Source organism: Vanellus vanellus, assembly GCF_965231255.1.
Source record: "Vanellus vanellus genome assembly, chromosome: 1".
Lineage (NCBI taxonomy): Eukaryota > Metazoa > Chordata > Aves > Charadriiformes > Charadriidae > Vanellus > Vanellus vanellus.
In genome coordinates, this window is record NC_138905.1 from 99,216,973 (window position 1) to 99,289,061 (window position 72,089).

General features: G+C 40.3%; 1 protein-coding gene across 1 annotated transcript; it reads right to left on the bottom strand.

Annotated features, from left to right (window-relative positions):
• Positions 1-1,447: 1,447 nt before the first annotated feature.
• Positions 1,448-37,226, bottom strand: GUCA1C (guanylate cyclase activator 1C; the record flags this gene model as incomplete). Its single annotated transcript, XM_082498441.1, has 4 exons — positions 1,448-1,578; positions 4,621-4,708; positions 7,450-7,599; positions 37,023-37,226. The coding sequence occupies 4 exons, from the start codon at positions 37,224-37,226 to the stop codon at positions 1,448-1,450; spliced, it is 573 nt and encodes a 190-aa protein (XP_082354567.1).
• Positions 37,227-72,089: the final 34,863 nt, after the last annotated feature.

Consider the following 72,089-nt stretch of genomic DNA (forward strand, 5'->3'; position numbering starts at 1 on the left):
AACATTTTCATATTGAAGCCTTAATAATTGTTCCATTCAACCTGCACCGATCTTTGCACAAATTATTTTGCAAAAAGCTGATGCTTCTAATGTTAACTAACATTGGTGTGATGCCTGCAGGGCACTGTCAGGCAAGGAGAACTTATGATATAATGTAGTAATTTGATAAAACTTGTTGCAGACTTGAGAGAGAATCAATTCCAACAGAACCGGAGAGAACTGTAATTTTCCCTTTGCAGACAGTTTGTGCAGTTCCGTTTCAGCTCACAGAATTAATCTTGTTGTTTATAAAGTAAGGTTGAATGGTTTTTAGTGTAGTTTCCTAAGAAAATGAGGCATATGTGATCACGCCATCTGTGAACACCTTCCCTGCACTCCTAACAGCTACCACCTTCAGAGACAATTGCAACCCAGTTTGAAAGAACCTATAAGTCTCAAAGAGACTAAATTGCTAAAAGCTTTTTGCCCAGGTATCTGGGCAGGGCAAAGATACCTAAATTAGTACTCCCTGTCATGCAAAGGCAGGAAGAATTCATCTGTTAAACAGTCTGTTTGGCAGAAGCCAGCAGTCCCATCAGCAGGAACCAGTCACGATACCTCTTACCTTTTGTCTCATGCAGCTGTGGCAAAGAGCCCAGTGAAAATGAATTGTTTTGAAAAGGAGGACATACACATCAAAGGACACAAATCTCTGGGGAAGCAGAGTGTTTACAAAATTATTTGGTTTTAGCTATTCTTTGAACTTCTAATTTTACTCTACAAAGATAACAAAATTTCATTCCGGTGCTTCTATAAAAGGTTAATTTGAAAGAACAGTAGCTGAACCCTGCCAAAACCATCAAAATACCACATTATTTTAATTTACAGATGTAATAAAATCAGGAGTGGTAGACAGCTTGTTAAGGAGAATGCACATCTTGGGAATATTAAGCTGAGGTGTTTCCCTGAGAACTTACTCCAATTTTGAGTACTGATTAGAGTAAATGTTAAGTTAATGCAAACCAGGCTTCGTTCTTAATTGATCCAGACAGAACCCAGTCCTACCTAGAAGTTTATGTCCACACATTAAATAGTAGGTTAAAGAGCCCGTACTTAAAAGAAGAAATTTGTTAATTCCATGTCTTCTAGAAAGGTTGCATTTTGCAGTATTTTCAGTTTTATTGATTATTCTGAACAGTTGTAGAGACCAAGTAAGTTATTTGTATTGCATCAAGTAGTTTTCTATTATATGTGAACAAAGGTTTGTGTTCTGTGGCTGCCACAGTCATTAGTGAGAGAAAGAATAAATAAAAGGAGAGATACGGAGTCATGAGTGAAAATTGTTACTCCTTGAGCAGGCTGCTTTGTATTGTCTGGGCAGGCTTTGACAACATCAAGCTCTCTGAATGTAGCAAATATTATCTTCCTTGAAATGATGATACAGATGCCATGTCCGTCACTGGATCCTTCAGATGCTGTGTCTCCTGCCACTCTGTATGACTTTGAGTACGTTGGAAAGGTCAAAACTTTTCGTAATCAATTCCATTAGGTCCTCATCGCTTTCCACACCATTGATAAATTCTTCTAAAGTCAGTTCCCCTAAAAGGAAATCAGATACTCCTTAGGAACCGAGGAACCCAGCAGTCACTCTCAGCCCAACACAAGGCCATTCATGCCAGATTGAATCCCTCAAGAAGGTTCCCCATTCTCTAATTTTCTATTGTTTTCCCACTTTGCATTAGATCCTAGAAATCAAACTCGCTTTTTTTCTCTTAAAAGAGATCAAACACACCTTTCACAGAAGTCTAAGACAACTGTAAATGCTTAGTATCTGTGGTGACAGAAATGTGTGAAAAAGGGCACTAATGAAGCCTGTATCAAGGCTGAATTTAGCTGCATGGACCAATTCTTACTGAGCTAGCTGGAATTTATCTTATAGCTGGTTTTAACAGAGATTAGGGTGTGATTTGCTGAGGATTACCAGGGATACTCCCTGTGTTGACTACTAGGATTATTTAGAGCCACAATAAGATGTAGTTAAAAAAAAAATGGTTAAGTGGTTTGATGAGATAAATTCTTCCAAGCAAATGAAATGGTCATTTAGCACATGATTTTTTTGGCTCATGTCAAAGTCAGGTAATACCTTGGAAGTTGCATGACAGCTATAAAATATGTTTTATGGAAGAGCATTCTTCCTCTTTTCCTGCTCTTCCCTGTCAGCAAAGGCAAAGGCCAGTCCTAGGCATGTGGCCGCTCACATGGTACACAGGAGTGTACACAATTCCCTAGTTAGAAGTTATTCCAGTGATACTGTTTTGTTTTTTTTTTTTTTCTCTGAAAGGGGAAACAGAGCCTAGTTTAATAGGAAGAGCTTGATTCTTTCCTCTGAGAACGGTTTAAAGTTTCTTGTTAAAATCACAAGTGATTTCTCACTGAAATAAGAAATGACAAGGGGCCAGGCAGAGAAGAAGATAGCTGAATGACATAAAGCCCCGGGGTGCAGAGGAGCAACAATTCAAGTCTCATGCACTTCTGGTGAATGCTTAGCTGGATGACTTTTGGCTATTTTTGGATTTAAGTACTCCCTGGAGTTTTTTTATGTTTTGTTTTTTTTTGTTTCTGGCAACCTTGTAAACTTCATCTGATGTGAAAAAGGAAAATGATCAGCATTTGAAAAATGTGAAAACCACTTTCTACCCATGGGCAGTAAAGGCTGCTTCCTCTTTAGTCATACGGGTCCTCACTGCACTCATGAGCAGGCTCAGGTAGACACTATTAAAATTGGAAAGATGACATTTGACAAAAGTCCTAGGCTTCAGTGAGAGGAGTGAGACCCTCTCAAGGGGCTGGCGTGCAGTGCCCTGAGGATGTTCGCACCTCCTCTTTCAACTCCAATGCCCTTGTATAGCCATCCTGGGAGAACAGACTAAACAAGCCATCTCTGTACATTTGTCTGTGTCCTCCTGCTTTGCCACTCATCCGCTCACTTCCTCTGATCTCTTCTCCTATCCCAGGCACTCCTTTTCCATCTCCTTCCCTCTGTATGGCCTTTGGCTGAGGTCTTTGGTTGGGTGGCAGTCCTGGACTCATCAGATGGACACACTGCATCATTTTTCTGCTTATGCAGGTCAACTGATCTTGAATTCCCTCCTCTTGAGCCTTGGCTATATATTTCAAAGTACCAAAACCAGCATGCAAGCATACAAAACCCACTGCAGTTACCAGTGAGATGTGGTTCTGCTGTCATGCCCAGACTCACTGTGACCATGATGGGTCTCAGATTTCCATAAGCTAATGAAAATAAATTGCAAAGCCATCAGGAGAGTTGTTTTAAGAATTGTTCCCTACAACCATGGGATTATTTCTTGTATTTTATTGTGAGGAAAGACATTGCAACTTATTTGTCTATTTGCCCTTTTCTTTAATAAGTTACAAGGAGGTAGCATAGTTTAATCTAAACTTGGTAAAACTTGTCCCATTCCTCCGGTGGAGCTAGTCCTGCTGCTTTGCAGCCATTAAAAAAACCAAACCTAAATATGGAAAGTAATTTGAAATGGGGGTATTAGGAAAGTAATTCTGAATAATTCATGTTCTGTCATTTCATTGCTAAAATATAAGACATGAAAGTTATTTTTTCAGCTGATGGTCTAGCTCAGATACAATTATTACTTGCAGTAAACATATGGTCAAAGCAGGGGCCAAAGTATGAATAATCATAGAATTTGGGTTAGATTCTTGAATATGACTGTATGTTATTTGGAGTCCTTTGGTAATTTGTCTTCACCCAAAAGATAGGCCAAGCAGATGGGGAAAAAATCCTCTACAAGTTATTCCCATACATCACAAGATCACTGTTTATACTTTGATTATATATCAAAAGCAGCTTTTTAAAAAGTAACCTTAATACACCAAGTAAGACCAAAAAAAAAAGAACAAAAAAATTTCCTGGCTAGGATCTGATTTTGCTCTGCAATGCTTTCCTAATATTCCTAATTTGTTGACGATTGCAGTAATTGATGTGAAACATAATAGCCAGTGGAAGGAGGATCTTCATGATTAGAAATATGAGGGAAGACATTCACATGTGACAAGTTTTCTATTAGAAACAACTCTGAAGCAGTGAATTAAAGTTTTAGTTTCCAAATGCAAATCCAATTGGCTTAATCTAGCGATCTTGAGAAAAAGCAGTAGCATGTGTCTTAGCATGTGTTAACAATCAGACTTCAAGGGACATCCAATATGCTGTCCAACCTTTAGAACATGCTAGAGCATGTGCAACCATGCATCTTAATTGGTTTTCTTATCCATTTTAGATAGATTAAGCCAACACAAATATATTAAAAAAATACCTGGATCACACTTTCATTTTGCTGTGCAACCAGAGCACTGGCATTTTGGATGAACAGTGCAAGACCTCCACGTTTTAGCCCCTACTGCATGGAATTCCTGTGTCAGCTTAATGGAGTCAGTTGATTTACACTTCACTGTACAGCTGAAGTAATATGGGTAAAGAAGAACAAATTCAGGCTTTCAGTTCATCTAAAAGTCAGTTCTTCAGTAGTGTGTTCAACTCCCCTCTTGATCCCATATTTCCTTATGGGGGACAATCCCTGCCGATGCCAAGAAAACTTAGATTCTTACCATCATTGTTCACATCTATCTTCTGAAATATCATGTCTGTGAACTCTTCAGCAGACATGTTGGTGTGGCCATTAATAGCCTGGATAGCCTGAAGGAAGAAATGAAGAAAGTTCTTTAAGACTTTGTTCCATCAAGTTGTAAAAACAATACACTGGCAACCGCAGTAATTGCGATGCAGCTCTTTAATTCACCAACCCTTCCAAAAATTGCTAAATAAATAGCTATTTCAAGTAAATCTTCAGTAATGAGGATTGGAAATTTAATTAACATCACACAGCCTGAAGATTACAGACTAATTCGCATATCTCTGAAGGTCTTCTGAAACCATGTGGCACCTCTGCTCTGCAATACACTTTAGATTCCACACACAGAGAGTCCTGTGTCTTTGGAGAGTGTCCTGTGGTCTGTGTGATTTAAATATAGTATTATTTTTCACAGCTGAAAGCACATGAGCAGAAAGCCTAAGTCATTTTTCTATTAAGACATGTTTAACTTACGAAACACATATAAAGTCAGACCAGCAGTCCTGGAAGTTGGCAGAATTTACTTGTTCTCCAAAGAAATTAAGAAAACCAGAAGTCTCCCCTCTACTTTTTCTGTGGAAAAGGGACCCAGTATTTGGAGTAAAAATATACATGAACATTTTTGCAAAATTGTATCCTATTCACTGAGACAGTAGTTTTTGCATTTTGGTGATCATTCGGGTTAATAAAATAGGAGCCTATATGTTAATAGCCAGTGGTCCAGAAGCAACAAGCATACGTTTACAGAGTTGGACTCAAACTGATATCACAATTAGTAAGTGACTGGGAAAAGACATACATATATATATATATAAACAGACATACATATATGCTCTATAATGGGTATACTATAAGATTTGTTTTTCTACACCTGAATTATCTTGAGATGAACTGTGCTGTGTAAGATAGTTCACTGTGTGTGCTACTTGTTTCCTTCAGTATTCCTGATATTATTTTAGAATTCATTGTATTTAAATAAAACGTAAATTAAACCTATTCAGCACTGATGTGGAATTCTTGACCTTCACTGTCGTTATCTTACTTCACACAAACAAGTTCAAAAAGGCAGCAAGAATTTTACAAAAATACATACATAAACTCATTTGTATTACTAATTCATACTTCAGATACTTCTGGTGTTTTGTATGTCTGATCCTGATGTGGTCTTCAGAAGAAGGTTGTACCTCTGCCACAGTTAAATTTGTTGTAGTGCTAAGAGTAAAGCAGTGGTTCATTAAGTACTTAAATCACTGAGAACCGCAGAATCACCCTACGTAATAAAATAAAATAACTGGGCTGTTACAAGGCACTGAGAGGGCGCATGGTTGTCTGGAAGGAATTTTGATGGTTGGTAATGATCTGCTGGTCCAAAGTCTGCACAGCTGTAGGGTCATATGAAGTTTTAACAGGACTTCTGTGATTTAAATGAATGTCTCAGATATGACATATCTTTTTGGACAAGTCCTTGTTTACTGATGCTTAGTATAAGCAGGGCCTTTAATGGCTGTGAGCCTGTATTTTGAATTTTATTTAGAGCCCACTGATTTTAACCTAGCCTAGGTCAAATGACTTGGGCAGTTTTAAGTTAAAGTTCTCATATTGTAAAAGAGAAGAAAATACACAAAGGTTTAAACTGGTTTTAAAACCAGGTAAGTTAAAAAAGAAATCTCCTTTACATTAAAAAGATTTTAATTCTCTTTTGGGATAAAGCCCAAGACAAAACACAGTTGCCTCATTGCCTCTGTGTGAAAAATGATGGAGAATATCTGCAAAAGAAAGGCATCATTAGTCTTAAACGAGGAGAAATCTGGGAGATGCAGCCTCTCCTTCTGCCTTTAGAAAGCTGCTTTTTAGACGGTGATGCATCAGCTTTATTTGTTTGACCTCATGGCTCCATCTGGCTCCAGTTCCTTTTAATTTGGGCAGCAGGTCTCTAACAGCGACTAGTCAGGCACCAGCAGTAACACAGAATCCAGGCAAAGTACGTTCCTTGTTTATTATGACATTAAATCCCTATTTAGATTTTATGCTCCCTGCAGCAAAACCTTGACCTGTAATGAGTCCTGTACATTTAGGGAGCAGCATTAAGTCATTTGTATCTTCAAGGAACCCTATAATATCTTTTGGATGAAAGCAGCTACTGAAGTGTAAAATATTATTTCACTAGAGCAAGTTGAAAAACACAGAAATAATTTTAAAGAAAGAATTATACTGCTAGGTTTGAAAGGGACCCATTTTCTGCAAAATTTTTACAATATTTGTATCCAAATGTCACTGCATGATTTAATGATAAAATTAATTTTCCCCAATGTAATTTTAAAATAGGGGTAATGGCATTTAGAGTAAACAAATCTAAAAGCCTTTCAAAAAATTGAAGTATTGGAATATTTTGGTGAAATATATATTGTTTCCTGCAGCAAGTTCAGTTTGGGAAGCCAGTGTTCTGCAATAGACTGGCACAAACACTTGTAACCAGCTGTTCTATTCTTTATGCTGCTTCAGTTCTTCCCTGCCTTATAGTATAGTTTATCACAATAATGTCTCTACTGTTTCTATACTTTTTCACTTTCAGTAAAGCATTATATCTGTAGAACTATGATTTAAAGTAAAATACTACTTAGATATGTCTACCTCAATAAGCAAGAAACTAATGGCAGGAGTGTCGCTGGCTGGAACAATTCTAGTTTTACAACTGTAAATCGTTAGGTAAAGTACAGACAATTCATTTACAACACATGATGAAGCCACTGTTTCAGGAGCAATGCACTATGTCAAATGCTCTTGCTATTGGTCATAACTTTCTTACCGTGAATATGCTTAATAGTTCTTTTTTGTCAATACATCCGTTTCCATCAGCATCGTATAGCTTAAAATACCATTTCAATTTTTGGTCAATTTTTCCTCGTATAACCAAATTTATTGCAGCTATGAACTCCAAGAAGTCTATAAATCCATCCTAAAAGAGAGAGAAAGAGAGAGAGAGGAAACAACCCTATTTAACAACATTGGTTTTCTGTTCATTCTGGCAATTTCACAGAAACAGGTCATCGAATTTGCTGTAATGCGCACTGATTTATAAAGCACCTTAACATAGAAATCTCCTGTGGTGTGTAAAAAGGATGCACTCAACTGGAAGCACTATAGGAAGGGGCGTTAGCACAGACGGTTTTGTTCTCCCCTGAAAGCTAGGAGCAGTAGGGGTGGGGGGCATATCTGTCCTAAGCAATCGTTATTGACATTTTTTGAGGAGAAAAGAAACAGTTTTGTGGCAGGCTTCCACATGTGAGAAAGAGGAGTCTGGGATATCTGGTTTGGTACTAACAAGATGTCTACAGCGGAGTTGCTTATATTCATATGGGTACTGCACAACTACGGATGATTCGCAGTACAACAGAGCTGCTCCAGGTGTTATTCATCTGAGAGATGATGTAGTAAGTGTTGTACATGGTAACCAATAACCTGGCACGAACTCCAGATACTGTATTTTTTCCATATAAACATCAGGTCTCCGACTAATACATTTTGCACAGGACATAAAGCCTTCAAGTTGTAAACTAGTTTCTAAATAGTGAGGATTGGGGGATATTCATAGGGAAAGAGCATTTCAGATCTATTTAATTCCATATTTTCTGCTTTCTAGAAGCTAGTGATGGAAACCTGTCAAGGATAGGCCTCCATGGTCAGGTGGTCTAAGCCACTGTGAGGGTTCCTCTGTTTCTGTAAAAATATGGCGGGGAGAGAAAAAACAGTTTCTGAATTTGGAGAGTACTTGCTCCAACTGTTTCTCGTGTGCATATAAAAAGAATTAACAGCTGTTAAATTTAATCTTGTGATCTTTACGTTGGTCAGAATCCAATTGCTTGGAAAACCTTGGAAATACTCTTATCAGTTTCAGATGGCCTGTGACTGAGAAGAGAAGGTTGAATGAGTATCTAGTAGGTTTAGCACGCTACTTATTGTCATACAGCAACAGAAGTCTTGCCAGTTGAGGTTTTGCAACCAGCAGGCATTAATTTGCCCTCAAGACTCTACTAGACTGAAGGAAAAGGAGTCCTGTAAAGGTGCGGTGCGACTCATTGCCATACTTCTAGCGCTTGTTTTGACTTCTGTGCAAGGCTGTTTGGCAGAGTGGCACCTAAGAGGTAAATCCGACGTTTCAAACACACTTGGTTCGATGTACATGCCGAAATGGTGTGTGCATAACTTGTGCAGACTGACCATTGCTTCACAGACTCTTTGTGCAGGTTCTGCTGTGGCTGCTGGATTTTCTGCGACTGCAATCACAGCAAACTCAGCAAAGGCAAAGACAGTTCAACCACTGTTCGGGATTAAATGAAATTTGGCAGTAACTGCATGTAGTTTTCAAACAAGATTAGTCCCAGTATTAAAAACAGATGCTTTACCAAAAAATGACACATCATGTACCACAAACTTTGTGCTTCTTTTTGGCACACCAGCTTGAATTTCAATTTTTGCCAGTATTATTTCAAGAAGCATCTCATCAAGTATTTTACTGGAGGCCAGCATTTATTTTACTGATTACATTTCCATCATCTGATTTGATAGATCTATTAAGAATGTGGTTAGATGCATTTCACATTGCTGCTTTTTTATTGCATTTCATACTACTTGTTGAAACTACAGATTAATTTTAGGATTGCTGGATGTCCATGATGAGATTAGTTTTCTTCTTTTGCCCTCACATTTCACTTGGGGATTTTGGAAAATAGTTGTTTTTTTTTCATCCTATGTTTTGGTATCACTGTTGTTGCTCTGACAAAATATCAGAAGTTTGGAAAATGTAATAATCAACTTAACGTGTTCAGGCATGTAATTCTGATCTCGTGCATCATTTGGCCTGCCCTGAGCGGGACGGGAGTGAAGACCAAGGTCAAGAAACTCCCACCTCTGAAAAACACCTAAGGGAAATTGTAGTTGCCAGGAAAGCCGCAGATACATTCTGTAGACATGCAAAGACCACCAGTGAGATGTTAACCTCAGCAGCCAGTGCACCAGGAACAGAAATACTGAGAAGGCAGACATGTTTATCTGCATGATGTGGAAGCAGAAGCATTGCACAAAAGCATTGATGAGAAATGTATGGTTTTTCCTTTCTACATCAAAAGACATATATTGTAGGTAGAAAAAAACCAACACGTTTATGTGATGCAGAAGGCTATGGTGATGTTGTTACACATATACAGAGCTTTCTCAGATAAAGAGAAATACTGCGCTTTTTACAGTAGCATCCAAGAGACTCAGAATAGGACATTAAATAATGAAAAAAATCGTAACAGTAACCTATGAAGATCATCCTGTGGTTCTGTGAGTACAACAAATAATACAATAAATGTGTTACGATGTTATTAAAAGAATACTGCTGTGCTGATTTACCCATCTGCTGCTCTATAACTATTCACAATACAAGTATCTAGGTAGGTCCTTACATATCTCCGGGCTCTGTAAAACTTCACTCTGTGCGGTGCACACAGTGAAGTATCTCTTGCTCATTAGGAAGTCAGTAATTCACAAGCAAAGAGCTGTCATAAAAATAGTAAAATAAATGATAATAAAATAAAATAAAATAAAATAAAATAAAATAAAATAAAATAAAATAAAATAAAAAGAAACAAAACAACCAACAACATAATAAGCAGAGATGAATACTGGTGGTGGGAGATATAAATAGTTTACTTCTGGTGCTTTATTCTGTTATTCCAAAGGCCAAATTTCTATTATTTCTATTCAATTGAGTTAATGCTAGTGAAACCTGCTTATTTGGCAGCTTAGGGTACAGGACAGATTTGGGTGACGGATGCATTTCTTGTGTGTGAAGGCTTATTTTCCATGTCTCTGGTGCTGGCCATGCCTTCCTTGGCTGCAGCGCAATTACACTGGGATACCGTGGGTGCTTGGAGGTGGGGTGAAGTCTTGTTCCGTTCCCTGCCAGGGTGTGCGGATCCAGTTGGGGTGAGCACACAGGGATATGGTGTAAAACAGGGTGGGGGGCAGAAATCTCCTCATGCAATTCTGAGGAGTGTGTCAGAGAGACACCCCAAAAAATGGGTTCAAAACTTCTTTTACATGCCCGAAAGTCTTACAGATGTTCTGCTTAGCATAGTAGACTTAATAAAAATATATACTTTTTTTTAGTCTCTGTTATGGCTTGACCAGATGAACTAGAAGCTTAAGGACGCGTTATGGTTGTGCATGTTTTTGTAACTTGCTTTGCATTCACCGATGAGTGATTTTTATTTTTTTAAGCCGCTTGGAACAGTTTGATTCGCAAAACAAAGACAAAAGAAGGCTCTGAAACTGGAAGGAGAATTTGCTGATGATATAAAACTGATCTTCATGGCCCCAGGGGCACCAGCAGCCCTGACTGCCCCTGCTCAGGGCCCAGGCCCTATTTCAGTTGTTCGTTAGTTACTAGATCTCCTGAGGAGAAAGCAACTTAATCTTATCTTTCTCATGAGGTGTTTTGGCTTCAGAATGTCAACCTGCGTGTGGTTGCTGGTGGCTGCTCACTTTTGTTCAGTGAGGAGGGGGATGCGTGTCCTGCGAGGGCAAAGTCGGGCCAGGAGGGACTGCAGCATTACGCAACGCCCATTAATACCCCAGCCCCGGAGCCGTAGGAGGGTATTACCTGTCGGTTCCCAGAACAGCGTTGCTAATCTTCACAGCTTCTTAAAAAAACTCTTACAGCTTCAAACTATTTGGATATGGATTAAAAAATAATTGACTTGTCAGCTGCGAGTACACAGCTGATCTCAAATGGCACGGTAACTCAAGGTTCGGCCAGAGCGATCTGAACTTGGCGTTTTGGCTGTCTGGCTCTTACGTGATGGCAATTTTCTACCCCTGTGGATGCAGTGCCACCGGGACAGTGAGCCAGCCATCTGCCACAGCACACTGCGGCTGTGCCTGTGGAAAGGGCAGAGAAAACTCTACGATGAGTGAACGCATCGTCTTAACTTGCGGCGTTCTTAACTTACTGAGGACTCTACTAAGAGTTGATACACAATAAGCAGTGTCTTTCTTTCAGATTTGCTCCTGAAAAATCTCTAAACTCAACCTGACACCAGGAGACTAGCTCAACAGGCTTTAACAGGATTAACAAGTGTGCAAATATAGACGATCTAGGTATTTCAAACCTAGGGCTTTAGGACATTAAGCCACCTTCCCGCCCCACCCCCTGTCTTTCAGAATACTACTTAAACCTCATAAGGCAGAGGGAGGAGGCGCAGGTCAAACAGCAGATTACAACAGCTCAGAATAACTGTGAAATTTATAGCTAATCCTATGTGCTTCTCTCTTTCTCTATAGACCCCATTTCAAATATAGTGCTGCTTTCTCCGCCCTCAGAAACCTAAAGGAGAATTGCAATCCATTTCATCTTCCACCATTTCCTTGCTTTCTTTTTACTTCTAAAGACTTTCAGCTGTTCCTCAGAGATTGCACGCGCACTATTGAAGAAATATAGAGCTGCATGTGACTCTATTGCTTTGACACGTCCCTAAGGTCTGATATTGGAGTTTGGGGCTTGGAGAGAGCTCCAGATTCCCTGCAAGCTGTGGCCAGAATCACCAGTTTCCTAAGCAAACAAAGCTGGCCTTTGTCATGGGATAGGGGGAGAATCTCAGCAAGCAAAGGCTATTAGATAAGGATGAAGAACGAAGCAGGGAATTAGGAGCTGCAGATTGTTAAGTGGTTTTGTGATAGTTGTATGCCCACTGTTATATAGAGACAAGGCTGCATTCACCAGACTGTTACAAAATGTTCTGCTTTGCCCAGATGAAGAGGACCTGTGAGATTTGGTGACTTAGAAAATACCAGGACCTTTACGTTAGAGGAGTTGGAAATGCAGAGCCAGATATGTGTCATGGCTCTCAGGCTTGTAGGCTGCCCTGGTAAAACCTGGTGAAATCCAAAATGTTAAGATGACAAACAATTTTATTTCTTTAAAATTAACAACTACCCCCCAACTCCCTGCCAACACTCATGATTTTCTTTCAAGATTACTGGAGAAGCGAGGAGACGGGGAAGTCACCAAGGCATCGGGCTGGGTCCTGTGCTCAGCCTGCAGCATGTCACAGCAGTGCCCAGGAGGGCTGTACTGAGGGAAAGCATGTGCTCAAGGACCTAGCCCTCTGCCATCATCTCCTGGATGGTGGGGTTCATCTTTCTGCACCCCTAATTTTAAGTCTCTGCCTGTGCTTTGAGGAGCATCTTTCCCAACATAAAACAAAGCAGTAGGCAAGAGAGAGAAAACTAAAAAACACAGCCATGACCACATAATACATTTTGCAGCAAATTTCTTGCTGAAAATTGGAGCAAATTTTTCTTGTTTGACAAACCCAAGAATGTAGCAGAACAAACCTCCGGGAAAAGCACTTTGAAGATATACATGTCTTCTAGTGGCAAAGATGCTCTATTTGGCAGATTATCTCAGGTGCTCCAAAATAATGGTTTTAGGAATTGATGTCTCAAGGGACGTACGCAAGAAGGCTCCCAAAAGTTAAACAAATATACTGCTATTGCCTAAACTACTCAGTATTATCAGATAGAGGACCTCAGGGAAGGAAAAAGTTAGTACTCCCTACCTTCTTTACCTAGTAGGTGTTTTTTATTTCTGTAAAAAATGGGAAATTATAGATTGTGTTTTGTCACAAGAAAGCAGTTACCAATTTGCTGTGATTAAATGAGTTTGTGGCCAAGTTACTTAAAACAGAACATCCAATTTCTGCTGCAATTTTTATGCAATTATTATTTCCAAAGCATGGTTCACCAACCTCATTGTCACCTACAAATGTGCGAATCATGACTGCGTAGTTTCAGACGTTTCAAAGCAACACTAAAGTGATAAAGGGGAAAAAGAAGAAAATGTAAACCTAGAGTAGCCTCTAACTGTTCTATTCATAATTAATAAGGAAATAAATAGAAAAAAAAAGACAGTTGAACTTTTACTTAGTTTCTTTAAAAAAATAAGCATATTCCTGAACTATTTCTCATTAAAATTACTTTCCCCGTTATCTACATCATAACTTAACAAGTAGTATTTAAAAGTAATTATGATTAACGGTACAAAGTTAATCTTCATTGCCTATTCATATAATATGACAAAATTTACAGTGTTAGCTGATAATGGTAGTAACATGCTCCGAGCGCTTTTTAAACTCAGTGAAAGCTGCAGAATATGTGCTAATTTGTTTACACTTAAATGAAATTTTCAAAGAAAACCTACAGTTGTGTGCTCATTTTGGCTGGGGTAGAGTTAATTTTCTTCATAGTAGCTAGTAGGGGGCTATGTTTTGGATTTGTGCTGGAAACAGTGTTGATAAAACAGGGATGTTTTAGTTATTGCTGAGCAGTGCTTACACAGAGTCAAGGCCTTTCCTGGTCCTTGTACCACCCCGCCAGCGAGCAGGCTGGGGGTGCACAAGGAGTTGGGAGGAGACACAGCTGGGACAGCTGACCCCAACTGGCCAAAGGGATATTCCATGCCATGTGACGTCATGCCTAGCATGTAAAACTGTGGGGAAGAAGAAGGAAGGGGGGGAAGTTTGAAGTTATGGCATTTTGTTTTCCCAAGTGACCATTACGCATGATGGAGCCCTGCTTTCCTGGAGATGACCGAACACCTGCCTGCCCATAGGAAGCAGTGAATGAATTCCTTGTTTTGCTTTGTTTGTGTGCGTGGCTTTTTCTTTACTTATTAAACTGCCTTTATCTCAACCCACGAGTTTTCTCACTTTTACTCTTCTGATTCTCTCCCCCATCTCGCCGTGGGGAAGGTAGTAAGTGGCTGCGTGGTGCTTAGTTGCCGGCTGGGGTTAAACCACAAAAACATGTTAGAAAAGTGTAATTGCTTCAGTTTGATGTGTAATATTGGTCACTGAGTAACTGCAGAGGAAACAACTCTAAACCCTTTCTTTTGTTTTAAAAGCAGTCAGGAAGTGTAGCAACTCAGGTAGCACAACTCGGTGGGAGACTGCGTAGACAATGAAGATTTATTTTTAGATAAAATTGAACTTCATTATTCTTTCACATTCCTCCCTTTCTATACTGACTCACATTGAATTTTGCTACATTTGTTTCTGCAGGACATTCAGTAAAAATGTATGCAATACAAATTTAATCCATGTTAACAACAACAACAACAACAAAAAACCGGAAAAAATGTTAATTCAAAGAATCCCTTGACCAAACCCCTAAGTGCTTAACTTTTATCGTCAGTACTTTTTGCTACTGAGTTCTCTGTATCCAATGCAGTGATTAATTTTCTCTAGGTCTCCTGTGCAACATAGTTGGCATTACAGCTTCATACAGGACCTGCAGGATGCTCTGTCTTAACCTGTGGATCTCAGGTGCTGGGTTCTAGTGTGAAATGGGACCCCGGACAGCCAGCTGCCAGGGCCTTGGTGGTTGTAGTACATCTGGCCGTGCACCGCCGCAAACCACGTCTTTGATCTGGGCACGCGTAACAGTGTGATGGACCTACTGTCCCCCAAGGGCAGCAAATCTCTCTTGCAAACGCAGTGAGCCTGGACACGCTGTGCACAGATGGCGAGGAAGGGGCTATGTAGTGTGGTGGGGACACTTTGTGGTGTGCACTGTGAGTACCGATGCCCCATCGCATAGTTTAATCCAATTCAGCTAAGCATCAAGACTGCTACGCAAGGCAAATTCGAGTGGAATATTACTTAATAGCACTTGCCTACATGAATATTTTGAAATTTTGTTTTTAAAGAGAAAATTTCTTGGACATTCAGGTTACCCTTTTTGAAATGGGGAAGAAAAAAAAAGCCACTGAATTTTGCAATGCTCTAACAAAAATCTGAGACAGATCTCACTTTAATGTCCCATATAAAGAATCAGCCTTCCACACTTGATGGTACTGTGCTACTACTGGGGAATTACCTCCGGTCTAAAACTTCTAGATCATAAGTCATACCATCAAATCCTATAGTCAAGAATTCAACTGTACTGACATTAAGCAAGTGATGATTTTAATGATAATGTTAACGTAGGCTTTTAGCTGATAATGACACATTATTATAGCATAAGTTAGTACTATCACAGCAGCAAGTCCTGTGCCAAACCACTAGAAAACAAAATTAAGATTGTGAAATTGCACCAACAATTGAGGGAAGTCCTTACAAAGTAATAGGTTCCTTTTTGGAATCAATATATAAAATTGGATGTAAAAAAAATCTGGAGGTAGTCAAGAAGAACAAAGACATTCTTTAAGACAATCTATAAATAAATAGTGTTTCATGGAACCAGGTGAAGTATTCATAGAACATAGTTTCTGTTCCATGAAACTTCTTATAAGGGTACAGTACCTTTAAGCACTTAAGTATGCTGAGAAAAATAATGTAACTACACTGCCTTGAAAACAGCAAAGCATAATTTAACCTCCTCCTTATTTACAGTAATAAGGCTAGTTACTTTACATTTGGGAGAATTTTATGCAAGATTACTCCAGATTAAGGAGAAGCAAATGGGTTGGCTTTCTTGTTTTTGTTGGATTGTGTCTGAAACTAATGGGAAAAGGATTTGTACCTGTATCTGTCAACTCCAAAAAGCCTGAATATTTCAGGAAGCAAGAGCTGTAGATTCTTGATTCTCATTTTCTTCTAGCCCTTGGTTTAGAAGCTGATTAATTTTTTGACACAGAGGCTTTTATTGCTGACTCTACAATGCGATAGCTACGACTGTCGTGAAAAGAAAGTGTTTTCTAAGTATTTCTTGTTGTGGAGACTAATTAGGTGACTGTGAGAGTGAAAAAGGGTTCAAAACCAGGAAAAGCAAGAGTTAGACTTCATTGGGCAAAGTGGTAGTGCTATCCACAAGCGCTGGGCCAACACAAGAACAACAAAAAAGGAATATCATGAAGCGTAGCATGTCTTGCCATCTACAATACCAGCTTACATGGCTCTTGGCCCCATAGTGGGGTGTGTAATGCAGATGTTGCTGCTGCAACCTTACTGCCTTGGTTAAGCTGGCTGGGTAGAGTAAGCTAAGAAAAGCGTACTCGTCCACAAAGTCATTTCAGCCTGAAGACATCCCTGAAATTTTGTGTGCAGCTGACTGTATGCTTGCACAACTATTTGAAGACTTAGGATACAAAAGAGGAAAGTTGTTCATGAAAGTTTGGGAAAATATTCCTATAATTATCATCCCATCTCACCCTGCTTTGGAGAAGTATTAACTATTGCACCCAATTCTATTACGTCAACTTTGGTAATGCCTGCAACTGTGTAAGGATGCAGCAAAAATAGTCTAGGCAGTTCCTTAGGCAGCCTGACAATTCAAATCACAGCAGCTATTCCTGGCCCTGAGGATGCATCAGAGCAAGACAATCTGATAAAGGAAGCCTACTGAAGATCAAATTTTCTAGCAAAGGACAGTCAGCAAAGATGCCCTGAGCCCTGAGCCATTATAATTAATCCCACAAGAGGTGGAAACACTTAATGTTTAGGTTCCAGGTAGCGTTTGAAGTATTACTCACTAGCAGTCATTTTACTTTGTCTTTTAAGAGCTCTTCGTGCCTTCAATAAGAATGTGGAAGGCAGCTATCACGTGGTGCCAGGTAACCGTTGCATAGTTGGGACATGCCAATCTTTAACAAAATAACTTCTTTAGTAGAATCTCTAGCAACTAATTGCCTCATATTGATGAAAATAATATTCCTCAGCCTCTCACAATTCTTAAGAAGGGGGAAAAAGTGGAGGGAGAAAACAACTGAAAGTCAAATGAAGAATGAGTTGCATTAATCATCAAAACATCTCTGAAAAATATTACATCTGTGAATATTGGCATGCTTTTCTTGGAATATGAGGTGCAACCACTGCTTTCATAGAGAATTCCATGGCCAAATGATTTGCATTTCCTTCTGCTACAATACCTGAGAAGATATACTTGGCTAATCCTATTCGTGTCCCTATAACCAGAGAGGTTATTTATTTATCTATTTCTAGCCAGAACACAGCATCAGACGATGAAAAGCCTGCCTGAAAATCAGAACTATAAAGGCACGGCAGGACAGTGCGGAAGGAGCTGGTATGAGGATAAAAGGAATGGTGGTCTGTCTCCCGACACTTGTCAGCATTGTGCAAAGTACGGGGAGTGAAGGGAAACTCTTATTCTTCAGGAAAAGAAAAATAGATGTGACTTGAGATTTAGTTTACATTGCTAGGTAGTCATTTTGACACACAACAAAGTTCTATTGAAGTAACATATTTTTGCATTTCTTATCTGTTCTACATCAAACAGCCTGTTTTAACTTTCTTCTTTAGATTTTAAAATGGATTCCTTTTAAAATCTTTTTTATAGTTCTAATCTGCATAATGATGTCAGATGAACTCTAGTTTATCACAGAGCTACTTTAAATTTTAAATGAAAAAGCACAAACTAGGAAGATGAGTAAAGACTGACATCAGTTGGTGTCTCCTTATCTAAAGATTTCTTAAACTCTTTGCTGTGGAGTGTCCATTTTTTGGCACCTACCAACTTTATCTCTGAATAAGAAGCGTAACAGAAAATACTGTTCCCTGTTGAGGACTTTATAAAATGTTAACAGAAGATCCCTGAATTTGCATAATTGTCCTTTGCTGCCACATACCTATTAATCTTTTTTACTCTTCACGGTATGTCCTACCTTTTAAAATCTGATTTTCTTACAAAGCGACAGACGCTTGTTCCTGTAGCTAGTTTCAGTTAATGCCAAAATAAGCAATGAGAGAACTACAATTGCAGCATCCCATTTTCAGTACAGTGCTTCGCATGTAAAATGGCTATGCAAATTTTATCCTTCACAGGTTATAAGAACCCAATCTATCAATTAATCAATCCTTACAGTAATCAGTTTTTATTTTAGTGGTGGCAAAACCTATCTGCGAGCCAGTGGACGTGAATGGAAATGGTCTGGGTTTCTGATTTAAAGAAAGAAGATTTTATTTTTTTTTTTTTAAAAGTGTTAAATAGTAGCAGTGCTGACTATAGAGTATTTCCTTCGTTCTTTGTAAGAGCAACAAATGCTTCCAATATATTATGGATACACCAGACATTATTCTTCTAGATATGCTCTCTCCTTTAACGTTGTATAACCTCATTTTGAAGGATATAATATCTCTGAAATGTGATACATATTCTCACAGAAAACGAAGTATATATCAGTATACTTGGCAACTACTGAAGTATTTTAGATAAACATAACTGTTCCCTCTCTAAAATTCATCAGTATGCTGCATGAACTAGGACTGCATGACAGTCGTGCGTGGACTGAGATGCAGAGGGAATAAAAAAAGCAGGAGGAATTCAGCTTACTTGTATGTGGCTGCAGCTTTTTCATTTTTGTATTACAAATAGCTTAAAGGTGAAGAAGACTCAGATCATTTTTCCCTAAAATGACCTAATAAAGGGAATCTTTTAAAAAATGAATTGTTGCACTTGTATTTTAATAAAAACATTATTTTTTAAGGCTTTCCTTGGAAAGCTGCGGCAAAAGATAAACCCACCATTTATTATCCTGCCAATGACATTGTATAAATAATGCTTACAAGTATTAATGTATGAGTCATGAATAAAATGTTTGCTTAAATGCTACCTCCTGCACTCCTCTTGATAATCTCAAGGAAAGTTAACTTTGCAGTTCTGAATGTTCAGCATCTTTATTTATCACTGGAGCTAAGAATGATGAAGAACAACTTTCAAACTTCACTAGCATTGTTGGTTTGTGTAATTATTAGCAAAGCATCCCATGGAGGTCAAGGAAGGGGTGAAAAGTCTTGACAGAACCCTTGTTTTTAAGAAACGTGGAAAAATTAAAGACATCTGCATACCTGGTGTATAAGGTCATGTAATTATGAAACAGATGGTGGTTTGCACAAGAGACACAACAGAAATGGTTAGCATTTATTTAGCATGTTGCTGAGAAGAAAGCCTTTAGGACATAGCCTACGTCTCTAATCTCCAACAGAAACGGACACTGGCTGGAAACAGCTTTTACGCATTGAACAGATGCACTCTGTTGAGCCAGAGGTGTGAATACCTGTACAGTACTACGCTCTGCCACATATAAACACCCAAGATAACTGACTCCAAGAAGGCATACAGCCACAGCAGCATTGCCTCTTTGGCACGGTAAGTTAGTGCAATGCTCTGAGCTTACATGGTCTGCCTGCTGCCAAGACTAGAGGTAACTTCAATCTCTACATGACATTGAATTGTGCTGTGAAGATGTACTCCTCCCTGTTGTGCGTCCACTGACCATAGTCATTTCCATGAGTGGGGAGCTGAACTACTCTAGCATCTCCAACCTAAAGTCGTCTAGGGAATGATAAGATTTGGCTTGCAAGCGAATTCCTGTTGGTATTTGTATGGATGACTTGAGTGAAACAAGCTTCAACTAAGCTTTCGATCTGTCACATATTGTCAAAAAAACCCCTACCATACTGCCATAATTCCTGTTTAACGGTTTCCAGTTTACTGGCAAGTTGTTTTTTTTTTAAATGCAAATCCTAAGTAGGAGAAGGATGTCTGTAACAGACTTCAGATGGAAGCAACACAGCTAACAAGGAGGTAGAATGCAATTCACAGCTGTAGTTACCCCCCTCCCCTTCCCTGCCCTGCCAAGTCCCATTGGCATCTTATGAGGTTTGTATTCCACACCTTACTTGCTAGCGGTTTTAAACTCGGCATACACGAAACACAGAGGAGAATTCTGTGCACCTTTTAAGAGTGTTTTATCATTTTATTGTATTATAGAATACCCCCAAGCATGGTTAATCCCAACTTCAATCAAGGAGCATTAGGCTGCTATAATTGGAATTGTAGACTAATTTAGGCCTAACACTTTAGCATAGCTTTCTAAGCAGATTCCTATTTGTGAGAAAACAGAAGCCTACATGAGAAAAATATATTTTATGCTGAGAGTAGAAGACCTTATTAAATGACTTAAGTTTTCCAGAATGAGTTTCTTCAGATTTAGATCAACTCTAAACCAGTCCCCAAACTATATGCTTTTATATATAAGCTTCAGCAATAGAAATCATGGCAGTTTTAAACTGTGAAAGCCCCACTGTTAAACCATGGTATTGTCTGGCCACAAAAAGTTAGATAAGGAAAAAATCAGGTCACGTATCTATAAAAGTCAGCTGGGGGAAGCATGGGAGAAGGTTCAAGTTTGCTCACTGTCTATCTAAACAGCACTTGTTTTTCCATCCTTTAGCCTTGATTGATCTTGGTTCATCTGAGAAAGATGAGGATGGAGACAATGATAAGGTAAAGGTCAGAAAGATGCAGCAAGAAAGTTCCTGGTAAAAGAGGAAATTCAGTTGCACGGATGAAGCAGCTGAGATCTTTCAGGACGGTGATCCTGAAAGCTGTGCTGAAAAGACATCATGTTCTCCAGCAGAGTCCTGGTGCAGCTCCCCCTGCCTCTCTGTCCTCCACACTATACATGTTTAAAACACATGTCCCCCTGAGCGTCTGCCCTCTACTTCTTACAGGAAAAGTTGTTTTGCTGCCTGGCAACTTGATGATTTCATATGTGAGAGTGATGACAGCCTGCAGAGTAGGGTGACACAACACTGAAACACCAGCTAGAGAAGCAACAATTAGCAGAGGGTGCCCATTTTGTTTTAAGTATGTTTGGCCACTGCCACAGCAACTAAAGGTGAGCAAATGCTCTTTCTGAAACCTGCTTTTATTCCACCCTCCCCACTTTTACATTAATCTAGAATCTGAAGGTCTCACAAATTTGAAGGTTTCACAACTCTGCAGAACATGTGCTGACAGGCAGTGTCACGGGACACTCCAGCATTGTCGTGAGTGGAGGGCTCAAGGTGGCCAGCTCCAGGACCTTATGAGCGTAAGGCAGTGCTCAAGACAGACCTAGAAAACAGCCCGCACTTGTCTGCCAGTCTGTCAGTTGTTAGAGTCTCTGATGTCTTTTGCCCTCTACCTCCACAACCGCATGGTCTAAGGTATTCTACACCCAGTGAAAGGTGCTATACACAAGTAGCAGATGGCCATAGCTTTGGCCTTGTCTGTACACGTAAGGAAAATATATATTGTCTGTCTGGGAGCTAGCTACATTACAGAGAGCTGATTGCATTTATAAGCAGTTATTGCAGTAGCAGGAAGGGTAAATTAGAAATATATCCTGGAGAAACTGCTTCACCTCTTCATACGACAGACTGTTTGGTCTTGTAATTTGGGCGCTGTGTGTGATCACCGCATCTGAGTTACATTTTCCTCTCTGCCACAAGTTCAATAAAGTACTTTGGACAAATCTGTATCTACACTGCACTTCATCATCAGTTAAGCGCAGACCATATTTTCCTCTCGGTCTAACATTGCTGTAAAAACTTATTAACTTTGTATTTGAGCATATCAATATTTTCATATGTTTATATACAAGCAGAGGACAGAAAAATAACCAGTGAACTGCAAATTACATCTCATTTTCCAAATTGTTTCTTACATTTTTTAAGTGCCCCTGGAAAGTACTAACAAGAGTCCTACTCAAAGCTGTCAAAGCCCAGTCCTACTTCTTCACCTCTAGTGCACCAGAATGGCAACCCTGTCCCCAGTAACAGTTTTGTGAGCAGAGCACAACGAAGAGCCTGCAGGCTACAACTTACAAAGAAAGCAGTAGCACTAGATTAAAGAAATAAAGAATAGAAAGTTTACCTGGTTCAGATCAAAGATATCAAACACTCGTTTAATGTATATATCTCCCTGTGGATCCAGATGTTGCAGATCCAGGAGTTTCTTGAATTCATGCAGACTAAGTTGCCCAGATGGGCATTCTCTCATAAATTTGCTGTAATAATGGTGCACCTCAGGGGCAGGGCCATCATCTGGTAATGATTCTTTGGCGCCCATATTACTATGCAGAAAGTGTCTCTTTTTTTCTTTTCACATTTATATCTCTGAGGTTCGGAGTCTTGCTTATGACCAGATCTCAGACTAATACTGCATTTAAATGGCCACGGTAAACCTCTTACAAATGTAAGTTTCTATTTTTATTTAGTGAATGTCTGTACTCATGTGAGATTACCTTTAATGCCCAGTTCTAAACCAGATGGGATTTCACAATGTGGCTAAAGCAGAAGGAAAGACAGCCATGCTCAAATTATAGTTCATGAAAATCCAGACTCTCCTGGTGACTACAAACATGCACGTTAGAAAATGAAAAATTCTTATCATGAATATGCTGTGTGGTATCCTGTATTTGTGTGCAATTGCACCCTATTCTCCCCTCTCAGCACGGGTCCCCAGATAAAACACATGATTTTGGTCACCAGCCTCATGACAGAACCTGAGCAGAACAGGAATCTTTTACAGTGACTTCTTTTACAAGAGTCAACTTGGTCTGTTAAGTGAATTAAATACAAGTTTCCTTGCTTCTGGTCAGTGCTGTAGTCCTGCTTTTTATTTTACAGCTTTCAGAAGCTGAATTCCTTCTTCCTCTGTAAGGTCAGGGAAAGGGTTTAGGTATCAATAATACTTCTGTACTGATTAGCTTCTATACAAGGAGATGAGCGGCTCAGGAGCATTACTATAGCACAGACAAATTCAGAGCTATAAATATCAGTGTAACTACAGGACATTAGAGAGGCAGAAACAAGACACTCCCACTCACTTATCCTTTTCATTTATAATCACACGGTGGAGTTAAAGAGCACAGTCCTATGAGGTGCTGAGCACATCGTGAAAAATGGCAACCTCCATCCAGCCCACCTTAAGCCAGAGAGCAATCAATGTCTTATAGGATCAGGTCAATTTTTGAGAAAGACTACCATACTCTTAATGGGCTATGCTACAGCACTCTCCATCAGGACATCATTAAGTTTAATATCATATACTTCCAAGTGTGGCATACGAGTAAGAAGGTGTGAACACTCCTCAAGCGCCCATGAACTTTTGAAGATTAAACAGTAAGATACAGACATTGCTGTTGATTTAGCCAAAACTGGTTCAGCAGGCAAAGTACATACAGCAGACTGGATGGTTGGTGTGTTGCCTTTCCCCCAGAGACCATCTCTGAGCCCTAGAGCTGCTGCGTGATCCCAGCAACTGAGGGAGAGTGGGGACACACCCCCTGCGGGCATCTCATCTGCATCTCATCATGTGCCTGCTGGAGCAGTGAGGGTGAGTGAAAAGGAAGCCATGACAAGGGAGGTGAAAGGAAATAAGCAAACAAACCTCTTGGCTGTTCAGTCTGACAAAAATCCTGAATTTTCTTTCTTCAGCCATCATGCACTGCTCTTAAAGCAACGACCAGTCATTGTGTGAAACACCAGAGAAAGACAGGGCACCAGGAACATGACTTAAGCAGGCCGCAAACTCTACATAATATGATCGGGTAACTCACCCAGTGCTAGTCATCCTCTCTCTTTTCTCTCTCCTACTTGGAAAATGACAGCCCTCTCGCATCTCTTCACATCACCTCCTGCAAGCACTGTTCACAGGATCCCACTTAGGCATAGGGAACTCCGGAGTTGCTCACATCTACTAATCCCTCTCCCCTCCCTCCTATTTTCTCCGCCCAAAAAACACATTACTGCTACTTGCTTCCACATAGCAAGTCTTGGGGAAGTGTACCCATGGTTACTGCGGCACATGAGAGAGACCGCTGCACTGACTTAAAGATGGGGCCTTAGAAGTCAGATTTTTGTCAGATTTCATACGCTCTGGTAAAGAGCTTACAAGAGAATGTTACTTTAAAATCATTCCAGCTGTAATTTAATACCTGTTTTCAGGATCCCTTTAGTTTAATAAACAATAACTAAAATACCTGTAAAAGACAGCAAAAATGCCCGGGGAAAAAGTGATCTGATTTATACTTCAGTCTCACAACATCCCTCACTCCTAGTGGGGGGCTGGAATAGTATATAATAGCTGATATTACACCTGACAAAAAAAGGGAGGTGAGTTTTATGGAGCACAACAAGGCTAAAATTTATAACCCGCTGCATAGTTTGACAGTGCTTAATAAACTCACAGACAAAACATGTGCTTAGCAGAAATCCTACAGAAATCACCTGTTCCTGAAGCCAACAGCAATGGGACATTTCTACTTTTATAATTAAAAATAGAAAAATTCATAACAATGTGGAGCTGAACTGATGAAACTAATATGGCAAAGCCATTTTGAAGAACTCTGAAACTATAGATATAGAGACTAGTTTGAACATAGGAAGCCCAGTGAAGCAATTCCAAATGAGTTATCTGTAGCAAACTGAACTGATGCTAAAAGATGAAGGTAAAACTACAGTATCTATTGAGATCTACATTAGAGATGCCGAGGAGCTTTCTGGAGTCTGTACCATATTTTGGGAATTAAGAAAAAGATACAAACAGGCAACAGTAGGACTATGTACTTGCACTGAAAATGACAGTCCTGTAATAAAGATTGCTTTTTCGAGGACAAACTGTTGCTGAACTGCAAGAACATGGGGCACACAGAAAACGCACACCGCAGGTAAAGCAAAACTGTCTCCATAAGGAAACATGAGGGGAAAAAAAAAAAAAATTGGATTCATTAATCCTTCTCTGAAAATTGTATAAATTCTCGCTAGTTTTGGAAGGGATGATGTAATCTAGATGTCTTTAAAAGTGAAGAACAGGTAGTCTTTTAACAGAGTTTGAAAATAGTGGTTGCTCTTTTTTTTTTTGTTGTTAATTTAAAAAACAAAAACAACACAACTTCACAGCAGGGTGATCAGGAACTACCCTGATATAAAAAATGGCAGAAAAGTAAAATAATAAAGATGACATTCTCTTTCTCTTGGGCATTACAAAAGCAGCAGTAAGGCAGCTGTAGGCAGCAGATACTAAATCCCTGTGTTGTGAAACAAGTACGTCACTTGAAGTTACAAATGCCAGGTTTTCAATGCATTTGAATAAAAGCCTTACCTGCCTTTTAGATTTTTTTTATCTAAAAGTTGTGTCATTTTTGCCAATTAACTTTTTGTCTTTTCCTCATGATTTTTTTAATCCATTCTGACTCACTCCAGTGCATTTCCTTTTTCCTTCCTCAGCAATTTCTGACTGCCATTTGCTCTGAAAAATGCCATTTCTCTTCCCTGCATGACTCAGCTTGTACTTCTGGACTTTGCCCTGTCTCTCTGTTCTTCCATCCCCTTTCTTCTCTGCACTTCACTGCTGTCAGATGCTGCATCTTACCAGCGCTGAATGAGACAGAGATCTGCCACTGCTTGTTTCAGTTGCAGAGGGGAGCTACAGGACCACAGAAGGCACCATTGCAGGCATTCGCATGCTCAGCCTAGCCAGCTGACTTCAGACCATAGTTTCTATCCCCCTATCCTGCCATCTCCCTCTATTAACTTTGTTGCTGGCTCCCCACACGCACATGGCTACTCCTCTCCTCATCTCCAACCAGCTTCAGAGTCCATTTATTTCTCTTAAGGTAGATGCAACCTACCTCCCAGCTCAAGCAGACCTGCCTGAGGTGTTTTCAGAGGGACTACCTAGGCTGCCCAAATGAAAGAGTCATCTGGACAAGATAGAAAATTGTAGAAAGAGAAGGTTATCCTCCAGGAAGAGCTGGAATGGCCTATCCTGGTCAGAAAAATTTACCCCATGAAGGCTTTAATTTTTTTTTAATTTTTTTTTTTACGTCCTGTACTGTGAGGTCCCAAGCATCACCATCTTCTCCCTGTGATACATGCTACACTTTTCTAACTGTTTGAATGAGTGTTTAGCTTCTAAATCCTGCTTTCTTTCCGCTATGGATGTTACAAGGAGGAGGATCAAGCTAGCCTTTCCTCCTCCTGTATCTTCATCAGAATGGTAGCTTGCTTTTAAGGATAGTTTTCCTGTCCTTCATAAACCAGAAAGCTTTTGCCTCAATGAGGCAAGTTTCTAGTAGGACACAACCTAATCTCCCCGCCTGAGAGGAGAGGACTCACTGAATTCTTCCTAACTCAAGCATGGGCACGAGGAAAAGAGATGGCACTGCAACTTGCTGTGGCATTTTAACCATGGTATACACCGCAAAGTATGTGGGAATATATGTGAAATTGCTTAATTGTTGAAAACACTGATCAAGCACTGGCACAACTTTGTTAGTTCATAATCACATTCCTTGAGTGCCCGCTACGATGTTTTTACAAGCAATGAACTCCTTGTGTTTGTGAATGGGTTTAAAACCGAAACAGAAGGCAGTGACCATTTAAAAATACATCTGTAGAAGCCTATTATGTCTGATTCCTTTTTGTACTACTGCTTCATTATTCCTGACATGGAGATTATGAGTGTAGCAAAATGGTACATGTCCTGGTGATGAGATAAGCAATTGTGCTTGTCTTAGTTGAGCGCAGTCTAGCCTAGGCTTTTTTTGCCATTAAACTAACCACTTACAGACGTGATTTTGTGGGTGTTGCTAGCCACACACGCTACAGTGCGCCAGCATCTATAAATAACCATCAGACCGTGCCTAATGAAATAACAAGTCTTATACTTCCCACAGAACTGTCTGTAGTGCAGTTGTTTTCATGTTAATGATTATGGGGAGTGCTCGGAGATACTGACTTTATGTTTTCCATTTGGAAGTTAAAGACTTAACACAATGAGGGCCCACTCCTGACACTGTTATTTTCACCAAGGTTTCTAGTTGCCAAAGGGATACATCCTCCTTTGTCAGGTGGATAAGTCAGGAATGCTTTCTTTTTGTAGCTATTACAAATTCACTGATTTTCCTGAACTCAGGGGTGGCAAGAGCTGGAGCTGTGCTTTGCCTTGTGGGCAGCAGGGAAGTACAAGTGGGATTAACAACTTCTGATTAAGGACAGAGAGGCCATTAAACTGTTTTAAGTGGTCTTATTAGAACGGAAAGGAGAGAGTCCTCTCATCCAGGGAAAATCTGGGACATCAATGAAATGTTCTGACTCCAGATGGGAGAAATAAGTAAACAGAAAAGAAACTCCTCAACTTTTGCATGTGGATAACCTGAGGAGGAAAGGGGGGGCAGAAAAAACAAACAAATGCTTACTTTTGCAATTAAAAAAAATACTTGATTTTCAATTGTCTGTAGCTACCATTAGTTTGAGTTTATAAAAAGTAATTTTCAATTTAAGTTAATAAATTCTTGTTTTAAGAGTCCCCAAAATCTTAGTATCAAGGGTAATATCTCTGAATTGACCCCCCACCCCAACAACATTTTGATGCCACAGGCTGTTTTCATGAAGGATTTCAGCTTATACAAATTGGATTCTTTCCAGTTAATAACGTTACATATACATCCTTACACAACTCTAAATCCCAGCTTCCTGTTTTTATCTGCCTACACAGCACAGCTATTTGGAAGAACTTCAGATATTAAAGCATATTTTTTCTTTTCTTCTCCCCCCCGCAATAAAATCCACCAAGTTAAGCATTTTGGAAGAGGGAAAACCAAGCCAATAGAGAGAGACATCAGTAAACATTTAATTAAAAGGAAAGGCTGTCTTCCCTAATTAAGTACCATTGTTTTGATTCGAGATGTTCTCCTTCTCGGTGTCTGAAGACTCTCCCAAGCCCAAGCAGACACTAAGCAACTTGCATTTCCTAGTGGCTCCAGTTAGCAAGGCAAGGGTTTGTTGCGGTTGCTAAAGAGCATGGGATATTTCTGTCTAGTAATACCTGTCCAAGTGCTTTTCTGTGCTAGTGGAAGAGGCAGGACCTTTGGAGAGACATCCCAAGGGGCTGGATCTTGTGGCTGCCATTCCCAGCCTCTTCATCTCCCTTTTACTCCAGCTGAGCAAACGACCACGTTTATTCCCACGTGCTGTTTTTGTCTAAGTAGCAGCTGTTTCTGATGGAAAAATATTCTCTCACTAAGATTTTAACTATCTCTTCAACACTCTTTTTTTTACTCCACAGCTTGCATTTCAGTTTCACAAGGGCTTCAATTAATGTACAAAGAAGGGATGAGACACTATTTCCTCCTTCCTTCCACTATTTGAAGATTTATTTCCACCTCTTTATACTCATGCCTTAATTTTGTTAATTTGATTTATTTGTTTGTTTTACATTTCACTTATTTCTTCCCCCTCCTGGAGGGCTTGTTTCTGCTTTACTTATTTTTGCCTGTTGCTGTTTTTGACTGTATTTTTTCCACTGCATTTCTTGATTCTTTCCATTTATCTTTTAGAAGAAGTAACATGGTCTTCTGATTTCTGATCTATGCAATAATTGAAGTCCACTGCTCAGCTTTAAAAGTTACTTTTTTAAAGGGATGGGTAGGGAAGTAAAATAGCTGTGTTACTCTCTTACAAACTTTCCAAATATGAATAAAAATGGTGATAATAAAATAAAGAAAAAAAAAAAGATTAATTGTAACTGTCAAAAAATGCAGTTCAATAGATCTGAAGAGACTTTGCTTGGGAAATGGTGGGGAAAAAATTTTTAAAAAGGAGAGTGAAGACAGAAATAGTCACACAGCCTTCCAATAGTGCTTTCACATGAAAGAACATGAGGGGGAACATGAGGGTTTTAGGACTCTTGCCCAGTCCTGCCTACAAGGAATCAATCTTGTTTAGTAGATTTTTGAAGAGCTCTTCTCTTAAACAACGTAAACGGCATTGAAAAGAGTCCAACAAATCCAGTTTTCTCAGCTTAAGTAATGCTGCACAGCTGCTGGAAATTAATGAGAAAAACCCCAATTCCTGGTTACCTACTATTTCCTATTTGATATCACTAGGCCAAAGTCTACTGTTCATGCTAAGATATACATTTCATGATGAAAATAGTCCAAGAAATTTTCTTACCTGATTCTTGTCAAAGATGTGAAACACCTGCTCAACATATTTGTTTGCCTGAGGGTTCATGTCACGTAAACCCAGTATTGTCTTAAATTCATAGAGAGTAAGTTGCCCAGAGGGGCAATAATTCATAAATTTCTGGTATAATTGACTGTTTTCTATTGCAGCAAAATCATCAACCGATTCCCCAGCACCCATAGCACTGTCCACCCTTCCTCTCCATCCACACCGCACCGTTTGCCTTCGCGCAGTGCTCCTATATTCCCTGGCTTACCTCCAGCTAGAATTCACCAACAAACCAGGAGCTATAAAAGTACCATAAACCTCTTAAAGATCCCTGCGGATCTGGATCAGGCAAAAATAGAAACGGCGCAGGATGATCCTTCGTGATCTGTTTGAATGCAAGCAGGCCTGTCACTAGCTGGGTGCTTCTCTCTGGCCAGAGCTACCTTGACACCTAGACGTGTTCCCAGGGCTCAACCTGCTTCTGCAGGAGCTCTTGTGAAGACAAAACATGAAATTTGTGCTCGCGTTGTGCAAGATGCGATGTCAGGTTCACTTGGTACACTTGCGAAACTTAACCGTGCTTTGCACTAAAAATGCTCTGGCTAAGATGACTTTGAATGCTTCCCAAACTGTGAAATGGTGTTGCTGTGCTTTGTTTGGAGGGCTTTGCATTCAGCCCTTTGGCAAACTGGGAGAATCATAAATCCTGCAAAATACTAATGATGTGTATGGTGACTCTGGCGTGTGCCAGTACGCATTCATCCAGCTGAAGGAAGATAATATATAAACGGACCATACAGTATCATAACATTAACATTGAAAACAGATATTCTGATAATGTCTCACAGGAAACATCAGGTTATTTAAATACAAAAACTGGTGAAATTCACACACTAGAACCTAAGGAAAGGATATAAATCAGAGCTAGTGAAATTCAGGAAGGGGACTTTTTAACTGAAGTACATACTTTGAATTTGTCTTAACATTCCATCTAAACCAAGCACGTGTTAAACACTTTTCATATAATCTTGAGGTACAAAGAACTAGGAACAGGTCTTTATATAATTCTGAAACAGTAAGAGTGTGTGGAGGCACTAAAAAGTAATCATATTGCTTCATTTGCATAATCCACTTAACACACACGTTCTGTTCACACAGTCTCAGTGATGGGTTTTCAGATAATACAGTGATAGAAATTTGAATATTTCAAGCATAGCACTTTCAGTATCATAGAAATTGGAAGCTGATAGAGTTATCTTCAGCAATCTCATGTTCAGGGAGAAGCTTGCAGCAACCAAAGCCTGCTATTTGCTTGAAATCTCACTTCCTAAACGCCAAATACCTGCTGCAAGAGATTAGATCGCAAATTCTTTTCCTCATCCAGTAATGTCAAAGATCTGGCAGTGATTTTTACCCATCATGGCAGTAGACAAAATCTGATCCTCTAAGAAGAAAAATAACATCTAGGCGTCAGAAAAAAAAAAAAAAATTAACCCTGTAATTTTCAACTTCAAAATTTGCAGTGTGCAAGATGTTGCGACACTTCAGAGCCTTGACTTATGTGTGGTTTCTTTTCCTGGTTTCAGCTGGGATAGAGTTAATTTTCTTTTCAGCTGTGTTTTGGTCTTAGTAGAAGAATAACGTTGATAGCAACAACTAAAACAACATGTGTTAAGTAATGCTTATATTAAGTCAAGGACTTTTTCAGCTTCCCATAGAAGCTGAGAGGGAGCTCAGACAGGACAAGACGGCCAAAAGAATATTCAGTACCGTAGACATCATGCTCAGTATATAAATGGGGGTTGGCTGGGTTGCAGGCATCTGCAGTCAGTGCTCAGGACGGACTGGGCAACTGATTACCAGATGGTGAGCAATTGTATTGCATTACTCATTTTGTGTATTCTTTTACCATTATTATTATTATTTTCTCCTCCAATGCTGTGCTATTAAACTGTCTTTATCTCAACCCATGAGGGTTTTTTTTCCTTTTTCTCCCTCTTCTCTCCATTGTACTGGGGGTGAGAGTGAACTGGGGCAGTGAGTGAACAACTCTGTGACCCTGGTTGCTGGCTGGGGTTAAACCACAACATTTCTTTCATAAAAAAAAAAAAAAAAAGTTATCTGCTTATTCTGTTAAGAAAGAGTTAAATATTGATCCCAAGGGTCTCTTCCAACCTAGATAATTCTATGATTCTATGAAGTAGTTCCACTGACCAAATCAGATAGGTTGTTATTCCACTGAAGTATAAGGGAGGATGAGGAAACTTGGTTCATCTAACCTGCGAAAAGCTGAGTCATCTTGAAATAAGCTCCTTCAGCTCTAATAAACATGGAAAGGAATCTTGAGCTGGATTTCTGTATTAAGACCAGAATCCAGAAGACAAATGCATTTTGATTGTACTACACATAAGTCATGCTCTTGTTAGAGAAGTGTCGATATCATCGGAATGATCAAGAATAGTATGAGGGTGCTGTTGCTGAGAAAGCTGGTGCCAAGCCATAAAAATCCCATATGCATTACTCTTGGCAAGCCGGTATGCCAACAGCTCATTCTTCTTCTTACGTAAACTGGTTCCCTAAGCCAGCCTGAAGCCCCATAGAATGACTTCACAGGAAACATACATTACAACAGATAAATATACACATCATATCAAACTAAACAGATGTGGTGTGAATCCCAAAGGGGAAGCGTATGAAAACCTGGCATGTGGCTTAGAGGCCCTGGGCCTCGTTTGCCACAGGCTTTTCAGTGAGGCTCTCACAAGACCTTATTCAAGGCAAGAGAAAAATAAAACTGAGCTACAGCTTATATAGATGCTCTGTGTTGTATCTGAATCTTGTAGTTACACTGTTGCCATTTCGTTAAAAATTGTACTGTTGCTATTTCATCAAAAATAGATATTTTTTTTCCCCTGTTACCAAAAACGTTTTACCTGGGTGTTTTACTTTTTCTTTCTCATTCATTTCTCTAAGTGTTTACGCATTTCCAGCCACTACACAGTATCACAGTATCACAGTATGGTAGGGATTGGAAGGGACCTCAAAAGATCATCTAGTCCAACCCCCCTGTCGGAGCAGGAACACCTAGACGAGGTTGCACAGGAAGGTGTCCAGGCGAGTTTTGAATGTCTCCAGAGAAGGAGACTCCACAACCTCCCTGGGCAGCCTGTTCCAGTGCTCTGTCACCCTCACTGAGAAGAAGTTTCTTCTCAAATTTAAGTGGAACCTCTTGTGTTCCAGCTTGAATCCATTACCCCTTGTCCTATCACTGGTCGCCACTGAGAAGAGCCTGGCTCCATCCTCATGACATTCCCCCTTTATATATTTATAAACGCTAATAAGATCACCCCTCAGTCTCCTCTTCTCCAAACTAAAGAGACCCAGCTCCCTCAGTCTTTCCTCATAAGGGAGATGCTCCACTCCCTTAATCATCTTAGTTGCCCTACGCTGGACTCTCTCCAGCAGCTCTCTGTCCTTCTTGAACTGAGGGGCCCAGAACTGGACACAATATTCCAGATGCGGTCTCACCAGGGCAGAGTAGAGGGGAAGGAGGACCTCTCTCGATCTGCTAACCACCCCCCTTCTAATACAGCCCAGGATGCCATTGGCCTTCTTGGCCACAAGGGCACAGTGCTGGCTCATGGTCATCCTGCTGTCCACCAGGACCCCCAGGTCCCTTTCCTCTACACTGCTCTCTAACAGGTAGCTCCCCATCCTATACTGGAACCTGGGGTTGTTTCTGCCCAGATGTAGGACCCTACACTTTCCCTTGTTGTATTTCATGAAGTTATTCCCTGCCCAAATCTCCAGCCTGTCCAAGTCTCTCTGGATGGCAGCACAGCCCTCTGGCGTGTCAGCCACTCCTCCTAGCTTAGTGTCATCAGCAAACTTGCTGATAGTACACTCAATTCCCTCATCTAAATCATTAATGAATATATTGAATAATATGGGCCCCAGTACCGACCCTTGAGGCACTCCGCTGGTTACCGGCCTCCAACTGGACTCTGCCCCATTGACTACGACCCTCTGGCTTCTCTCCTTCAGCCAGTTCGCAGTCCACCTAATTATCCGGTCATCCAGTCCACACTTCCTCAGTTTAGCCATGAGGATGCTGTGGGAGACCGTGTCAAATGCTTTACTGAAGTCAAGGTAGACCACATCCACCGCTCTGCCATCACTACAGTACACAAATAGTTTGGACAAGGAAAAAAAAAACTTGCCAGCCTTTTATCTGGGAGTAGATGCCACATTCTTCATATTTTTGCCATCTGCAAAGGATACAGACTAGACAGTCCCAGGTATATGACTATTCTAATGTGCCATTTCACTCCTGCCTTCTAAATAACTTTTCCTGGGCCTATTGCTGCAACAGCTCAATTAAGAAAACGGACATTAAAATCTATGCCTCAGATTGCAGTAGCTAATGGAGGATTGTTACAACATCTTGCAGAACTGAAAATGAATAACAGATCTTTAGTGGAAGCTCATTATTAAATAATGAAGTTATAAGCCTAGCATAAGCAGTTTTTATAGTGGGTTTTATGAAGCCCTAAAGGCCAAGTTGTTGTTTAATTTCATTAAAATGGGGGGAAGATTTCCAAACAGATAAAACATTGAAACATCCTTTTCTGTTTAACATGGAACATCAATTATACAAGCTCTTCTGGGAACAGGAAAACAAAAGCCTAGATTTGTAGAGACTGTCTTTTTCCCCCTAAATCTCTGCACCCTGGTACCCCAGCTTCACCCTCTATCCTCACCAGGCAAAAGGAAACAAGTGCCTGATTATTTTGCCAGCCAGCTGTTGCCTAAAACAATGAATAAAAGCTGAATTCTACATAAGTGGCGCATTTATTCTGGATGTGTCCTTGCCACCCAGCTGCCATTTTTATGACAACTTTAGGAAGTAATTAGCTGAAATGCCTGCTCGTTGAAATTTCATTGCAATATGCCAATCGATTTAAAAGTTACGGGGAAACAAGAGAAAGGGATCAGAGATTGATGGATAGGACTATGTAACAGTTAAACTCTGATGTGTGTATAACCTGACAAGTTTAAGGCATGTGTCTTAATATTCATCAGATAACTTGAGCAAGATACTCCCAGGGTGCCAAGCTATTCGTACTGGGAGGGAGGTACTGTGATTAGTAACTTGTAAAAAAGCAACCAACAAAAAGACAACACCACCCCTTGTCATCTCCCCCCACCAAAAACCACACAAACCAACCTGAAACTCCAAAAAGCTCCCCACCTGTTTGGTTTGGAGCTCTTTTCCCTATTTAGATGGGTCTCTGGTTCACATAAAGCTTGTCTTAATATTGAATGACTAGCTACTTTTTCAAAATACTTTTTCCTTACAGAAAGGTACTCTAAATAAGCTAGATACGGAAAAGTATTCTTCACCAATATATAAAAAGCCAATGCCACCATCTATATGCACATTCTCAATACTATAAGTAATATAAACAAGTGAAGAAAACTGTTAGTTTTAATTACACTCAGCACTACAAGGACTACAAATTGTAGAGATGGCTGAATGCAGTAAGGTCGTAAAGAGCAACCATACCCTATAAGTTTGTATCTAATTTATTCTGCTCTCTCTGCCTGTGCTGGATGCACAATTTGCTGAGTAAAGCGGGTATTTTCAAATACATAGATCAATACCAACAGTAGTGGCAAGTTCTCCTAGGCATTTCTGTTGGTGCAAAACTATTTGAAGGGCACTTTTTTTCTCCCCCCTCCACACCCTCAGTTATCCCATGGCAAATACTGTTTCCCAATGTCTATGGTTGGTCCTGCACTGCTATGCTATCATCTTGACAGAAGCCTGATTTTCAAGAGGTCTTCATTTCATGTTCCAGTTTTCTGAAAAAGTAACTAATAAAAGCCGCAGGCTCAATTTTCTGAAACATCCTCAGTCACTAGTTGTTTTAAAAGTATTTGCCTAAAACAAATTTTGGATTTTTTTCCAAATATTTCTCCACAGCAGTGAGGTGTCAGGGGCTTTTTGCAGTACACATTAAAGCTAAACCGAAAAAAAGCTCTTAGATGAGCTCAAACATTGTCCATGTGCAGTACTCAAGAAAGTTAGCATTGTTAAAGCTTTACTGGGGAACATAATGCATTGATTTATTAATTGAAAAGAACACAGTAAGCTGACAATTTCTGCCAGTCGGATTTCATACTGATAGACTTGAAATTTGCTCACCAATTGTAATTAGCACAGCTATTGAGTTAGGTGATTCTACTTAATCAAATTCCATTATATCTAACTATCTGGTAATTGACAGGGAGGGAAGAAAAGAGCATGTAATAAATCTGCTTTTATAGGAACAGTACTTGAAGATTATGTAAGAAAGAATTACCTAGTACCAAAAAAGCAAGCTGAATTGGGGGTGGGGGTATGTGTGGATAAAAGAATAACAAGAAAACTTGGTATAGCAATGGTACTGACTCTGGGAATTCTTAGTCTATGGGCACCATACAAGAAATTAAAGGTTGGCTGTAAAAACATACAAGGTATCTCATACTCTCAGCAATTTCTGAAACAAATATAATTCATTTAATTATAAAGAACAGAAAGGCCATTTCTGGAAATTGAAACCGTCTGGAGTAGTTCCGTCTACAATTTGGACCAGTTTTAACCTGCCACTAAAACCATTCATATAATGTAATAACACATTTTTCATTACCTCTCTGAATTCATTGAGATTAATAGCATGGCTAGAGAATACTAATGCTTTTTTATTTTATTTTTTTAAATAAGTTTTTATACCATGATGGGCCCATCTGTTCTATTAGCTGGAAGCAGACTTTGTGTGGTACTGGCAATTCAGCCTAAACCTCCTTTCAGTCAAGGACAGACACTTTTGTAAGAGTTACCGATGACTCTCCACTCTCCTCTCTTTCCGAGGGGAAAATAAGAAGGCAGAGTCTTCTGGATGGGTCTCATGACTGGAAGGAACCTGTATGAACACTGAGTTGGAAGGGCATAAGACAGCAATGCAACTTACAGCCGCTGAATGCTGGTGGGATGACCCGGGATGTTAAACAGTAAAACTGGGATGAGGGATCAAAACCAGACAGATGTGTCTTTGGAAAAGAGGGATTGGCTGATACCAAACCAAGCCACAGAAGGTGCTTGGAATGAATCCAGCAATATTTTATTTGGCAACGGAAGGAATCATGTTGTGTCTATGTTGCATCTTCTTAAAGCATTAGTACCTACACTCCCAGCCGAACACTTATTGCTATAAAAAACGATTTTTCAAGCAGAGTCATATAGATAAAACTTCCAATTATTAACAAACACTCAAAATAATAATAAAAAAAATCTGGGTTTCAAAGATGAGAAACTATTCATCACGTATTAGAATGACTGTACACAATTTTCAAAAGGGCAAAGTGTACCAGAGCATTCAAAATTGTTTGCCTGCCACTCGTGTTTATTTGCCCGTAGTTTTCTGTTGAATCACCTCTGAATCACTTCCGTTACCTCTGAATAGTCAGCATTGCCAGCCCTCCGAGACATGTCGCTGAATGCACCAAATGATACAGCCATAAGAAAGCCAGCAAGTTAAGAACGAATTCTTACCTTATTCATGTCAAATGTGTTAAACACTTGTTCAACATAGCTGTTAGCTTCTGGCGTAAGTCCGTGTAGATCCAGGACGTGTTTAAATTCATGCAGACAAAGTTGTCCAGATGGGCACTCCTTCATAAATTTTGTGTACCAATGGTGAATTTCCATCGCATTAATGTCATCCGCTGATCCAGCAGCACCCATAGCATCAAACATACCATGTAACCTTTTTCAGTATTTAGTCATTCTTGCTTCCCAACAATGATCATTCAGACACCAACTCTGCCTTTGAGAGCTACTTTAAACCTCTTACAGATCACTACCAATATAGACTAAGTAAATATAGCACCGTAGCAAGATTACTGGTGCCCAGTTTTAGTGCACCATGGTTTTATCAGCTGATTACAGTCTTTGTGCATAGTCAGTTCGCAGAGCCTCAGCCAGACATGAGGACTGAATATGCTAATTCTTAACTTATGTTGGCATCTGTGGTGCTAAAGCTAAGTAAACTGGGTGAATATTGAATAAGCAACACAGGGATTTTGAGAGCAGTTTCTAAACCTTTGTTTTAATAAATCACAAGGTTTTAATTCAGCCCATTTTAATATTTGGATACCTTTTGGGCAGCTGCCTTGTAGCAACTGACTTTTCATTTTTATTACTTCTGTATATACTGTGGTCCAAATCTTACCTTATAGGCCAAAACTGCAACATGATTTGACTTGGACAACCTGAAAATACCTGAAAGCAGCTATACACTAGGCACAAAAAAACTTGCCATTGACTTTTAGACAGCAGTTTTACAAGCATCTGAGGCTTGCAGAAAGTTAACGTTGTCCTAAAAAGTGCTCCCCAACTGCCACGGCTCGTTCAATCCCATGCTTCCCCTTCCCTTAGGCCAGCATGGGTGTTTGTGGTTGCACTTCGAAACAACTGTAAGAACAGATCCAGGCAAGAGCTTGCAATAAAATTGAATACTAATACAGTTAGCTTTAGAAAACATTATTTAAATTTTGCATTGCCTGGTCTCACAAAACATTGGGTTGTACAAAAGAACAGATTAAGTAGGTATGGAAAAGGGCAGCCAGCACAAGAGGGGGTGCAGGACTGCTTCTTTTGCTGATTTAAATTATTTATGGAGATTTGTAGTGCAATATCATTTTGTCTGTGCTATATAGCTGTACCTTGCAGTTTACAGTTTTACAGTGTTATTACAGTATATAACACGGCACACAGCAGTTGAAGACGAAACTGTTGGAACGTAAAATATAATTGTTACACTTAAGCCCACCGTAAAGGTGTTGTCTCACCAATGGCACTCTGGTGGTGTCTCACAAGAGGGGAGGTGAGCACTACCTGAGCAGCGTTTCTGCTTCCCTCTGCAGAGCGGAGCGCAGTGCAGCTGCCCCCTGGAGCCCGGCACGGCTGCATGAGCTGAATTTTCCTCTGACCCAAGGTTCAGGCTGGTTTGGTTGCAAAAGCAGTATCAACAGCCACCAGAGACAAATTTGATCTCAAAACTGCGAAGAAACGGATTGCTACTGTTGGGGAGGTCATGAAGCCTGGTTTTCGGGTGACACAGGGGACAAGGGGTGGTGCATCTCTTGGGTGCGTGCAGTGAGGGTGCTGGAACGAACCTGGGCAAGCTGCCCCTGCAGCAGCAGGTTTACGGCAGGCTCTGCATCCCGGCGGACAGGTTCACGTAGTCATACACTATTCTGAACTCTTTAATTCTTCAGGCAAATAAAGAGCTGGGAGACACTAATCACATAAGATCAGAATCGCAAAATATTTCTCAGAAATAGGTACAAGCCTTCGCTGCAAAAGGCGATGGCTGGAAGAAGCTGGGCCGTGACTGCAGGCTTTCAGCATATATTTATAATTATGTTGCATAAACCAGAGTCTGCAGCCAGTCAGGACAATGCTGCCGAGGAGGGAGAGAAGGGGTAAGAAAGCGCACATGGATGCCTTGAGGACTTCAATAGCGACATATACTGTAGCTGTCATTAAAAGGTGATTTTTCTAATCCCTAGTCTTTCCTTGCACCTCTTTCAGCAGTCATCCCAGAGCAACAATAGCTGCCTGCTAACATGCTGTCAGCTATAGCATCAAGGACTTCAGTACTGAGAAGCAGCAGGGATTACCTGTGTAAAATACTGAATAAAACCAGAATAAAGCTGAAACACATGAAGTGGTATTTGGAAATACTCCACTTCAAAATATCAATAGCAGGCAAAGAATACTATATTTTTCATAACCAAGAACAGCAAGCAGAAGAAAGGTAGCTTGAAGTAGCAATCTTCAGTCTTTTATCTTTGTTCATCAAATCTAAATTTTCAATAGCTAGTAATTGGAAATGCTGACAAAGAATTTTCCAAGTCTGTACCAACCAAATTCCCTGTTCAACAAAAAGAGGACGTGTTTTAAAACTCAAATGTTATCAGACTTCCTTTTTTTTTTTTTTTTTCCAGAAAAAACAGCAGTATTCAAAGGAAAAAAGAATAAAAAAAACCCCATAGGTTTCAGAAGTCACAGACTATTTTTTTTGTAAATACAGGAGTCTACAATCATTTTTTGTACATTTTCATTTTCCAATGTGCTTCTGAAAAATATGACAGCATAAATGCGAGTATCAAAGACTAAGCCATCTCACTCCTTGAAAACACACATATTTCTTTTATATGGCATGAAAGAATCTCCTACCTCTGTTGTGTTTGTCCTTACAGAAGACAAGGTTAAAACATCAGAGAAATCCACATTTTATTTAAGTAACTCTTCAAGATAATCATGAAGCTGTTCTAAATAATCTATTTGAGGAATCTGAAAAAAAACTTAAATTTTACACTGCAGCATTTGATAAAATAAGCATATGAACAAACACGATGTGCTTATCAGCAAGTCATAATTAAAAAAGAAATGAGAGAACACCCAGAAGACTTGAAGAACCAGTGCAATAGCCCAGAATAAAATGGAAAAGTGGAAGCTAGAATTAAGTGCAAGGAGGAGAAGAAACTACTTTTAAAGGAGTTCTTGTAAGCCACGTTCCTGATCGGACAGCTTTACTGGGGGATTATAGCTATGAAGTACGCACAGATTAGAAGGGCTGTGCTGGCAGCACCGTTCTTTTTAGCAGTTTAATGCTATCCTCTCTTTCACTCTGAGGAAAAGATACTTCTCTAGTTAAAGCACAATTTTCTCAGATTTATTGTATCTGCACATCCAGGTTAGCTGGAGATTGTGTTTCTGCATGTGTATGACCCTACAGGCCAAGTCCAGACGTGGAACGAGGGAGAATGCAGAAGGCGGGAAGAACTGGCATTGTAGGTCTGCAGGCCATGTAATATAAAGGGGAGGGAAAGCAGCTCGAAGAGGAAAAGAAACACATAGCAGAGAGACCGACAGGACTTTGAGAACCTAAAGCACTTCAAACAGTCATACACAGAAACCTACTGCCCAAAGTAGAGCCTGTATCAAATATATGCCACGTGCTTAGTTTCCTCTGAATGTGATTGGAAAAAAAAAAAAAAAGCCAGGTCACCTGGAGCCTCTCAGCACTGTACCAGGTGACACCTGCGCTTAGGCCCGCGTATGTCATGGAGGTGACTCAGGGCTACTAACACAGGTTATGAAATAAAGGCCTTCGAGGCTCTGATAAATTGCGTCCAGAAAGTTTCAGGTTTTCTATGCATGATGCTATGAAATACAGGGGACAATGTAATGAAGCATTTGAAACATAAAAATGGCAGACAATGAGGACAACAGTATCAGGACAGAGAAATCGACAGCTATTTTATGGAGAAGCTTCAAGGGACTAAACTCTGACCCCAGCTTTTTCCCCATAGCAACATTCTCACTAAGTCTCTCTCAGTGTTATATATTGGCACCGCCAGCCTCTGCAATCCACAGGAATAAGATGGTTGGACTTTAAGGATGTTGGAAGGCAGCGCCACTTAGAATTTTTATCTGATCCCTTTGCTACAGTGACAGGCAACAATCTTAACTGTGGCCGTAAAAATCGCAGGTCACAAGACTGAAAAGTCTTATTTTCCTTTAACTTCAAGAGAGCCATTCTGGAATTCTTTGAAATATCCCTGCAAAACAATTTGAGAAAGGATCACTCAGGTTTCTTTAAAAAAGAGAAAAACACATTTGTGTAATTCTGCTGTGGAACTGATTACCACAAGTTGGTATGGAGGCTGAAAGTAAATATGAGTTCAAAAAGCAATTAGGCAATTTCACGGAGGAAAGGCCCATTAAGCTCATTTATTCAACTTGCTATTTGATTGAATGGCCAGAGACTGCTGGAAGCAGGGAGGGGGACTGAGGGGTGCCTGTTCCTTCGGCACAGGCTCCTGGCTATTGCCAGAGACAAGAGAGTGGACCAGAAGTACTGTTGACCTGACTAGTGAACTATGGCTATTTTTATACACAAGACATGATCCAAAGAGTGTTTAATTGTCTTATCTTTATCCCGTGGGTGCTTAGACTGATTGAATGAAAAGCAATCATTTTGGAAAAAAATGATGCTATTTCAAAAGTCCTGTCTTAGGTGGATGTCCGGGTACAATGCAGGCAAACCCACCTTATTTGTAATTTGCACATTTACCATAAAAGCATTGATGTAATTTATTTTTTCTGTACAGTTTTTATTTGCATCTTCCCATCATTTTTTCACATAGGCTTAGTGCTTCCCCATCAGGACCTTTTCTGTTTTAATTTGCCCGTAAGCTTCTCAGTGTGTTTGTATATGAAAATGTGTAACTCTGAATACACAGTAATAAACCTGTACATTAGTGGCTTATTATTGTGTTATGTCCTATATCTGTTTTCTTAAGTGACAGAACAATACATATGCAGAAATCTGTCTGCTACCAAAGTCATGATGCATACGGGGACAAAACAGGGTTCCACTGATATCAGCGGCTATGAGGAAAAAAAAATAAAAAAAAAATCAGAGTTTTGATAGCCTACACTAAAGAGATGACTAGATGGCAATTAACCTGTAATTCTTCCTCTTCTATTGTTTTTATTATTGTTATAATTAATTTGCAGTGGTTCTCATAAACTTTATTAGATGTCTCTTAAAATTAGTTTTCTAAGTTGTTGGTAAGGTTACTTAAGTAATATTCTAATGCTACTAAAGCCCTTTATAAAGTATTAAGGTGACATCATTGTCTTTCTGGGACTCTTACACAACACAGACACTATTTTATCTTAAAACAAACAAGCAAAAGGCAACCATCTCCTTCCCCCAGCCTGAAGTGGAAAAAAGAGGTAGGATAAATGAAAGGTATTCCTCCTTCAGAATGACACTAAATATCATAAAATTCACCAGAAGGTATTAATGAAACAATTTAACAATATTTGTAAAGTGATTATACAAACTTAAGTTGAAGAACATACATAACATGCTTAACACCACTAGCCTTGAAAAGAAATCTTACATTTAATAAGTAAGTCATAATTTGATTTGACAGCAGTAATTACATCTAATCCGTCACCCTTGCTGGGGGAGAGTATGGGATTATCTAAGCAGCGAGATTAGTGCTACGTGAACGGGCACAGGAATTCACAGCACACAAAGCATCACGTTCCCTCTGAGCACCTGGGCACAGAGGGGCTTAGTGGGAAACGGGGGCAGATTCAGCTACGGTGCACCAGAGCACGTCTCCCAGACTACAAATAATCCACAGATGAACATTTATGCTATCTATATGCATCTATGCTTAAAGATGGACATGCAACTAACTCTGGAAACCTAGGAAAGGCCACATTTTTCTTCTTTTGTTCAATAACAAGAAATACTCGGAATTAAGTGTCATTTTCTCTGCGAGGATGCTTTAGTAATTCTGCCATCTTTCCCCTCAGGCTACTAAGTATTCCTTGAACAGCTGTGTTTGCAACTCACAGCTTTGCTGTGGTTTGCTGGGATACTTTGCTTTGTAGATGTGGCAAGCGAGGGACAGAATTCTTCTGTCTCTTTTTTTTTTTTTTTTAAGTTTATTTTTAAATGGAATGAAACAGTCTTTCAAATCTAAAGAAACTGTTTTGGTTTATATCCTGGATAAAGGCAACCCTGCACTCCCTTTAAAAATATATTTTTACTGAGATCTCCTATAAATATTCATCTGCACGTAGAGAATGACTAGTTAATAACCCATCATGGTTGATAACCCATAACAGAACATGGAAACAACGGCCTGCAAGGTACACCCATGGTTCATGTCTGGTTAACAGCAACTGATGCAGAATGGACTCCAGTGATTACAGTAACTTACTTTATAGCATATCCAAAAAGTTTTATCTGAACCTTTGCCAGCCTGTTGATAGCAACAATGCCATGTTTCTACGTTATTCAGGTCAGACTGAAAAAACTTGATGTTTTGTTTTCTCCCTTCTGTTTTTCTATCAGAAGGACCCCAAATAGTTGAGAGCAAGATCTGTTAATACGACAGGACAAAGAAAACAAAAAGGAAACTGGTATCTTTTTATCTTACTATCAGCATTTGGTATTACATCCAGAGAGGCAATATACAAAAAATAAAACCAGTATGGAATTTAATTTAAAAGAAAGACGTAGGAAAATCTTTCGATATTTTATACTTTATATTCCTCAAGAGGATTTTCATCACCACTGTGCTATGCAGCACTGACTGTACTGCAAAGTTGTTTCAGACCGCCACTGCAATCCCAAAGACAGTCCCTCACTGCTGTAATTCTTGCCACATTTTAAGATATGAAAGAAAAAATAAAATCAGTAGGCACATTTATTCAAGTGTTTTTTCACTGAGTATTGACAAAGAGTATTCCTCTGTGTTTCAGTCTGAAAAAGTGATGAAAACACATATTAAGAGCATTTACTCTTCACAAAGAAGTTGAACTCTATGAGTAGGAAGGCACAACTTCAATGCTTTCAGAAGAGGAATGTACATGCTTAATCAGCACATGCAATTAAAATAAAGGCTCAGGAAATCTGGTAGAATTTAGAAAGTAACGATCGCTGTTTCCAGGCAAATTTGCTGATGTATTACAGATTTATTTTTTGCATTTTTAAAGTGTTTTCATCATCATGTAATAGGTCAGTATATCAGCATTCGCTGTTAAGAGTAAACCACTTGACTCTAAGCTCTGAAAAATTAGATTCAGACTGCCAATCAAAATTTAAAAAGAAACAAAGGGAGAAAGAGTGATTTGGGTTCCACGGCTGTTTGAAGGGTTAATTTCATGAAAAGTGCTCTCTAGCTTAAGAAGCAGAGGTTACATGTTCTGTTCGTGAAACCAAGTAGGTTCCTCTCAGCCATTACACTTCGGTGGAAAGAGAGACCTTAGCTGATCTTCCACTTTCATTAGCTGACATTTTAAGGAAGTCTCTAATATGTGCCAAACTTCCATTTTCTTAGAGAATAACAATATCCACTGAACTGGTAGAAAGTCTCAGGAAGTTACAGGATGACAGGAAAAAAAAAATCTCATTGCTTAAAAATCACATGTTCAGCATGCAACAGCAAGCACGAAGTGTTTACCAAATTCTTTTCCATAGCAGATACAAAAGGGGAAAAATATTCTAAGTATTCCGAGTTCATTTATTAACTAAACCAGGCCTCATCCTTGAAAAGCACAACATAGTGAAATATGTGAACTATTCTTGACGGCAAGTGCTGTTTGCATGAGCCTGGAAAACCGACCTTTAATAAACTGATACTGCTTCTCACAGTTCTTAAAAATCATCGTGTTGATGTGATTTTTCTAAGAAACAAGATACACTCCTAGAGAAATTCCTCTAAACTTGAAGATTTACTCAAACATAAGGACCCTGTTTTTTGCACTAATAAGTTTGAGACCAAGTTTTCCAGCCTGTTACCAGAGAAATTAATGTATTCAGAACCCCCCAAAAATTTCACAAGAAACATTTAAGTGAACTAAATTCTTTCTGTATTAATCTTTTGATAGTCTTGACTGCCACAATATTTTGCAACAATAACTGAAAGCTAAAGTTGAACTCAGGTTTTCTGAATTAGGCTTAACCTTTTTGTCTACTCCACACAATTTAATAGGACTCTCTGAAGTATTAAACATACTTCTGTTAATAAATTTAAGAATATAAACCAAAGAATGTTCTTTTCCTTGGAAAGTAACATCCTCAAAGAATAATTACACCTATTTAGTGGCACATCATCTTGGAATAGAAATGAATTTTAGGTAATATTTTTTACCTGGATGTAGCATGATTCTGACTTCTTTAATTGTTGAAGAAGAATCTCTGTTCTTATGTAGAAGGAAAAATAATTAGAATTTGCATTCAGGAGATGAGTATTATCTGCATGTATAAAAGGAGTCAAGAGAAGTTTGTAAAGGAACAACAGCTGAACAAAAGCAAATAGAGAAAGGAGAGAACACCAGTTAAATTCAGGAGGGTATGGAAGCCCTAGATGAGCAAATTAACTCTTTACCATCAGCTGGTGAATAACAAAATTTTCGCAGCTGAGTTATCCTCCTATACCTTAAAGGAGACATTGGAGTATTTAAAAAATAAAAAGTTTGCAGTCCTGTAGAAAAAGAAGACCAGGACAACTAATAAACCTGCCCTCTGATACTAATATAAGTTTCAAATCCTTTGATCTAAAATGAAGCTTACCAGAAGAACCATAACAGGATGTTTAATTCTGTGGATCAATTCCTGGAAAAGTTTGAAAACCTGAAGTTTGTTGCTGAGACAAACCTCAGAGAATGTGAATGGACACTTTGGACAACCAACCGCTGGCATCTTCCAGTAACACAAGCCCCCATTAAACATGCATAGATCGAAAACTTTCCTGATGCTGCAAGACAGCATAGGACAAAATCTAAAAAGATCCCTGGAAACGAATCTATATGCTTCTTGGGTCCTTGATGGGGAAGCAATTCAAACTTCGCATGAAAATATCTGATCTTTGCCTTTCACCTTAAAGGTGCCTGGAAGCTGTTCCCTTTCTAAATTGGATTAGTAATATGCAGAAGCTGGAGGAAAGCAGCTTATTAACAGGGGTCGAGCGAGCTGTAGCTTCTCTGAATGGTACTGTAGTCCTGTCTTCTGAGTTCATTGTACATCTGCAGAGTTTTAGAAACAAGTGGGTAACAATTTGTCCACAGAGACAAAACGTAGGAACTAAGCACATATAATGTGGACTGGTAAAAATAATCAGGCTGACTAGCTGTACTTACCAAGAGGGACCCCTAAAGTGTACCAGTTTCTGTTGTAAATGATTGTAGTGGGTTGACGGTGGCTGGCTGCCAGATGCCCACCCAGCCTCTTTCTCATTCTGCCTTCTCAGCAGGATGTAGGAGAAAATAAGATGAAAAAGCTCACGGGATAAGATAAAGACAGGGAGATTGCTTACCAATTACTGTCACGAGGAAAACAGACCTGACTTGGAGAAAATTTATTTAATTTATTAATTAAATTCATAAATCATCAGATATTTTCATGCAAAGTTTGAATTGCTTCCCTATCAAGGACCCGAGAAACATATAGATTTGTTTCCAGGTATCTTTTTAGATTTTGTCCTATGTTGTCTTGCTGCATCAGGAAAGTTTATGACCTATGCATGTTTAATGGGGGCTTGCGTTACTGGAAGATGCCAGCGGTTGGTTGTGCAAACCCTACAGCCCCCGATGTCAGCACCTCGACACTTGCACCTCGACAATGCACACATTGCTTCGACCAGAATTTCAGCAGAGCTGAGGATGGGAACAAAAGCAGACACTGCCCGCACTGAAAAACACGAGAGTTCAATCACTTCACTGGCAAAACTTAGTGGAAAAATCATGTCAATGCACGTCTTCATACCACTTCTGTGATGTCACAGAATCACAGAATCACAGAATTTTCAGAGTTGGAAGGGACCTCTAGAGATCATCTAGTCCAAGTCCCCTGCTAAAGCAGGATTGCCCAGAGCACATTACTCAGGACTGCATCCAGGCTCTGGAAAATCTCCAGAGAAGGAACTCCACAACCTCCCTGGGCAGCCTGTGCCAGTGCTCTGTCACCCTCACCGTAAAGAAATGTTTCTGTGTATTTGAACGGAACTTCCTGTGTTCTAACTTGTGCCCATTGCCCCTCGTCCTGTCACTGGGAACCTGTGAAAAAGAGCCTGGCTCCATCCTCCTTCAACCCACCCTTTAGATACTTGTACACCATAATAAGGTCTCCCCTCAGCCTTCTCTTCTCCAGGCTAAAGAGTCCCAGCTCTCTCAGCCTTTCCTCATAAGGGAGGTGCTCCAAGCCCTTAATCATCTTAGTTGGCCTTCGCTGGACTCGCTCCAGCAGTTCCCTGTCCCTCTTGAACTGGGGAGCCCAAAACTGGACACAGTATTCCAGTTGTGGCCTCACCAGTGCAGAGTAGAGGGGGAGAATGACCTCCCTCGACCTACTGGCCACACTCTTCCCTATGCAGCCCAGGATTCCATTGGCCTTTTTGGCAATAAGGGCACATTGCTGGGCCATGGATAATTTACTGTCTACCACAACCCCCAGATCCTTCTCCTCCGAGCTACTTCCCAGCAGGTCCGCCCCTAACCTGTACTGGTGCCTAGCATTCTTCCTCCCCAGGTGCAGGACCTTGCACTTGCCTTTGTTGAACCTCATTAGGTTCTTCTCTGCCCAGCTCTCCAGCCTGTCCAGGTCACACTGGATGGCAGCACGGCCCTCTGGGGTGTCAGCCACCCCACCCAGTTTGGTATCATCAGAAAACTTGCTGAGGATACACTCTGTCCCCTCATCCAGGTCATTAATGAATATATTAAACAAAATTGGACCAAGTTTTGACCCCTGGGGGACACCACTGGTTACAGGCCTCCAACTAGACTCTGTGCCGCTGATCACAACCCTCTGAGTTCTGTCCCGCAGCCAACTCTCAATCCACCTCGCTGCCACCTCATCTAGCCCATACTTCCTCAGCTTCCTAATGAGGATGTCATGGGAGACAGTGTCAAAAGCCTTGCTAAAGTCAAGGTAGATGACATCCACGACTCCCCTCTCATCCAGCCAACCCGTTATAACATCATAGAAAGCTATCAGATTGGTCAAGCACGATCTACCCTTGGTAAATTCATGTTGACCACTTCCAATAACTTCCTGTTCCTCAACGTGTTTGGAAATGACATCCAGAATGAGTCGCTCCATTACCTTCCCAGGGACAGAGGTGAGACTAACTGGTCTGTAGTTCCCTGCCTTTTTTGAAGATCGGAGTGATGTCAGCCTTCCTCCAGTCCTCAGGCACCTCTCCTGTTCTCCATGACCGTTCAAAGACGATGGAGAGTGGTCTAGCAATAACATCCGCCAGCTCTCTCAGCACTCGCGGGTGCATCCTGTCAGGGCCCACGGACTTGTGAATGTCCAGCTTGGCCAAGTGGTCTCTGACACGGTCCTCCTCAACTGAGGGAAAATCTTCCTCTCTCCAGACCTTCCCCTTTGCCTTCAGAGTATGGGATACATGAGGGACAGCTTTAGCAGTGAAGACCGAAGAAAAGAAGGCATTCAGTAACTCTGCCTTCTCTGCGTCCTCCACCACTAGGGCACCTGTCTCATTCACCAGTGGGCCTACATTTTCCCTAGTCTTCCTTTTTCTATTGATATACTGAAAGAATCTCTTCTTATTGTCTTTAACCGCAGTGGCCAAGCTGAGTTCTGATTGAGCTTTGGCCCTCCTCATTTTCCCCCTACATAGCTTTGTTATATCTTGGTAGTCCTCATAAGTTGCCAACCCCCTTTTCCAGAGAATGTAAACTTTCCTTTTTTTCCTGAGGTCCAGCCAAAGTTCTCTATTTAGCCAGGCTGGTCGTCTTCCCCTTGAGACAAGGGGATGGCCTTCTTCTGCGCTTTTAAGAGCACCTGCTTGAAGTATGCCCAGCCTTCCTGGGCACCTTTGCTCTTCAAAACTGCCTCCCAAGGGACACTCTCAACCATGCTCCTAAACAGGCTAAAGTCTGCCCTTCGGAAATCCAAGGTGGCAGTTCTGCTGGCTCCCCGCCTTACTTCATCAAGAATTGAAAATTCTATCATTTTGTGATCACTCTGCCCAAGGCGACGTCCAACCTCCAACCTTTACATCCCCCACAAGACCTTCTCTGTTAACAAACAGTAGGTCCAGTAGGGCACTTCCCCTAGTTGGTTCCTTCACCAGCTCTGTTAGGAAGTTGTCTTCCACCCACTCCAGGAACCTCCAAAACTGTTCCCACTCTGCTGCGTAGTATTTCCAGCAGACGTCTGGGAAGTTGAAGTCCCCCACAAGAATAAGGGCAGATGATCGTGAGATGTCGTCATGTGTCTATGTGTCAGTCAGTGTGTGGGGAAGTAATGGAAGATCGGCGAGGAGGATTGTAAGCACGCTTAAGTGACTTGTACCTGGGGTGTTGGAAAACACAGATATCACACCCATTGTTTATTCTTATGGGCTCAACAAGTCGAACATCCTCACTGAGATAACACAGGCCTGTGATGGACTCAGAGGCACCTTATTGAACATGCCTGAGATTCCTGCTGTGCTGCTGGAGAAGATCACAGCACAGTGGAAAACGATGCCTGCTTGAATCTCTGATATACAGGTGAGAACGGCAGGTTTGAACTCTCTGTCTCTCTCGCTAGCAAGGACTCTCTCACTAACAAGGAAAAACTCTAGTGAGGACTCTCAAGCTCTGCAGTGCCTGTGTTCCCGCTTGTGTGCCTCTGCCCGGGTGCTGCTTCAGAGATGTCCCGGTTCGTGAGGTATTGAGATTAAATTTCCTCTTTGTATTTCATTCGTGGTTTTGCGGTTGTTCCTGCGTCCTGCCCGTGTTGGCTCACACATGGTGTCACTGCGGTTTCCAATGAAATAGGAACTCCGCCTGCATCTGTATGTCAGAATCACTTAAGAGAGCGGGCTGTTACCCCTATTTAGAGTAAGGAAACATGGAGAAAATGCCTCATGCAAGCAAAGTGTGCTAAGGCGACTTCAGTGCACACCATCCCATTAGAAAAGCTAGCAGAAAATTTACTTAGTGGGCAGTCTCTAATTTAGTACACTTTTAAGTAGCAGAAATCTTCTTAATTTTGTGAATATTAATTCTGTTTTTTCAGCCATGGTTCCTAAAGATGATACTTGCTCCACTCGTGCTTGCAAGGGGTGCAGAAGAGCTGCCTTCTGCTGCAGGGATGCGACAGCTGAACAACGTACAGTGTATTTACTCATGTCAGTAGCTGCGTGCTGGGTGGTTTGTGAGTTCGGTAAGGAGGGTAAGAGTAGCAATGGAGAAAGGGGATAAAGGAGCTTCTTTCAGACAGAATATTCATGTTGCCTAGTCTGCATTGCCTAATAACTCTGCTTGAATTACTGATGGATGCATTTCAATCGTGGATGCCATTTCAATAAATGAAGCGCAACCCAAGTCACAGACAGAGGCTTAACACACCTGGAAACTGCACTGCAACTTGTGTGAGACCCTACCCTACACATTCAATTATTACAGAACCACAGAATGACAGAATGGTCAGGGTTGGAAGGGACCTCCGGAGATCATCTAGTCCAACCCCCCTGCCAGAGCAGGGTCACCTACAGCAGGTTGCACAGGACGGCATCCAGGCGGGTTTGGAATGACTCCAGAGTGGGAGACTCCACAACCTCTCAGGGCAGCCTGTGCCAGTGCTAACTGGACTTAGACTTATTGTGCCACTGCACTTAGACAGTAAGGGAAGCTGGCTTCTTACAAGCTTGATTTTACCTGCAAAAAGTCTGACTGTAAAGGCTGACACTGGTGGCATTTCAGATGCCTGTACTTGTGGCCTTAAGGCAGTCGTGCTTTCCCACAGGACAGCGTTGAAAGGCTGGGTTTCATGCATTTCTCCCTATCGACAGAAAGGTCACCTTAGGGAACCACTGCTACTTCTGGCAATTTTATTGGACACCTGCTCGGTTTCAGGCACATAATAATGATAAGGCTGCTGTATCACTCATACCGCATATTTGAAGAGGCTGTTTAATACATGAACTAAACCCTTGAACTGCAGCACGCTCGTGCTCTTTACAAACTGCATCTACTGAATCAAAGAATAACAAACCAAAACACAGCAGTTTTTCCTCTGTCAAAGTTATTAAAAGGTTTTTGAGTGACTTCAGGATTTCTTCTAATTTAGGAATTGTTTTTCTCCTCTCATAAAATTATTTAGATCAATTATACTAACAATCTTAATGATGTTGCTGGCCACAGCAACTATATTTACTGAACAGAGATGTCATCATTTTGCTAACAAATACCTTTAAAGCTCTTCATCTCTCTACTCTTTCACTTCACAAGTTAATAATCCTTAAATAAGAAGCCTGCTTAAGTTTTATCTATTTAATCTTAGTTTCTGCCTATATTTTGTTCTTTAGTTTAAGAAGAATCTACTAAACTATGCTTTATCTGGTGGTTGTTCAGTGTGAAAGACTCCTGTAGAGCAGAAGCCTACTATGGGACAGGTGCTCGTTATACCTGACCTAGAGCTTCTTAGTTTTAATGACTGATGTAACAGGAGTATGGAGTATGTCCCTAATTCTGTGATTTGCTTAGTACATCACTCCTTTTTGTTTTGGGAGATAAATGGTTTGAAAATAACGAAAACTCTTTTTGCTTCTGTCTTCAGAACCTGACATAACATTTTGCTTTTTACTAGAGCAGACAGTCTCAGAAGCCAAATCTGCAGGTGAATCAGTTTGGTATTTTACTCCCTGTGTGAAACAGACAGTGCATGACAAGCCAAATTAAAAATGTAGTAAAAAGTGAAAGAGAGTGGCAGAGAGTTTAGATATCACTGCTGCCACAATGCATATAGTTTAAATTCTAAGTGCAATGTTCCAAAGTTACACTCTCAAGCCCCCATTCCTCCTCCAAATCTGGTAGAAACACAGCATCTGCCAAAAACTTACGTATTCAATTAATGCAATTTCCTGACCACCGAGTTCAGCACTAAACCAAAGATTTCCTCCCTCATCCAAGGACAAAATACTTGCAGCTTCACTTTTAATTCAATTCACCGCCCAGAAAACGGAACAGTCTTTCACTCCCTGAAAAACAGTCCTGAACACCCGCAGGGAGCGTGGCTATTACTGGCTTCAGCAAGAGACATAAGAGGTAGTAAGAGATGAAAATCCTCATTTCACCCTGCTAAATCCACCATTGCATTACGGTGATGTGACAGGAAAAGAGCCAAATACCTCCGACTTTCATCCTGCTGAAGTGCTGAAACCAGGATTAGAGTTATATAAAGTTGTAAAATGGGAATTCAGCTTGCAAAGGGGCGAGCCCCTCCATTCCCTTCCTTACTTCAAATCACAGCTCATGCAGCTGAATAGCATTGCCCCAACATGAACAAACAACATGGAGGAGCCAAGTCCTCAATACTGTAATTCTTACCCAAGCGTAGTCTTACAAGAGCACACTCCAGGTGATCTATGTGCACCTGAAAATTTCAGCTTAAGTAAAACTGCAGGGCACACGTCCTACACTGGTGAAAACTTGATCAGAGGTTTATCATGTTTTGGGTATTTTATACAGTGCTTAAACTTTGTACTTCTGCATAAGGCTCTGAAGCACAGACTGAAATTGGATTCAAACCTGCCTGTGCACAAGATGAGCGCAGTGCTCAGGTATTTGCCACAGAAAAGCTTACCTTAAACGAGAGGTTGGCATGTCCAGTGTACTCCTCCACACGCCCAGGGAAGATCCCATGAAGGCTGTCACTGCATCAGCTTCCCATCTAATGGTGCAGGTTTCTTCAGTACGCTAATTAGGCAGAGAACAGTGAGACTGAAAGAAAGTCAGAGGTACCCTTCCTATTGCCTCCTTAACAGTTAACGTGTTAAAGCCGCCACGGTAAGTGTCAAACTAGAACCTGAAATCAGGGAGACCACACCGTCCTTATATTTCAGCCGAGGTTGTGGAAGCAGGTGAAGCCTCCACTGGGCTGAGGGCACTGCCACCAGGACTCTGGACTGGGGAACTCCAGTTTTCTCCAACCTTGCGGCACAAACCTAAAGCCTACTTGGTCCTGAAAGCAGGGAGTAAGGGAGGGCTGCCCCAGCCTCTTCAGCCAGGGAGCAGAAGAAGAGCGATTAAAGTTGTAAGAGCGAAGTGAAAGCAAAGGGCTGACAGGCAGGCTTGCAAATGGGGTCAAATAAGTCTGAGCCCTTCCAAATTATGGCAGTACTAATGCCTCTCAGGAAGAGAAAGGTCCGGAAGAGTTTGTAAGAAGTGGAGAAAGCAACCCAGGTATTAAACATCTGCTTTTGCTTTGGGAACAAGGGTACACGCTGCTTGGAAAAGCATGGTCTCCTTAACAGCCTGGCTGCGTAGGGTTGAGTGCGATATGTACGGTCTAAGTCAGGAAGATATTGATTAAATCAACCGTTTTGCCAGCTGGAGTTCAATAAAATCAGACAGGGATGAACCGAAGGTACCTCTCAACCTATTGTTTCGTCCAACAGGAGACAGGTACTTTTGACAAGTGAATTAGAGTTGTAAATTTTACTAAAGAGCAAATAAGAAGTGGTTGGTGGAACTTCATTAGCTTAAATGCACAAAATCAAACAAGTAACAGGTGACCAGGTACTTTTTCAAAGAAATAAGGAAGATGGGAAACAGACTAAATCTTTTAATAACAGCTAGTGTTAGGTATTTTGGATTTTTGTTTTAAATGTTGGATATTTGACGCTAAAATATCTAGTCTTTTAGTACTGACAAGCCAATATTCTGACCGTTGCTCTCATATTCTGACTTTTAATATTTTTTTAATAATTTTTAAATTATTTTGATAAATCCGCTAAAAATAAAACTTTATTCAGTGGGCTTCCTTTCACTGAGTTTTGAGAGAAGCACATGAGAAAATCCAAAGCAACCATTCCCAGTTTCAATACATAATGTAAAGTGCAGAAATTGATACTGCATACGGGAGTAGTCCAAGATACCACTTAAAGATAAATGATTGACGTACTGCAGAAAAGATATTTGTCCACGTACTACCTTATTCTGATATAGCATTATATTAATACCTGCATTAATGTTACTGAAGTGCCTTTTCTGTGTATCTCTCTACGTGTCTTTAAACTCATTCATCCGACAAAGCCAGGACAGTTGGATGAACGCTACACTGCATTTAACCATCCTGACAAGACTAGGGCCAGGCATCCGACAACCCCAGCCTAGGGAGTCTTATTATAGCAAATTTATGAGAGCAGATGTTGCTCCAAGCCTTGCAAGACTACACGTTGTGTTTGGCACACTGGAGTTAAGCAGCTACAGTGGTACATATATTTTCTCCCAGCTGCACAAAGTAGTAATTATATTGGTCTAACTACATGCTAAAAATGTACAGCTGAAGCTAAGCTAGCATGATTAAGGGATCTGAAACCTTGGACGAGTCCTTGACTTTAACAAACTGGGTGAACAGCAGGGTCTTAGACAAACCCTTTCTGGATTTTGGCAGTTTAGGGAATAGGTGTTTCATCACTGCTTTTAAATTCTTCTTTCTGAAAATAATTGAGGCTGTGTTTGCATGAACAATGTCAGATTTATTGAATTAACCCTATATTTATTGTATTAACCCTATATTTATCAAATAAAGTACCAGGAACTGAAGAAGAACGAGAATAAACAAGAATTCTATAGATATAATTTACCTCAAGAGGCATTTATTTACGGAAAAATGTCGCATGTCAAATTATTACTAGTTTCTCAAAATTGTCTGGAACTATGATTTAAGACTTTAAAAGAGTAAAAGAATCATTTCAATGGGCATGGGAGGCAAAATTTCCTACATAAGACTCAATTAAGATCGCACTCAAATCTAGGGAAAGGTTGCTAGCAAAGAGAACAGTTTCTGTCACTTTGGGTAAAAGGAGAGACTGCTGATCATCTGCTGCACTTAAAGATGGATCTTAATCGGTTTATGAACAGAGTTATATGACATAGTTGACTTCGGGATGAGGAGGTGGGAAACTGTCGCAGGAGGATACTCCTTGTCATGTAATCCTCAGATAATACGAATAATATTTATACTTGGTAAATTAAAGGTCCTGAAGATGGTCCCAATTTATCAGTGTACCTGTTGAGTGAAAAAAGTCTTAGTCTGAAACAGTTTATAAAATGTCACTTACAATAAAGTCAAGTTTCCTATGTGTTAATCTACCTAACTTTTGATAAAAAACATGGATATAGCTAACAAGAATCAGATGCTATTGGTTCATCAGCTGCAATTGCTACCAAGATGATTAAGGGACTGGAACACCTCTCTTATGAAGAAAGACTGAGGGAATTGGGTCTCTTTAGTCTGGAAAAAAAGACGGTTGAGGGGGGACCTGATCCATGCTTATAGATACTTAAAGGGTGGGTGCCAGGAAGATGGGGCCAGGTTCTTTTCGGTGGTGCCCAGTGATAGGACAAGAGGTAACGGGCACAAACTTGAGTATAGGAAGTTCCACCTAAACATGAGGAGGAACTTCTTTACCTTGAGGGTGGTAGAGCACTGGAACAGGCTGCCCAGGGAGGTGGTGGAGTCTCCATCTCTGGAGACATTCAAAGCCCGCCTGGACGTGTTCCTGTGCAACCTGCTCTAAGGTGGCCCTGCTCTGGCAGGGGGGTTGGACTAGATGATCTCCAGAGGTCCCTTCCAACCCTATGATTCTATGATTCTATGATTCTACTTTACCTTAGCTTTTATTTTCTTCACAAATAAGTCCACTGATGTTAATGGGTTAACAATGGGAGAGATGAGCTATAAATACTTCCTTGCTAGTTGTTTCCCCTTTCAATCCAATATATTTTCAGACACCAGCTCATCATTATTATGAAACAGATTATGAAACTGTCTTTATCTTGAACCACAATTTTTTCTTACTGTTGCTCTTCCCATTCTCTTCCCCCATCTCCTGGGGGATGGAGGTGGGTGGGGGTGTGAGCAAGTGGCTGGTGGGTACTCAGTTGTTGGCCACCGTACAGAACAAAGACATACGTGTGCACACAGAAAGTGTTTTACTAGAGTTAGTGAAAAAGATTAAGCTTTTTGCAAGCTCTTTGACTGACTTAATTATCTTAATTATGTCTATATCCTGACAGTTACTAAATAACATCATAAGCAGATATGCAGACCTTTAAGGAAAGTGGTTGAGCTGATGCTAGTGGAAGAACACCGTTAACAGCTGCTGTGAAAAGCGGAGTGAAAGAGCTCAAACCTCCCACCCGACAGCGCAAGGCAGCAGCAGGTCAGCCTCTTCGCTCATTCTGCCCTTCTACATGCAAATTCCAAAAGGAAGAAGCAGAAGCAAGACTGGTTTTGCAAGGAAAGCGCTCAACTGGATGCAGGCTGTCTATCGGAGACAAAAACTGAATCCCCTGTTTGACCAGAAGTATAGATTCGTACTAGCCTACACTTTCCTGTTGTTTATATATAGCACTTAACTGCTTCAACTGCCCTGTTTTATTGCCTACTGAAAAGTGAGTGGGTAATTTCACACTTGCTCTTGGATATTAGGTTTATTATACCGAGCTTTATCTTAGAGTATACTTTGAGAACTGTTATATGTTTCACAAGAACAGAGATTTCGAACAGAGCTAGTAGCAGGCCTTTATTATAGGGGTGATAGGAGTTACTCTCTGAGAATAGCAGAGGCTTTTTCACAGAGTAATTGGCATTGATTATCTTCCATCCATGTGCGCTGTCACTTATGAGTACAGATGCCCTGGAAAGATCATTTTATGAAGTGTCAGTGTACAGTACTGTAACTTTCTTTGCAGTAAGAGCAAGTTGATTATCACCTACGATCAAATCAGACCAGCCAAAGCAGTTAATCACAGGTCTAGATATCCGGTATGGAAGTCATGGAAAGTCAAGAGTAATTGGCTCACAAAAAGAGACAGGCAAGCTTCTAGCTTAAAGGAAACAAACAAACAAACAAACCAAAACCCACCCAAAACTCCCCAGAATTAAAGAAGAGGTAAGAAAACAAAACAAAGAGCTCCTGAAGTGCAGGGTGCTATTAATGGATCAGAAGGGGACAGCAGGAGGAACAACATTCAGTGCTCCTGTTCAGCTCTGGTGACCACAGTAAGTTCTCAACTCAATTTAGACAAGCCTTAGCTATGCCATTTCTCTGAAGTGTGTTGATACAGCTAATGACAAGGCCCAACAGATGATTAAAGAGATGAGGAAAGGAAGCGACTTCATACTTTCCAAGGAAAGAAAGGATCAAGACAGATGTAACTTACTCCAGTTCTTAGCATCACATTCCTACAAATACAAAGAAATACTGAAGCTATTATTGCAACCAGTCAGGCATGATGAGAAGTGTTAAAAATAATGAACTACCTATCTGAACACATGAAAATGAGGCAAAGCATGGTGTAACGTATGATTATCAGATATTCCAGCTAGCCCTGAAACAGGGATAATACGTGTTCTGCAAACTATCCATCAAACCTATCCTACATTATTCCATCTGACAGATTAAATGGCTGATCTTCAGTGCATGTAAAATTGCCAGATATCCAGCAATTTAAGAAGACCCAGGCCAGTTTTCACAGAGCCTGAGCCTAGTAGTAATGAAAATTACTACCTCCTTCTATTCTGCCAAAATGCCAGAGTTTGCACGTCTTCAAACATAAAAATGAGAGAAACACTGTGTGCAGATAGCTAAGCAAAGGAAGTGGGGTTAAAACCTGCCAGCTTTAGTGTAACAGAAGCTGTTAAGGGAACACAAGGCAATTAAATCTTATGTTAATTTTCTAGCACAGAACAGCATAATCGAAAAGCAATTAAAGGTACATGAGGTAGTGGTCAGCTGACCTAATTGTTCACCAACAATCTGAGATTAGATTGTCAGCTGTGATCACGTAGTCGTGGCTTAGGCAAGTCACAGTGTAAGACATATATACATATGTTTTAAACAAATTGAGACAGTGGCATAAGGGCTAAAAGAAACTCACAAAGAATCAGAAAAGATAAGCATCGTAGTGGGTGGCATACCTGGAGAGAATTATGGAGTAATTTTGAGAAGTTAATGTTTCAAGCATAACCATTTGTAGGGAGTTTATAGCTATTCATCATTTATAAGACAACCAGAATAGTGTCTAAGCAGTAGTTAAAGACAGATTAGTCTGATGATACAGATATGATACAGAGTGGGTAGAACTTGCATTATGGCGAATTCTTGGTCAAGAAAATAAGAGTTTCAGCGTAATACAAAAAAGTGTCCTCAGAAGATGCAATTGGCTTAGCAGCATTAAGTACTGTGTATGGACTGAACTTCTGCTCGCGCATGAGCAGCACAGACCCTCTATCACAGAGAGGAAACATCTAGCAGGCAATTTCATTTGTAACGTGACTTGGTAAGACCTGTAAACTTGAGCCAGATGATACTAACTTATATTCCAGTTGTGTCACACATGCTGCCTCTTAAAAGTGACTTTATTTGCATATAGACAGGTATTTATTTGTAGGAAAACCATGGAACACAATGTAAGTGAAAGCAACACAAAAGGAGTGCAATCTGAACGGCTTCCTGCGATATCACCCCAAAATGGGTAAGTTCCAAGGTCTGATAATAAATGACGCATACTCTTAGTGACTTGCTCAGTGCCAGACTTCATATCCCTTATGCAGAAACAGTTGTGTGCTATAAGCACTCAAAACTTTACTGACGTTTAGTTTAATGGAAGGAAATTATTTTGCTTTCAATCAGCTCAGGAATATTCTGCTCTTAAATTGACTGCTAATTCCTAATGCAAGCCAGCTATCTATCCATACTGCTGTTATAGAAACTGCTCCTTAATTTGAAAGTCCCTCGCTTTCTCCAGGTGTCATAAATTGGTGCAGGTTTCTTTTGTTCAATTAAAGATGACGTTAGGAATGTTTTTATAGTCTTTGTACTCTGAAAGGCCCATTCTAAGCTGCAGTGAAGCGCTACAACAAATTCATGAAAATAACTTACTAATACCTTCTAAACTTTGCCTGATTTATCTTCTGCTTATACTTTACCCTCTTGATTCTGGGGTGCTCAATTCACACTATTTTCAGGAAATTACTTTTCCTGTGTTTCTTTATAATTTTGCAAATTAGCCTCTGGCTATCAAATTTCCATTTCTGAAAGTTAATACATAATAGATGTCTTCACCTCCTATATACTTTATCAGTCGGTTTTCTTTCTTTTTTTTTTTCTTTCAGAGAGGGAGAGGGGGAGAGAAGGAAAGATAAACCTACTATTTAGAGGGTTTAATACTATTCTAGGTTATTATATTTTTGTAACTAATTGTAAGAAGGTATTAATTGAACTTATCTAGCAAGTTTGTAGGTTGACTTTCACTGCATCACCAACATTATGTTTTCAAGAACAAGTCAGCACTTTAAGACAGATGATCCACAAGTAATTAAGGCAAATGATATCCCAATCCAGAGATTTAGAGTGCTCAGTCACCGTGTTGAGAGTATTACTGGCTTTAAGACATTGAAAGCCCATCCACACTAGAGCTCATCAATGCTACTTTTCCTGCCACAGCGCAGTCTTTTATCATGGTTTATGTGTTGGGTTTGCGCAGCAAAGTTTTGGTAGAGGGGGGGGCTACAGGAGTGGCTTCTTTGAGAAGCTGCTAGAAGCTTTCCTCATGTCCAATAGAGCTAGTGCCAGTTGGCACCAAAATGGACCTTCTGCTGAGCCCATTAGTGATGGTGGTAGTGCCTCTGGGATAACATATTTAAGAAGTGAAAAAAAAAAAAAAAAACAAAACCCAAACCTGTGAAATTGCAGCCAAACGGAGCAGTGAGAATATGTGAGAACAACTCTGCAGACACTAAGGTCAGTGAAGAAGGAGGGGGAGGAGGTGCTCCAGGCACAGCAGCAGAGATTCCCCTGCAGCCCATGGTGAAGACCATGGTGAGGCAGGCTGTCTTCCTGCAGCCCATGGAGATTAACAATGGAGCAGATATCCACCTGCAGCCCATGGAGGATCCACACTGGAGCAGGTGGATGCCTGAAGGAGGCTATAACCCCATGGGAAGCCTATGCGGGAGCAGGCTCCTGGCAGGACCTGTGGAGAGAGGAGCCCGATCTGGAGCAGGTTTGCTGGCAGGATTTGTGACCCTGTGGGGGACCCACACTGGAGCAGTCTGTTCCTGAAGGACTGCAACCTGAGGAAGGCACCCATGCTGGAGCAGCTTGTGAAGAGTTATAGCCCATGAGAAGGACTCACATTGGATAAGTTTGTGGAGAACTGTCTCCCATGGGAGGGAACCCATGCTGGAGCAGGGGAAGAGCGTAGGGAGTCCTCCCCCTGAGGATGAGAGCAGCAGAAACAATGTGTAATGAACTGACCACAACCCCCATTCCCCATCCCCCTGTGCCACTTCAGGGGAGGAGGTAGAGAAATCGGGAGTCAAGCCTGGGAAGAAGAGAGGGGTGGGGGGAAGGTATTCTAAGATTTGGTTTTATTTCTCATTATCCTACTGATTTGATTGGTCATAAATTAAACTAATTTCCTCAAGTCAAGTCTGTTTTGCCTTTGTTGGTAATTAGTGAATGATCTCTCCCTGTCCTTATCTCCACCCATGAGATTTTCCTTATATTTTTCTTTCCCCCTGACCAGCTGAGGAGGGGGAGTGATAGAGCAGCTTTGGTGGGCAGCTGGGGTCCAGCCAAGGTCAACCCACCACAGTTTACAGGAAACTTGGTAAATTCATATTTATACACAACTGCTTTCAATCCTCATTGATAGTACAATATAGTAAGACACCAGTTTTAGAAATGTTTTTTAAGCTGCAGGAAGTTTAGGATCACCCCTCTGTTCAATTTTGATATGATTTGTTCTCAGACAGCTTTGGTGCTTTAAAGAAACTCCTCACGCAGATAACTTCTGGATCACTGTTGTCCACATCAACTGCAACAACATCTGTGCTTCACAAAACAGGTATTTTCCTTTAGATTGGGAAGGGGTGCCTACAAAATTATATAAGAAACAGCTATGCTGGAGATATTTTTACCTTAACAACATGTACATTGAACGCCTTCACAATCTGGAATCGTTCCCTGGGATGTCTCCTTCTGTGTCATGCTGCGGAATATGTTTCTTTTAAAAAAGGTCTTGAGTTTGTTACGGGATGTTCCAGATGTGACTTACACCTCTCTGCCTGGGGTGCGTGGAAGAGAAGTTGCACGGACCTTTCTGAACTGTGTACTGCACCACGGGAACAGAAGAGCTGCCTCGTGCACGTTTAGCAGCACAAAGATTCATCTGTCTAGAAAGATACTATTAAATTCCCCTACAAAGTGCTGCCATCATAGAGTAAGTTACAGGAACCTAAGATACATTGTTAAATCACATTTCTGGGGAACATACCTCCATGTTAAAACATCCCGGTTCACTGTTCTGATTTTAGGGCCAAATTTTCAAGAAAGCGGCCTCTTATCTTTACAGCCCCATTTTCTTGTGCAACATCCTGCTTGCAGTTTTTGTAGAAAAATGTGGGTGAAACTGGAGGCTTTTACCTTTCTCTGATTGACTGTCATAGAAAAAAACAGGTTTTCAATTAACAGCTTAGTGGCTGACAACCCTTTATCTTGCTGATAGCACTTAGCTTAATGACAGGTTAATCTTCCAAAGACTGAGATCCGACACACCTCTTTTTCAGGAAATCAGAAAACAAATAAAATGCTAATCAGTTCACATGTGGCCGCACAATTCCCCACCACTGCCTGCTGCAGATATGACCAGGAATTATTTTATCAGGTTAAACCAATATTTCATGTAGTCTTCAGCAGACAAAAGCAAATAAACCAGGATGCAAACAATCAATACACTCATACTCAACAAACCTGCAGTGAAAGGGGGACGAATGGGCTGCGGGAGGATGAATTTTTTCCTGACCTTTTTGAGTGATCGATGGACATCCTGAAGGATGAAGACTGACAGCACCAATAAGTTTTTATCCCAGCCAGGTTAACTACAAGCATTACTCATGCCTTGCCTCATAATTTAGACTCGTATTAACATACAGCTTTATTTACTGCTCTCTGACATTCTATTTCTTCTCGCACAATGCAGAAATGTTGGGCAAGTTGAATTATAGGAGCTATAACACCACAATGTTATTTTCCCAATTGTATATACGTTAACATTCTGATCTCTTCCTTTTGGGAATGAAATCTGTAGTGCTAGAGGACTGGTCTCTATCCAAGGCAAAGCCATTTATTTAGTCGTCGCGCCCCCCCCCTTCATCTTTGAAGATATATGTGGGGGTGGAATTTTCAGCCATCTGAAATAAAAGTGGTTCTGTCTTTTTGATGCTTGAGGGAATGTGAGAACAATCTAATTCAAGAAAAGTTACTTTTTTGTTCGGAATAAAAAATTGTAGCAAAGTACTGTGAGCTAACTGTCTGAAAAATGGCTTGGGAGCTGTTCTAATGAAAAAACATAAATACAGACAAACCTTCACAGGAGCAATATAATTAGTCCTCTTGTCAAAGGCATGACCTGCAATATCACAGTGTAAGAGGCTATTGCCAAATCCAAGAAGCATTAATCCTGAGTTGATCTGATGGCTGTAATAAAATTACCAACACAGAAGATGAGCTTCATCATCATTCATGAGCTAAAAGATGAGTGGAAATATTTGTGGTTCAGCATACGAATGTCCCTTTCCAAAGGGCTTACTAACTATATTCTATACACCAAATGTGTGCTCCTGAACCAGGTATTTCACACAGCCAGTGTCAAGGGCAGTAAAAAAATCATCGTCTTGCTCTTAACCGCTATGCTGGTTTCAAAATGAAGATGTTAAAACTTGTAGTCGGTATCTATAATTACAAGGAAACTTTTCAATGAGAAATGAGAGACGGTAAAATTTAATCGGCATATTTACAATTCTAAAAACGCCACACAGAGTAAAGGTCTTAGGAGAGCAACTTTTTTATAGACACACCAACTTCTATATGCTCGAGGGAAAAATATTATAGGTCCCTCTGAATCACCACCGTGATAAGATCACCAGCCAGAGCTAACCATACATTTGTGTTTGGCTGTGCAGTGAATGTGAGTCGAACAAGTGGAGAGTTACATGAAAATAGGTGTGTAACAACAGCGGCACAAGTACATACTTACTGCTGGCAGACTTGGAGATTGTCCCGGGGAAGCTAGTACCCGTTGTAATGCTAAGCAATGTTATCACTTATGCATTAAAACCTAACCAAACCAACTTAAGGTTAAATGTGTTAATTCTTCCTGTACAATCAAATGCCACTTAGGGTGTACGCAAGTTTCTGTAACTGCCTTGCACCTTAGGCTGCTCTTTGCTTGGTCTCGTTTTTTGAGTCTTCCCTGTATGGTATTTAACAGAACAGATTTTTTTACCGTGTCCCCTCTTTCATGTGCCTCTGGCTGTCAAATGACAAAGGGAAAACCTGTGTTTGTTTCGGTGTCCCTGTGGCCTGTGCACACAAATGCAGATCCCCTGGGGAAAATCTTTGATTCTTTACTTACTTAAAAACTGCCTCTGAACCTGAAACAAGGTTTCTCATGTTGCTGGAAAGGAAAACACAAAATCATTTACTGTACACACTCCAACAGCATTTTAAGGCTGTGGGGAAGGACCCTTTTAAAAATACTAAGAATAATCTCTCAAGAATCTTCCTCTGTAATGTGTCTGAAGCAAGCAAGAGTCAGTACTCGGTGTCCCCCTACAACAGCCTCTGCTATATAACAAAGCTCTTCTTGAGGTTTGTCTTGCCTCAGTCTCTTGGTATTTAGTCTGCAGAGCTTTAGTGAAGAAACTGGTTGCTACCATGGGGTCACAGCAGATAGCCACTAGCGAGCCCGCAGGCTGCTGCGTAAAAACACAGCTCAAATAGCGGAGCAGGAGACCGCCGAGGCTGCTGGTGGACACTTGTGTGATTCTCATCTACACCCACCCCCCACTGGATGCGTGTGTTAGCCATCGTACAGAGGTGATGGGGCTCGCGAAGAAAGGGTAAATAGTTTACTTCAAATTAAGTCCAGCGAATCACTTTTGACAGTATTTGCCCAATCTTTAATGTTTCTGAAAGCACATTTGAAATTGCTTGGTTACAAAATAAACACTCTGCAAACACAAAACTAATGTAAGGAGGGAATCGAGGGACTGCAATACCGTACCTGAGGAGCATGGGGATACTCCCCATGGCTCAAAAAGGGAAGAGAATACGTTTGTCATTTAGGTGATCTAGTTTCCTTCGGGGATGGAAGTCTCTGTCCTGAAGTACAGCACCTTTTAGAGGCTGCTTTTTGTGTGTGGCCTTTTTTTCCTACCGTTGTCTAGGCACAGAAACGACAGAACTGATCCCTCAAGGAAAATCAGTTTTGGTGCACTCTTTTGTGACCACGCATTTCTTCCTTAGAGAAAGGAAGAGGCCAGCTATGCCGAAACCTGCACTTTCTCCTGCTGTGGTTAGTCCATTTAAGAATTGCCTGTCTTTGATTTTACAGTGTAACTCATGAATAAGTGTAAAGTTTGACCTTTTCTTGTGCCCTGCTAATGCTAAATGGGTTTCCAATCAGGTAGACTGTCTCCGTAAGGAAAAATGTGACTTCTTCTGAGGGCAAGCTTCTATTTTGCATGATGTAAAGCCAAAAGCTGACTGTGCGCGTGGAGTATTTTCATTCTTATTCTAGCACTGTTTCGCAGGTGTTTGTCAGAAAACATGAAACCAAACAATGAAACACATTTGTTCCTGGGGCTCTGCTGCCTCCAGAATGAAGAGCTCTTTGTGGTCCTAATGAAAAAGCCCTCTAGGAAAAAAAGGTGCATGAAATTTAGGCACTTAATTATATATGCCTGTCATTAAATGGTAAAGGCTCGCTGAATGACTGTTCAAAAGGTTAGCAACTGACATTTTAAGCTAATGCTCAGAGTCAGTATGCCCCCTGATGTAGTGGCACAAAGAAACAACTACAGAAATAAGCTGCAAAACCCCCTTTGAAAATGACTTCTAACAACCCCTACGAGCCTGTGGAGAAAAAAAGGTCACTTGAACTATGGACACCTGCGCTTTCTGAGATGATGCATTCTGGGCATGTTCTGGTGACATCATATCAGCTCCCCTCACCCACAGGTGCAGGGCAACAATATGGACTGCACGCATATGGTTTCTACCATTTGTTGACAATTCAGGATAGCAGCAATGGGTGTTACTGAACACCTGAACTCTCTATTTCCTGTTTTTAGGAAACTCAAGAAATGAGAATACGAAATGACCCTGCATTTTTTGCTTCTCAAAGTTCTTGAGGTTGGGTATTAACTAAACTATCCAGAAGATTGTAAGATGAGCAGAATGCAAATTTCTTTAAAAAAAAAATCATTATAATAAAATGGGAATAGTAATATATTTCAATATGAGCAGTTTGCATAATAAATTATCATAGACAACACTAGTTCAACATCTAAATTATAGCTCACCCTGTGATTCTTTAAGAACTATTCTGTGTACATTTCTAACACATATAAAACATGTTATGTGCAGAAATTATTTAGATAATATTCTTTGCATGAGGAGTTCGGGCTTTGTAAGAGTGGTCACTCAACATAAAATTATGTTTGGAACTTCCTGATGGAATACATGGATATATCAATTTCATAAATGTGAGGTCGAAATACTAGAGATGAGTTGGTGGCATGGTTCAGCCCAAGGGCCCATCTCACCATGTATTCTGTTCCCAGAAGTGCTATAAGAAAATGCTGAGGGAGATCAGGAATAGGGCAAGCCATATGTAATACTTCTGCAACAACTCTCAGCTACTTTCAGCTGAATTTTTTTACATGACATTTTCGTACATTTTCTATAAATAGCTAAAGTATATTTATGCATGAAAACGAATACAAATTTTCAAAAATATGAAAGCATTTATACTTCCTTCCTGGAAAAAGTGTTAGTATCACTTAAACTATGTGTAACAACGACTATTCTTTCTTTAAAAAAAAAAAAAGTTTCTACTGCATTTTGAAAAGTGCATATTATGCATCCCTCTTCTGCATTGTGCTATCCCTACGCTTTAGGAATTTATTTATTATTCTTTGACAGGTGACTTAAGTTCAAGAAGCATCCAAAAAGAGCTTAACCCCCCTTCACCTGAAAATGCTCAATAGGTCTGTAGTTTGAGTGCAAATCATGAAAAAGTGGACTGTAGTTATAGCAACAATGCTTTACTTGAAAACACTGCAGTACATAGAGGTAGTATATAGCTGCCACAATAAAATGTATACATTTCTCAAAATTCCATAAGATCCATGCGCAACTGAAATGTTATTCTGTATTCATTTGGACAGTGGAAAGAACATTTATCTCACCTGCAAGAGTCCTTTGAAGGTATTACCACCAAGATAAAGGCAAATTCAGAGGATGTAGTTATATTTAGATTTTCCAAAAGCATTTGGCAAGGGATTTCAATCAAAGAAACAGAAGTTACAATAGAATATGGGATAAAAAAGCTGTCCGGAGAACAAAAGGAAAAGCTGCATAGCTGGAAGCTTTTAAGTTTGGCAGAGGTGACTGCAATACCTGCACTCTTTCTACCCTCTGTAGGGGCAGTTCTAGGAGCTAGTTAGAGATTGCCCACAGATGAAAAGCCAATAGTTCAGATAAATGAGAGATGTTATAGGAAACAAATAGCCAGTACGGCAGTAACACGAGCATATGAAATTACATTTCAAAGTAAAATTTCAGCATTTCTATGATAGTTGGTGCATGCTGACTCACGAAATCTTTATTTGCCCCATTTATAAACCGTAAGTGAATTCATATATTCTATATATTCTAAACTTTTTACTAAATCCTTGTCTCATATTCCTTTTGGGAGAACAAACAACTTAGCATAATGAAGCAGGATTAAATAAGAACTTCAAGGACTGGGCCAAATAGAACTCAGAGATTAGGCTTTCAGGCAATTAAATACCAAGAAAAAGAAGATATGCAGAAGATAAGCAAGCATAACCAATGCTGGAATAGACAAGCTTCAGAAAACAAAGAGGACTAGATGAAGACAAGTGTAATCCAATTGGTTAACTTGCTGAGAAGCAAGGAACTTGTTTGTAAATCTCTAGGGAAGAAAGGAAAACAGATCAAAAATACTAGATGAGCTGAAAAGAAAAAAAGAGAAGAGCATTACCAACCTTGCAAAGGACATGATAAGAGGTGGGGGTCCTGTGCTTTCCTGTAGTTGAAGTGATTTCAGTTTTGCTATTAAAAACAGATTTCAAAAAAATCCACGCAACTACTGACCATCCTTATGTGATCGTACATTGGCTGGCAGCTTTTGCAAGACTTGAGATATGTCCAAGCATCTGATTGTAATATAAACTGTGGTCAGAAATCCCTAATAAATCAAGCAGATATTGCCCAGAGGACAGTGGTGAAACCCCAAACAAAACTAACTTTCCCAAAATGTAGTGACTTGAATGGAAAATCCAATGAAGCAACAGATAAACAGATGTCACTATAGAGATACAAAGCACATCAGCTGTGAAACTGAGGACAGGCAAAAGTGAGAATTTGAAAAATCAGGATCAGCTGAAGATGCAGTTAACAGCAGGACAGAGAGGAGACCGTGATGTAGAAGAAAAGCCCGATGTTTGGAATTGATACATAATGGAGGGGATGGAGCAGGGAAAGAAAGTGGGTGTGAGAAGACATCATACCCTGCAGAACACCTGCAAGTGGTGAGGGAGCCATGGTGGGATGGCACACCGTTTAATTCCCACTTCTTCAAAAACCTGGAAAGAAAGCAAATATTTTAGAAATCCTGTGCAAAATCCGTCTTCTTCAACTATCAGATGTGTCCAAAGAGATAAAGCACAAAGGAGCCCCAGCAATGGAAAAGGACTCTTGAAAAGAGAGCGCTTACCACTCTGGAAACTCTAGGGTGGAAGAGGTCCCACTTTCAGACAGATACTCCAGTAGATGGCTTTGTGTCCCAGAGCATGCTGGGACACCAGAGACCCATACCTGTGGAGGTGTAGCCCTGTACAGCCTGAAGGTGGTCCCATGACATGAACCAAAACACCATGGCATGCTCCAGCTGCAGGAGATGGGGCAGAAGGGTACACGGGCTGCAATGCTGCACAGCCTGTGAGCAAACGGCACAATGGACACATGAGAACTGATTTTATGAGAATTGCAGAAATCAGCTTAATAGATGCTCGTCATTATATAAACACAAATAAAACATGAAACAATCTCCTGTCCTTTTATCACTACACAGCAAAGGGTAGAAATTACAGTATGTGAGGTACTGTGTCTTCTTCAGCTTTGATTATTAATAATAACTCTATCAAACCCCTTCTTGGAAAATAGTAGAATAATTTGATAAAGAGCATGATGTGACAGAAAGATGGAATGAGGTAGTCTAAAAATGAACATGCTAAGTAATTTTTAGAACTATGCTACTACTGCAAATCTAGTCGATAAGGAAAATTTCAATTGTTAAGACAGCAATTAGACATGAAATATATTTAGGGAAAGTCTTATGATTTCTTTTTCCCTCAAGACAATTGAATTGGAAATCAGGATGAAAAGAATGATATTACGTATCATGAAGCGATAACTTGACCAAACAGTAATTTTCTGTTCTTTAAATACAGCAGAAACAAGCAGATGTCCTTGTTCACACTATTAGAAGTTTGTTTCAGAGAACAAGCACTTTGTCATCTGAAGGAGCACTATACCATACAGTTTTGTGATGCAAATTCCTGTGAAGAACAGATGTTTATTTACCCCCTGCCCCTTGATCTAATGCAACAATTCTTGATGCAGGATTTCTCCTTGGAAACCAAATGCTGGGCTCAGGCTCACCATCCTGAAAGACTTACTTGCGTTTGCACTCCTGACCGCTGTTTCCATGGACTAAGGAAGGTAATTCCTTGAGGGCATTTAGCGAACAACTTGCCTGTAAACTACTGACATATCCTCTTCCTAACGACCTACAATTCCTAAACTTATTACTACTTCAAAGCAAACACTGGTTTCTACATTCAAGGTATAGGAGGAGGAAGGCCTACATCTTTCATACTGATCGCTCTCAGTTTCATTCCCAGCAAAGACGATGTTTAGCAAAAATGTGCAATTATTTCAGGTCTTATTAGCTTCTACATTGTATTTGGATAAGAGGTTACAGCAGCTGATTCCAGAATCCTAAAGCTTATCTGAAAAACCCCAAGTTGAGACAAACTTGAAAAAACACTCATACCGTAAACATAGCATGATTGTTTTAATGCTTTTATAGTCAGAGTATTTTATTTCAAAAATAGACGAATTTAGAGATTTTTGTTGTTTCGCTTTTTTATGATTTTTTCTAAAGTGTGTTTATACAAATAAGTTTTAACTAGGCAATGCTAACCTCATAGCTGCCATGGGACAGGTACCATGTAGCCCACAATCCCCTTAACCACGCTGCTTTTTAATCTATTCTTCCTAGGAGATAGGGAGGGAAGGGAGTCCAGAAAACAAACAAAACACCCCAGTGTTTAGTTCTCAAATCCAGACTGAGTTCAGCAGAACTTTTCAAAGATAAACCACAGATGACTTGAAAGCTGGATAATCTTCAAGTAACAGCTCACCTGGGACTGCAGATTTTCCAGTTGCTTTTGATGTCTCTCAATTGACTCTCCAAGGTGATTCTTTTTGTCATTTGACAAATGTAGTAGTTTCTTCAAAGTACTCAGAGGAATAGAGAGTAAGCACCCTGGTCTATCACACCGCCAGTATAGGACCAATCAATACATGAGAAAGAGGCAGCAAGAGAGGAATATTATGTGCTATCATTATCTTGCATTACCTGGCAAGAACTTATCTTTAATGATTTAAAGTACAGCACTGTTCTCATATGGGGTTGTTCTCCTGAGTGACTATAAGAAAGGCTTTGTTTTATACAATAGATCCTTCTCTGAATGCATTCTGTATCATTCCTGTTAACATCAAATGACAAAATAGGGATTTCTAATTTTAGCTGTTAGCTCTAGGAAGCATAGACTGCTCAGAGAAAGGCACTGGATGTACACCAGCGATGCTTACTAGATCTGCAAAAAAGGTTAGTTGTTAATTGCACTAAAGGCAGGTAAAAGCCACTTTCTTGTAAAGACTATGCTAAAATCATACAGCCAGAACAGAGCACTGATGTGAAGAGTCTGTCTGAGCATCACAGGGGCAGCAGCCTTTCCTTATCACTCATTTTCTTTTAGTAGAGCAACCAGAAGCAAGGTTTCACCTGAAATTTCTTTTACAAAGTTATTTTTCAGAGTAAAACTGCACCTGGCTTGCAGGCCCCCAGCACGGTTTTGTATCCTCTGCCCAAAGAAAAGGGTCCCCAAATCTCTCCACGGATGTGACATCAGAATGTATGTCTCCACTGCTTCCCACACAGAACAGTTTTTTGTTAAGATCCCATTGCTGTCTGGCTCTCAGTCACATATCCATTTGCTCTCACCAGGATGAGGCCCTGGGAACTGAAACCATGAACGTGACAGAAAGAGTGGGGTAACTCAAAAGCTAAGTTCAGCATTAGGCTGGGTCCAATAGGAGCGTACCCTCAATGTTTGCTATATGTTTGCACAGGTGGAACAAACCCATGCACTATTCTTAGATCATGAGAGTGAACTTAGCCTAGGGAACTAGTTGTCAGCCGTGGCTTGCAAAAAGATGCTAAATATTTTATTCTCTATGGCTACACATATATATACCTATACCTACATATATATGGCTATACATATATATACCTATATTGTTATATAGGTATATATATGTATATACAATAACAGAGCAAATATGTATACACAATAACAGAGCAAATCACAAAGACAAAAAGTAATTCAATGTTTGCTTTCTAGATGTACTTTTACTGGGTGCGATTTATTACTGTAGCAACACTGAAGGTAGCTGATGGAGGAAAAACTACATCAAAAGGGTCAATGGATTAATTGAAAGGTTACTTTCCTCCTAAGCCCTGGGGATTTTTGCTCAAGTCTTTAGACCCTCTACTTTCTACACTAGAGAAATATGTTTGAGCTCTCCATGTAAGGCGCGTATCTGGGGGGAACCCAGAGAGACGAAACCAAAGCACGTACCAAATTATGGTAAATGTTGAACCTGATGTCTAACCCTGCACCACAATTTTTCATTTCTTCTGGATACTATGCTTAACTGCATTCTTCATGTCAAATAATTTCTTGAAACTTGTATTAATTTAATGTATAAAGAGAAATTTCAGCAAATAGCTGTCATTAAAAACAAAAGCAAACCTTCAAAGTAGCCCATCACAGATGAGCCTGCTTTTCATATTCCCTAAACTACCTCCAGATCCCAGAATGGGTATCATTCAGGGTAGATGAAGTGCCATGACTTGAAGTGTGAGAGATGACGGCTCATCCACAATGACTGAAACCTACTGTCAGCCATCTCATTAAAAAGTCAGGATCTGGGACCATAAATCCTACGAGGAGAGAAAATACGGTACTGTAGCAATGACATGACATATGAAAACCTAGCTAAAGTAGTTCCAAAATGTTTCCAAGAGTAATGTCCCTAACTGGAATTGCATTACTAAGGAAGACAACATATATCACTTCATAGCTGGTATAGTGTAGCCCTGTAGCCTGGTTTACTGCATTACCAACACTAGCAGCAGTGCAGAGTTTGCAAGGCCTCAGGGGAGCAGCTTGTCAAGCTCACTTTGTCTCAACTTCTCTTGACCTGTCTGCAACTTCCCAACTCAGCGATAATTGCAATTTTTCTGTTGACCAAGTTGGTATGCCTTCTTTGGTCTGTTGTTGCTTATCTCTATATGGTATAACTCTAGTTTTATATAGATATTCTCTGTAGAAGATATGGTATGATAGGAGAGGCCTTGAAAAGTGGGGACATGGGAAGTGTTCTAGAGAATTGCAGGCACAGGATGGTAAGAGATGCGGCATAGGGTGACATTGGATGCCACAGCGCTACAAACAACTCAGTGACGGTCAGTTGAAGAAATGCAGACTCAGAGCTGAGCAAGACCATATTTAGAGGTGCAAAGAGAATGAAGAACAGGCAT